The sequence below is a fragment of the Mirounga leonina genome, unplaced genomic scaffold (genome assembly GCF_011800145.1).
Source record: "Mirounga leonina isolate KUSES-001 unplaced genomic scaffold, KU_Mleo_1.0 Mir_364, whole genome shotgun sequence".
Classification (NCBI taxonomy): domain Eukaryota; kingdom Metazoa; phylum Chordata; class Mammalia; order Carnivora; family Phocidae; genus Mirounga; species Mirounga leonina.
In genome coordinates this window covers 449065-501804 of record NW_023270708.1, presented here as the reverse complement: position 1 = coordinate 501804, position 52740 = coordinate 449065, and the positions used below count along the sequence as shown (strand labels likewise).

Below are 52740 nucleotides of genomic sequence, written 5' to 3'. Positions count from 1 at the left end.
CGAGACAGTAGAGGCCAGATGTGGCCTTTAATCATCTAAGTAGGTACAGGGTTCATCTTACCTGGTTTGTTGCAACCCTGAGCTTAATTTTAGGGGGACCCTAAGAGAAGTGGTGCCTGCTCTTGGCCCATCCAGAGTGGAAGTTACAAACTAGTGATTTATGTGGTTCTGTGCTAAATCCACAAAGCGCTAGGGACAGTCTGTACCAGCTTGTCACCATCATTTATAGAAAACGTAGAGATTGATTATTTGTACCTGTTTTCTGTTATGTAATCTCAGTTTCCATTATGGACCCAATCATGCAGGCTGATTTGGGCTATGTGACCAGATGCATATTAAAGACTGATGAGAATATAGCCTCCTTGAAATCAAGGCATCTTGTGCATATCCTGGTGGGTTATGATCCTAAGATGAAGTACATCCTATGTGACTGATGGGAAGCTGAGCCTGGGTGTCTTAGACACCTCTGATATTTACCTGTCATTTCTTGATCCTGCTACATTATTTCCTTTACTTTTATTAATACCCTATGGGGGTGTACTTTCTGGAGTCTCTTAAGTCCTTTCATTAATCCAAAGAGTCATAATTGGTGCGCTATCAGAAGCTGGATGGGGCGCCTGGTTGGCTCAGTTGGTTAAGCGACTGCCTTGGGCTCAGGTCATGATTCCAGGGTCCTGGGATGGAGCCCCACATCTGGCTCCCTGCTCCACAGGGGGCCTGCTTCTTCCTCTCCCTCTGCCGCTCCCACTGCTTGTGCTCTCCTGCGCTCTCTCTCTGCCAAATAAATAAATAAAATCTTAAAAAAAAAAGCTGGATGGATGGATGCATTTATCATAAATGACTGGTGAAATTGGAGTGGCAGCCAGTGGGATTGACCTACAGAGTTAGGAAATCTGGTAGTGGAACACAGCCCTGGGGGCAAAAGAGATGGGCAGCCAGAAAGAAGAAGAAGATGGGCAGCTTGCACCATCAGAAGAAATCAAGGACAAATGATCAGGAAGCTAAGGCAGTCTGCCCAATAAGAAGTCATGCTCCCTTGCCCGACCTGAGCCAGTTTTCAAATCCAGAACCAATTGATTGAAAAGAAGGCGGGATCTCCATTCAGAAGGACTCTGTAACACAATGGCAAGTGTATACTGGGGAAAGAGGAATGCCCAAATATTTTGAGGAGAGTTGGACTCAGGGTCTGAATTGACATTGATACCCTGAGACCTGAAGTATCATCAGGGTCCTCATGAGAGTGTGGGCATGTGAAGACCAGGTAATGAATGGAGTCCTGGCCAGGGTTTGGCTGGGAACGAGTCCATCAGGTCCGTAGACCCCACCTAGTCATCATTCCCATGGTTCACATCTCCTTCTCTGACTCTGACGCCCCTGCCTCCCTGTTTGGTTTATAATCCTTATGATAACATTGGACCCACCCAGATAATCCAGGACAATCTTCCTATCTCAAGATCCATAATTTAATCATCAAAGTCCATTTGCCATATGAAATAACACATTCACATGGTCCAGGACATGGACATCTTTGGTGGGTGCATGATTCTGCTTACCACAGAAGGCATGGTAACCAGGGCACAGACCCCTCAGGGGAGATTGCCTGGGTCATGCCTTAAGGTAAGCCCCAAGACCAGCAGAAATGCTAGCTGAGGACGAGGGGGATCGAAAATGGGTATTGGAGTAAGGGGATGGTGAGTATCAGTTGTGGCCCTAACACCTGTTACAGCTGCAGGTGTTGAGAATTAATAGAACTAACTTTCCTAAGTTTCATCCAAGAAGAAAGGCCCACTGGAATATTGGAAAAACTGCTTCCTGAATATATGGAAAAATGGATCTGGATAGCTCAAGGGGTGAACTGGGATGGACATAGAGATAATGTACCACCTGGATCCGCTCTCAGGAAGGACTTGTTGCCCCAGCTAGGGTTTTGCAGTCAGCTGATGGCTTTCAGTTGTCACACCTTCCAGGGATGGCCACAGTTGCAGAGAGATGGCTCCTCCAAGGCCATGTCCTTCCTGGGTACCTCACATTTAACAGCTAACCCACACAGAGGGATGAATATTCAACATGGGGCAACCCTGATGGTCCATTTTGGCTCAGAGATTCCCACGAGGTCACCCAAAGCTGTTGTCAGGCCTGCACTGCAACTTGACTTCCCCTTTTGCACAATCCTGCTTCCCTCCTCTCCCTTCCACAGGTATTGATCCCAAGACGGGCACTGTCTAAATATTTTACATGCTAAATTCTGTCTCAGAATATGCTTCCCTGAGAAAGCAGCCTGCCTCTGCATGAATGCATTAAATGACAAACTAGCACTGGGTTTAATGACTTTCCTAATTTCAAGTAGGGGTAAATATAAATGATACTTTGAGATATCTGTCATGCATGAACTATGATATGAAAATATCTATTAATGACAAAGTCACAGGTACTGTTAATACTACATTCAATACTGAAATGCTAAATTCCAGGAAAGGATGTAAAAATAAAGATGAATTTTTTCCCTTTTAAGTTCATGGACCCTCAGGTTAAGAACCCCTATCTTCTTTTTCTGTGTAGTGAGGGGTTTAATAGGTCCATTTAATTGAATTAAATAAAGTCTGCATTGAGATGAAACGAGCATTTCCTTTATAACTCAATCAGTCTTCAATTAAGCTCTGAGTGAAAAATGCAACACAGCAGTGGTTTAAACAAGAGAAAATTGTATTTCTCTCGGAGCCCAGAAAGAGGAGTCAAAGGCTGATTTAGAAACTCCAAGACCTTTTTGGAGCCTATGTCCATCTGTTTGGTTTCTCTATCATCCTTAGCATGTTCCTGTTGGGGAGCAAGAATTCCTGTTCCCCCAAAGGTCCTTCTAGCTGGACTTAGTTCATTCTGAACTAAGGAGAAATGAGTAGGGGTCTGGGATTTCAGAGGAATAGAATGTACTTCACAGGGTGATGAGAAGAGCAGATGTTTGGAAATTAGATGTTTGTCCTGCCATACAGATGGGTCACTCAGATAAAATTTATCTCTGCTAATAACCCTTATTCTGGGAAAGACCCCCAACCTAGATTCCTCTATGTAGTTAAGGGAGGCTAAAAATTTCTCTCGAGCCCACAGGGTCTCAAGCCTCCAGCTCAAAATAATCCACATGCCAAAGTGGCACTTTCGGGGGACGGGGATGGTACTGTCCTGAACCCCTTCACTCCCTGAGAGTCCAGAATGGCTGCTTGAACTCCAGGCATCACATTCCCAGAAAGGAGGAAGAGCTAAAGAAGGGTCATCTCTGTCCTTTAAGGATATTTCCTAGAAGTCACTTATAACATTCTTGTTAACATCCTGTTGGCCAGGATTTACACATGGCCTCGCATAGCTGCCAGGGAGGCTGGGAAATGTAGTCTTTATTGGAGAGGGCCTTGTGGCCAGATAAATACCAGCTCCAGGGGCAGGAAGAGATGTCAAGTCATAGCCACAGTAATGCTAGGAAGCCATCTCACTTGGTAATTCCTCTGAATGAGCAACCCATTCTTTCTCTTTGAAATAGACTCCTGAACATGTTTTTCATAACAAGACATTTGCTCTTGAGACATATGAGAGCCTTCAAGACCAACGCTCCTTTATTTTCAACATAAAGTCGAAGGCCCAGATTCATGGCATACTTAGTTAGCCTCAAATGTATTTGTCTTGCCTAATTGTCTGCTAGGCAAGGTGTTTTGATGAGACACTTACAGTCCTCTCTCAAAGACAACATAGGAAAATATCAATGTAATATAGCTAGGGGTACCTGGGTGGCCCAGTCAGTTAAAGACCTGACTCTTGATTTTGGCTCAGGTCATGATCTCAGGGTCATGAGATCGAGCCTGCATTGGGCTCCGCCCTCAGTGTGGAGTCTGTTTAAGATTTTCTCTCCTGAGCCTTGGTGGCTCAGTCTTTGGGTGTCTGCCTTCGGCTCAGGTCATGGTCCCTGGGTCCTGGGCTCGAGCCCCACATTGGGCTCCCTGCTCAGTGGGAGGCCTGCTTCTCCCTCTCCCACTCCGCCTGCTTGTGTTCACTCTCCTTCTGTGTGTCTCTCTCTGTCAAATAAATAAATAGAATCTTTAAAAAAAAAAAAAGATCCTCTCTCTCCTTCTCCCTCTGCCCCTCCCTCTTGCTCACCCTCGCATGCACTCTCTCTCTCTCAAATAAACTCTTAAAAAAAATATATATATATATGTATATATAATGCAGCTAAATTAGAAACTGAATATTTACAGACAAATGCATCACAATACAGAAGGAACCATCACCAGATTTCCCTAAATGTCAGTTCCCCTGTTGCAGTTGAAATGCAGGTTGATTTACATGCAAATTTATAAACACCTTAGTTATGTAAAGTGAGGCAGATCCATGTTTTAATTGCTCTGGACTTAGCTCTCACTAATCATTATTTAGGCTCAGGTTTTCCTATCTGCCTTTCTATTTCCTTAATGCCTCTTACTTATCACCTCTCTTTCCCTCCATTGCCCTGCTGAGGCCATTGCTCCTTGTCTCGGTTCCCTGGGTTCCAGCAGGAAGCAGGATGAACTGCAGATGAGGGTTTAGGTTACACATGACTCAGCAGTCAGCTCTATTGTCAAAAAAGCAAAGATGATTCTGGGGCTAGAAATAGGGACAACACATAACGGATCCATGATGTCATTCTCTCCTTATGTTTGGCTTTGCTCAGACACCCTGGATAGCCCAACCTAGGGGAGTTCAGGTAATTTGGGGAGTGCTCAGAGGAGAGCCCAAACACAAAACTTGAAAAAGCTGAGCAGAAATTCCTTTCACTTAAACCATGACATCAGATGGAAGATCCCACTCTATAGAGGATGTAGTCAGAATTTTAAGATCTGAATCAAATCTCATTATCTATCTATCTATCTATCTATCTATATATCTATCTATCCATCTATCACCCATGGGGGGAGAGAGAGAGAGAGAGAGGGAAAGAGAGACAGTCTGGCATTTGTACCTTATTTTTTACAAGCTGTTCTTTATTCAGAGTGAATATCATCATCATTTCTTTTCCCAGGTAATACGAAGTTGTAAGTACTAACACTGACTGTTTTTAGTGTTCTGTTTTGTTTTTTTTTAAGTTGGAGAATCTGCTTTTTTTCTTTTTCTTTTTTTTAAATCTGAGACCCATCCATTCATGCTTTCAACAAACATTTAAGTGCTTCCTCTGTGCTGGGAAGACACCTATGACCAAGACCTCAAGCTGCTTACAGTGTGGTGATTTGCAAGTGTCTTATTAACTGATATTGATCTTACACATTCAGGGTTAGCCAATCTGAAAAGGCTACATACTGTCTGATTCCAACTATGACATTCTGCAAAAGACCCAAACTATAGAGGCAGTAAAAAGGTCAGTGGTTGTCAGGGCCTGGTGGGGAAGATATGATATTATAATGGTAGATACCTGTCATTGTGTATTTGGACAATGCCAAGAGTGAGCCCTAATGTAAACTGGGGCTTGGGTGGTAATGATGTATCAATGTAGGTTCATGGATTGTAACAAAGGTACCACTCCGATGCTAATGTTGGTAGTGGGCAGGGCTATGTGTGGGGGCCGGGGGTAAATGGAAATTGTACTTTCTACTCAAGTTTTGCCGTGAACTTAAGACTACTCGAAAAAATAAAATCCATCATCTACAAAATTACATTTAAGAAATTGGGGAAATGCCAAAAAAATTGGCGTTACATATCACCTAGGCAGTTTATTCTTTAAGGCATAATAAAGCATATATTCTTTAAAGATCTAATTCTAAGTAATGAAGTACACTCTTCAGTGATAAAGAGAATCCCCTGATGGAGTCAGTGCGTCAGCTAGGAGATTAGGCTGAGGGAACTGTTTCTACAATTTTTTGTTTCCTGTACAAGAGACTACCTATATTTTATCTATCTATTATCTATCTATCTATCTATCATCTATCTATTTGACAGAGAGAGAGAACACAAGCAGGGGAAGGAGCAGAGGGAGAGGGAGAAGCAGGCTCCCTGCTGAGCGGGGAGCCCAACTGGGGCTCGATCCCAGGACCCTTGGATCATGACCTGAGCCAAAGGCAGATGCTTAACCGACTGAGCCACCCAGGCGCCCTGTATTTTAAAATAGTAAATAAAACCAATTAGTCCCGTGTCTAGCATTTCAAATAAATAATTGTCCTGGAAGCGTCCCTGGGAATTTATTTATCACCCTGTTCCAGAGAATTCTGAAGTACCAGGCTGCCCAGACTATTGTTGAAACACATTGCTGGGCAGAGCTTGTCACATTTCTGCCAGCAACTTGCAGGCTGTGATTTCCTGATGCTCCTCCGCATATGAATACTTTGCTGACAGCTGACGTAGTAGAGAAGCCCCCTGGGGCTCTGAGGCTCTTTGCTTTGCTCCAGTCAGGAATGATTCTGCTAGTTAAGTAGTCTGGTTTCCCTGGCATCGGAGAATGAACTGTAAGTCATCCTCTGACAGGCTGCCCTTCTGGAGCGACACAGGATGGTCTGTTCTAAACACTGCTTTAGTGTAATGTGGCCTCACATGAATTCTCAGATCATGAGTCTTAAATGCATAGTTAGTCCTAAATGCACTCATACCTTCTTCCTGTATTACAGGAAAAATCAAAATGAAGAGAATCAGAATATTCTGTTTGCTTATAGTGGTCATTGGCAGTTCCAAGAATTGAGAGGCTTGTATGTGTGGTTTTGAAATACAGACAATCCATCTTATTCATGATGCCACATTTGTCAATTTGCCTACTCTCTGAAATGGGTTTGCAACCCCCAAATCAATACATGCGGCGCTTTTGCGGTCCTTCGCGGACATATGCAGAGCGGCAAAAAATGTGATTGGTCCAACTGGGCATGTTCCCAGCTGATGTCAAACAAAGCAACGTTCTGCCTTCTTGTTTTAGCTCTCACACTGTAAACAAGTATCCTTTTCATAGTTTGTTTAATGCCATGCTTTTTGCATTTCTGTGATTCTTGTTGGTGACTTTGCCATTGAAAATAGCCCCCAAACATAGTCCTGAAGTGCTGTCTAGTGTTTGTAAGCACAGGAGGGCTAGGATGAGCCTCATGGAGAAAATATGTACATTAGGTAGGCATCATTCAGTATGAGGGGCAGTGCTGTTGGCCATGAGCTCAACATGAATGAGGCAACGACATGCATTAAATAAGGTGTTTTAAAACAGAAAGACACATAAAACAAGGGTACCTATTATCCAGTTGATGAGGAGGTTGTAGGAATCCTAGCCTGTATTTCCCCTAGGGGCGGTGGCTCTATATCCCCTAGTTCAGTGTGCATGACGACTATAGAACGTAGCTTCTGTGAATAACGGGACCGTGAATAACGGAACCAAAGTTTGGTAACAGGGGCCAAGGCCACTGTGGACATGGGGTGGCCATCCGGGGCCGGCCTGACCATCTCCTGTCTGAACATTTCTGTCCAATTACAATACACTCTCTGTGATTCAATGAATCACCCCACTTTCTCTCGTGTTTATGCCTTTCGTAAGCCTGGATCTTTCTCTCATCTCTGCCCAAATAACTCTTATTTGTCCTTCAAGACTTAGCTCCCCTGAGGCCTCCTTTTTAGGGCCAGGTGTTGCCCTAAAAGTGTCCCACTTGCCACACTGGGGTGTGCTTGCTCGTGTACATGCCTGTGCCAATCTGAGCGTGGAGCTCTGGGAGGCCAGGGCTGAATTCTAGTCACTTCTGTACCCTCAGCCCAAAACACAGTACTTGACACATAGCAGGTGTTTCAGAAACAGCTGGTGAGGGGCTGGAAGACAGAATGGATGAAAGAACAACTGGATGAAATATTTCCAAGAAACAGGTGCTGACTGTGGATATAGGATAACCTGGGAGCTCAGTCTATTAGCAATCAAGAAAAGTGTTAATGTTGTTGGGAAAACAAACAAACAAACAAACAAATACAAACCTAATCCAAAGAAAAGATATGTATACACCCTTTGTAGGGGAGCTAGAGTGGAAAAGGTCATCTGGCCTGTCTCTTCCAGCTTTCAAAAAGTCCTGAATCATCGTTCAGACTGAACAGCCTTTTATTAAATACTGCTCACTCCCTTTCAAGTTTCATTGTCAAACTTTATTGGATTCTGAGATGGACTAGGAGGAAGTGCGGAGGGCGAGGAACAGGGAGCATCTCTCCCTTTCCTCCTCCCACCCTTGTCTTCATTACAGCTGAACGAGTCAAGAGGCCAATAAGGGCTCAGCAAATCCAATAAGCCTGTGATCATGATTTTTTTTAAAAGCTTACAGGCAGATTCAAGCTGAATTGAAATTGTCCAATTTCTCTTGCCATGGGTAAGGATACAGCAGAGGCGTGCACGCGCACACACACACCTCTCCCACTTTCAGGGGCATTGTTCTTTTCTCTGTGTGCAATGTTTACTATTTATCCTCTTAACTTCTCCTCCAAAAATCCTTTACCAGCCCCTGTCCATCTCTTCTATGCCTTAAGTCACAGGTGACTTTTGAGTGAGGAGGCACAGGGTCAGCCGGGGAAATGTCTTTTGGTGCATTCAGCACCCCCACTGTTGGTGCCTTTTCCCCATCTTCCTCCTTCTCCACTGGCTGCTGGCCTTCCACCTTCTGTGCTCCCCTCATCAACCCCCTCCTGTCATCTGGACAGTGCTGCTATGCAGCTGAAATCCTCACTCCCTTGTTTAAGGGAGAGGGTGAGGCTATGATTGGAACTATGTTAGAATGAAAAATTCCAGAACCTGAGCCCTAGACCCTTAGAAGTTCTGAACCCACTTTAGGAACTGTCTTGTTCGATCCTCTCATTTTACAGATTGGGATACTGAGGCCCCAAGAGGGAAATGATATAAAGGCAGAGCTGGATTTAAAGTCGGGTCTTATAAGTCCCAGCTCAGGATTCCCCTGCAGCACAACCGAAACGGGACTGTCCGTGAACTTGGACATTGTATGCGATCAAGGTTCTCTACTGGGGGAGATTCTGCCCTCAGGGACATGTGACACTGTCACTGCTGGGGAGGGAGGGCTACTGGTATTGGGAGAGTCAAGGCCACTTGCAAATCAGCTATCCAACGAGGGATCTGGTCCCCACCCTGTGCAGGGCCCAGCTGCAGCCCATCTCAGGGTCGCCCGTGTGTGCCTTCTCAACTGGAGGTACGACCTCTCAGCTAAGCCAGTGTACAGGGCTGGAGGGCTGGAAATCAAGACAGGCTTTTTGTTTGGTAATAAGCTCCAAGCTCCCTCCTGATCCTCCATGAGCAGAAAACAAACTTTTGTCAAGCCACTGATACTTGGGTATTGTTTGTTACTGCACCACAGTCTAGCCAATCCTGACTGTTGCAAGGCACATAAACAGAAATCAGCCTGTGTTCAAAGAAACCATCCAATTCAAACCAGCCAGTGGAGTTCATTCAAATGCAGACATAATCTGGGGTTAAAAAAAAAAAAAAAAAGCTCGTGAAGTTAATTAACAAGCATTTTATTGAGTTAAAAACACCAGCAAGCTAAAACAAAACAAAACAAAAACAACTTGTTTGTGTTACGTTTCAGTTGTTTACAAATTCTGGAGGGTTAAACAGAGTGTGAGCACAGTGAGTGCCCTTTTTGTGCTGTGTGATGTGGGGGATTGACTCTCACAAAGTCATAGAGGGGCTTTTGTCTGCAACAATAGCATCTCAGGGCCCATGTGCTTTGCTTGTTCATCCACAATAATTGCTTTCTCTTGCAAGTTGGGCCACTAACTTTCCGTTTGGGATATGGAATTGAAATTATGAACAGACTAAAAAAGAAAGATTGTACTACATATTATTAAGTACAGGGGAGTATGCCTCTTTAAGGAAGACAGATGGGAAGACCCAAACTAGATCAACCAGAAAGAGAGACCAATGATCGAAGCAACTCTTTTATGAAGAATGCTTCTGTCCTCATTCCCTCCGCGTCCTGAAGTGTTTGCTTCCAGGTCCCTGAACGCCTGAGCGGGAGGCCAAAGGCAGAAGAGTGTAAAGCTAAGATTCACTGCCCACTGAAGATCAAAGGCATGTAAAGATAAAACATTGTGTCGATGAATATACAAAAGAGAAAAATTAGGTCCAATAGTCATCTAGTTAAAAAAAATCGATGGCTTAAACTTTAAACCTAAACAAAAAAGGGGGGAGGCATACCTGTCCAGGGTAATTTTCATTACCACAATTGTCTTCTGAAATAATGCACAGACATCAGGTAGAAACCCTGAGTGTTGATTCAGGGCTTTTTTTTTTTTTTTTAGGATTTTTTAGGATTTTTAGGATTCCTGGTTCCCAGTGCTCCTAACTAGCTGCTATCACTGGGCAAAATGCTCAACTTCTCTGCACTTGTTTCCTCATTTGTAAAATGAAGGGGTTGGAGTAGAAGACCTCCAGGGGTCTCTTAGCTCTAAACAAATCTAATTCCTTGAAAAGCAGCATCCTGGCAAGGAGCATGGGCCCATCCTTTGTATACAAATGATGCATCTTCTGAGACAATTGACCTTCCAAATCTGACATTTTAAAATCTAAAATAATTTTCTTCCAGCTAGGCTGGCTGTTGAGAACAATCAGGTTTGGCAGCATCCAGGATGCATTAGAAGCGAAAGCCTTGAGCTGAGGGCTGATGGAGTCAGGAGTGTAGCCGGGGCACAGGCTGGGGATAGCAGCAACTGGTCAAGGAGATCGAGCATGAACAACTGGCGGTCCCGCCAGGTCCTCCCAAGATCTTCCTGCCTGCTGAGGAACCAGTCTTTATAGACAGGAAGGTCAGGCCATGTGCTGGAAGGTCAGGCCACCCCCCTGTTTTGTCTGCCTAGGACTCTTTCCCCTTCCCTAATACATGGATGTCCTTTCCTTTAGGAGAACTATCCCTTTTGTCCATTTGGCCCCTGTGGTTCTGATGGGGCCCCCTATTACGGTGTCCATCTCTCTGGTCGTGCAAGTGGGCACGTGATCCAAGCTGGGCTGACCCCTGGACTCTTTCTAGTTAGAACCGGGGGAAGAGCCTCCCTTCCTCTCCACCCCTTTCAGAGTTCTAGCCCCATGGACAAAGTGCCTCTGAGAGAAGCAGGAAGAAGAGGGGGAAAGGCATGATGGGGTCTAGGTCCCTGCCTGGACCTTTCCCTGCCCTCCCCGCAGCTGAACCTGCAACCTCCACCCAAGGGAGTTGCAGGTAACCATTTGCAACTCATGAGCTTGTGGAAGAGAAGGAAGAGGGAGGGAGTCCTGGCAGCTTTTCTGCGTGCTCAGCCTGAGGAAGCCAGCCTTGGAAATTGCGTGGAGCCAAAGCGACGGAGGGCGTGTCCAACCCAGTGACCACTTGGGAAGGGCAGGCAGGCCCAGCAACAAAATCCCACTGGGAAGAGGATTTATGGAGGGCTGGCAGGTCTCAGTAAGTGAGGAAAGAAAGAGAAGGGGAGGAGGGGGGAGACACGGCCAAAATCCCAAAATCAAAGGAAGTTTGGGGGAAAGAAGATGGGTGGAAAACAGTGGTCAGGGAAAGAGGGAGAAAGGCAAAAAGAGAAAAAGGGAGGATGTACCCTTGTGTTGGAGACATTTTTGAGAATCGGAACTGAAAAGAGGTCAAAACAGGACACCTTATGTCTTAAGTGAATTTAGGAGGGACACTACTACCCAGAACACCGTACTACAGAGTCTAAACATACTTTAACAGGGAACTCACATGAAATAGATTCACTCTGACACTTCCCTCCTCTTCCAGTTCTGTTTATCTTGAGATGACCTCTAATTGCTTCACAGCAGGTTCTACCTTATGTCCTATGTTCTGCCCACCTTCGGGTCAGACTGAGCTTGGGCTTTGATGAGGTGTGGAGGCCAGACTCACATCACCTCTCCCGCTCGCCTCCCCTCGTACCCACCCCTCCCCCAGCACTAAGTCCCTCCGACTTCCCACCCACCTGAGGCTGAGATCCGCACTCCTTCCCCTGGTCTCCCAGGCCCCTCTGATCTGGCCCTGCCTTTCTCTCCTCCCCCACTGTTACCTTGGGGGGTGAGGGAGGCCTCCCCAAGGAGGTGACCGTTACGTTAAGCTCTAAATGACAAGAAAGAGCCAGCTACATGAAGACATGGGACTGGCAGAGCACACCAGCTGGGGGGCTCCCCAAGTGCAAAGGCCTTTGTACAAGCTAGAAAGTGTGAGGACTAGAGAGAAGGGGGGTGGGGGCAGGGTGGGGAGGGGACAGTGTCCCCACAGCCTCAGCTTCCAGTTAAAGACTTGCGGACCTGGAAGCAGCCACAGAGGAGCCCTGACCCAACTCCTTTATTAAATCAAAGCAATTATTCAATTTAATTTTTAAAAATCAAGATAAAATTGATGTATGACATTGCATTACTAACTCCTTTATTCTAAAAATGAGGAAAATGCAGGTCAGAGAAGGTTAGCTCCTATTTAAAAAATTACCATAAAAAAAGTCACAAGTAATACACGAAAACCTTATTGTCAAAAATGCAAAGAATACAGAAAAAGCGGAAGTTCCCTTTGGCACCACCCTACCCACTCTGCCTGCCCCAGTCCAGGTCCCACTGCCCTCTCCAGTCAGGAGGGTATCTTTGTCAACTTTTGGAGTGGTGTATACATTTGTATACATACATTTAGGAATGAATGGCTTTTTTTGTGCTTTTCCTTTTCATCAGTGAGATTACACTTTTGTTTTGTTTTGGAAGCCTTTTCATTTTTGTTCATTGGCTGTATGACACCCTTTTAACCCGCTGTATAGTATTTCACAGCTAGGTGCACTGTATCATTTAACCTTCCCTGTATGGGTGCCTTTCCTCCATTTGGGCATTTAGGTGGCTCCTGGTTATTACAAATAGGACTATGGCAAACACCCTTGGACATGCCTCTTTGAATCCAAGTAGGAAGATTTGGGTAGGGTAAATGCCAGTTGTGGATTTTCCGGGGCCCAGGGGCATGCACAATGACATTGCAATCCCTACTGCCAGAGCGCTCTCCAAACAGGTAGCACCAAATCACACTCCCACCAAAGGGGCATGACCCAGCCTGCTTCTCAGCACTACCCTCTGGCGATGGGTCTGTCTAATCTTTGTCACTCTTGTCCCTCTGTTGGGTCGACAGTGGCATCTTTATTGTTTTCTGTCATGGTCATTCTAGTAGTTCTTGTTTACCTTTCTATATTGCAAAAAGTTTAAGCTTACAGAAGAGTTGTGACAATATGGGGTTCTCAGAGAGCCTTTGTCCAGCTTCTAATATTAGCATCCTACATAACCATAATACAGTGATCAAAACGAAGACATTAACATTGGTGGAGTTCTATTAACGAAACTTCAGACTTTACTCAGATGTCACTGATTTTCCCACTCGTGTTCTGGTCATTTTCAGTTTTGCTTCCCTAATTACTAGAGAGATTGAACATCTTCTCATATGTATTTTGGCCATCTGTGTTTGTTCTGTAAAAATGCCTGTTCAAATTCTTTTTTTTTCCTTTTTTTTATGAAGATTTTATTTATTTATTTGACAGAGAGAGAGACAGTGAGAGAGGGAACATAAGCAGAGGGAGTGGGAGAAGGAGAAGCAGGCTCCCTGCTGAGCAGGGAGCCTGATGCAGGGCTCAATCCCAGGACCCCGGGATCATGACCTGAGCTGAAGGCAGACGCTTAACGACGGAGCCACACAGGTGCCCCAAAAATGCCTGTTCAAATTCTTTGCCCATTTTTACCCTCTTGGATTGTTTGTCTTTTTCTAATGATGTGTCGAGGTTCTGTATTCTTCCAAGCTCACGTAGCTAATTAGTGGCCAAGCTGGGAAGAGAACCCGTCTGACCTGATTCCCTATTTCCACAATGAACGCTCTTTCCTCAGTTCTCCCGACTCTCCCTTCTTTACTTCCTTGGTCCAGGCTTAGTGGTCCCCAGCTGGGAGATCATGTTCTTATCAGCATTCCTCAGAGAAGCACAGTGGGGCCAGGCTAGCTCATTCATTCCACTCATCATTATTGGGCTAATGACATTAGCAGCCATCTGGGATGGGCCTTTTCTGGATGCCAGCTCACTTTCTGGAAAGTCTTTTTTTCCTTGGCCCTGAGACAGACTACACAGAACGCTGGCTGCCGAGGCCTATGAATGCACCATTTGGCCAATTGTCCCCCCCTTAATTGCCACCCTGGCAACCATAAAATGTCCTGTACCGACAGAACGGAAGCTGCGGGAGGGAGTGCTGGGGGCCCCGCAATTTCCAGAACGCCACCCAGGATGTTCCATCTTCCTCTCAGGGTACTCTCTCATCCTCCAGTGGGAGCTCCAGAAATTGGCAGAAGATGGCGCCTGGGGTGGGCACTGCCAGAGGCAGGGTGCAAAGGCAGCCTCCCTCTTGACTATTCTGGTCCCACCCAACCATTGGTGCCTTGAGAAGAGAGGCTATGCCTTGTTTTTTTAAATATTCTTTTCCCTCTGGCTTGAATATGGGGTTAACCAGAAATCTTGTCATTTGTAGTTACTCTAGATAAAGATGGAGATGGGACAGGACACCATTTGTCCCTGGTCTGGTCCCAAACATTTGGCAGGGCAGGTGGTGTAGTGTTTTGAATGGTGGCCCCCCAAAATATATGTCTACCTGGAACCTGTGAATGTGACCTTGTTTGGAAAAGGGATCTTTGTGGAGGTAATTAGTTAAGAACCTCAAGTTAAAATCATCCTGGGCGATCCAGGTGGTCCCTAAGTCTAATGACCAGTGTACTTGTAAGAGGAAGGCAGAGTGAGCTATGAGGCACGCAGAGAAGAGGAGAAAGCCACATGAGGATGGAGGCAGAGACTGGAATTAGGTGACCACAAGCCCAAGGAATGCCTGGAGTCACCAGAAGCTGGAAGAGGGAAGGAAGGATTCTCCCTAGAGCCTTCAGAGGGAAGCTTTGTCCAGCTTCTAAGTGTCTAAGCTTCTAAGAAGGCCATACTGATACCTGAATTCCAGACCTCTGGCCTCTAGACTGTGAGATAATAAACTTCCATTGTTTTAAGCTGCCCAGTTTGTGCTGTTTATTACAGCAACCACAGGACATTAACAAAGGTGGGTACCGAGCAGGGTACTAAAACCTGTGATCCTTGACGGGACAACAGAAATCATTGGCCCTGTTGCTGCCTGAATAAGAAAATGAGGGCTGCAGAGAGAGGTGACATGCCTCTGGCCAGCATAGACAGAGCCAACGTGTTACGTTTTATAGAGCAGCAGTGTGGCCATTTCCACAGGTGACAGGTAGAGAGCAAGACACGGGCTCTTCATCATGGAAAGAAGATGGGCATTTTCTCTGTGGAAAATGGAGGGCAGGGGGCGGAACTTGCTTAGGGCACCTGGGTAAAGCACCCAACTCCTTCCCAGACCCCCTCCAGGCCCCGGGGAAAGAACTCAGAGTTTGCTGTTCTGACGGGCTCCCTGGTGATGGATCAGAGTCATTCAGAGAACTGCTCCTCCACGGCAGGGCTCCTGAAACTTTCATGAACACACGACCAACCTAGGGGGCTTGTTAAAATTCAGATTCTGACAACCCTTTGTACTATTTGACCCTGCGCTCCCTGCCCTTCATCTCTAGCCACAGCTGATTAAACCAAGGGTAGACACCCGAGCCAAGGGCCCATGGGCTCACCGAGAGCCAAGGGTAGGACCCTGACCAAATAGAGTAAATCTAATAGAGTAATTCTCTCTCTCTTGAGACTCTGAATGGTGTCTGAATAGAGACTGTTGCCCATTGGTGGTGATCCCTGGGCCAAGAGACCATGATACGGAGTTGGGGTCAGTGCCAAGATGGGCCAAGAGCAAAATGAATGTGCAGAGGCAGTTGGCTCAGGGAGGGGAGGAGGAAGTGAATGCCAAGAGACCATGCAGCCCCAAGAGGCAGAGAGGGCAGCTTTGCTTTCTGACAGCTTTCTAACTTATAATTCCCGGGAGCCCCAATGGGGCTCTTGGCCCTTGTGTTCTGAGAAATCTCATATCCTTCCAATAAGCTCTTCTTTTTGCTTGAGATACTTTGAGTGGGTTCTTATTCCTTGAAGCCAAAAGGCTTCTAATTAATCAGACTGTTATCTGTACCCTCTTCCACCTGCTTTTGACAGTGAAAACTCTCTGAGTCAGGAACTACATCCTGTGACTGCTCATCTCCAGGACCTTGGACAGGGCCCTGCACAGGGATGCCCAGGAGCGTGGACTGGATCTCAGTGGATGCCATGTACAGAAGAATCAGGAGAAGGTGGAGGGAGCATATTCCAAGTGAGTGGAACTGTGGAGCAGAGGCATGGAGTGAGGATAAGCATGTACAGGGAACCACACACACAGAGTGGCTGGGGGCTGGTAGGCGGCCAAGTTGGCTGGCAGAGAAAGCTGGCTGTGGATGGTTTTCAACACCCAGCTGAAGAGTTGGGGCCGGTTTGACAGGCAGTAGGGAGGCATCTGAGGTCTTTCAGCTGGAGGGACATGACCAAGAACAATTGTGCTCTTTTCTGTAACAAAGATCCTAATGGTCCACGTGAGACACAACATCTTCAAATTAAGTCTGTAAAAGTAGGAATGAGAAAAATGGATCCCAGAGATTTTCCCAGTGCAGAATCAATTAGAAGTGGTAACTGGTGGACTTTGTGCTAAGCCCTGGAATGGAGAGTATCCCGTCAATAAACTGGAATAGGGAAATAAAGATCTAACCTCACAATTAATCAGAGATAGGCAAATTTAAAGAAATGCTGTTTATCATGATGTCAAATTAGCAAAGATGTGGTAAAATGGTCGCTTCCATATTTTGCGGCATGCACAGAAGATGAATTGTCACAAACATGATTTGGGAAGTAATTCAGCAAAATGAATTACAATCTTCAAAGATTTTCGTATCCCTTGTTTCCCAGGAGTAAAATGACTAGATCTGCCTTATAGACATCTTCTAAAATAGATAAAGTAATTTACAGCCAAATACATTCTTCATGGTGCTGTAAGAAACAGACCAAACATCTGTAAAAGAATGTAAAATCTATATAGTTTTATCTGCTCTAGAATATTACATAGCCCACTCCAAGAATAGGTTCAAATGTTATATAGAACATTTATAGCAAAATACCAATATGTAAATGAAACGCACACAAACCTATGAAAGGAAAAGAAAATGACTGGACGGAAATATACCAAATTGTGTGTTTCCCCCTACTTTTTTTCTCCAAAGTAAAATAATATAACGGTAAAAACAAGTCCCTGGAGCCTGAAGTGAGAATACACTCACTGCCGTTGTAACTGACACCCCGATTCCTGCCTCTCCTTCCCTGACTCCCCTGTGCCTGGCTGTCCCTTTTGGAAAGAAAATACACAGACTAGGGTTTTGCTGTTTTGCTCTTCCTTTGTCTCATCTGTTCTGCAAAATGTGTCATTCTCAAGCCCAGTGCGGGGAGCATAAGAGCTGTGATATGGGTGTTTGTTGACCTGGAATTGAATTCCCCATGCCTGCTATAACAAATTAACCACAAAGTTGGTGGCTTAAACACCAGATATTTATTCTATCACAGTTCTGAAGCCAGTCATCACCCAGCAGAAGTCAAGGGGTCAACAGGCCAGCGCTCCTTCTGGAGGCTCCAGAGGGGAATTCGTTCTGTGCTTCTTTCCAGCTGCTGGTGGCTGTTGGTGTTCCTTGGCTTGTGGCTACATCATTGTGTCCTCTGCCTCTACCATCCCACTGCCTGATCCACTTCTGCTTGCGTAACGCTTCTCTGCTTCCCTCTTATAAGGACTCCTGTGATTACATTTAGGGCCTGCTCGTATAATACAGGATAATCTTCCCATCTTCGGATCTGTAGCTTAATCACATTTGCCGAGTCCTTTCTTTCCCCTTCGTATAGAAGAACATTCACAGGTTCCAGGGATTAGAATATGGGTATCTAATTGACCACAGTCAGTTTTAAGGATTAAGCAAGGCGGGTGGAGATCAGCCCCGCCCTTGGCTTAGACTCTCATGTAAATGGATGGATGGCCTGGAGGACACCCTGAGCTGGGCAAGGATTCTCAGGAGGGCTGCCCCTCCTGCCCCAGTTCATTTCCCTGCCTGGGTCAGAACTGCAGGCACCAGTGAGGCTTTGCCCTGGCTGGGTTACGGGGAGGGGGGGTGGGGCAAATAAATCCCTCTGGGATTTTGCCTAGAGGAGTTCTTTTCTCTCTGGACCCAGGCGCCTCTTGCTTTAAGAAGACCAAGTATGTGGGGGAAGTGGACCTCAGGAAGCAATCTCTAAAAGGCAAGCATTCCAGAAAGGGTCTCCTGTCTATGAAGGATTCTTGAGTTAGTTTCCAGATTCCTAGTTGTCTTGGCTTTGTAACTGGCTTGCTGTGTGACCTCGGGCAGGCTGCTTTCCCTCTTAGTCTTCAGTTCTGGAGAGTTCTGGAAGGTGTCTGGAGGCAACACTCTCACTCAGATCCCACACTCCGCTCTCTCCACCTGTCTTCTCTAGCATTCAAGTCCTTAAGAGGCTGGGGGAAGCTAAGAAAGGCATTTCTCAGAACAACGCCTCAGTGTTCTAGCAGCACAAGGGTCTCCCAGCAGCAACCTTAGTTTCCCTTTCCAGCCTCGCTTCCTGGGGTCTCTCTGAGACCGTGTCCACGATCCCGGGGGGCTCAGGAGGAGGTTTGAGACCTGGACTCAGACTTCCATGCCTTGTGGAGCGCTCTAGAGGAGAGTCCTAGAGGCCAAAGGGTAAGTCCTGGGGAATGTGACTCCTAAAGGTAAAACCAAGCATTTGGAGAGTGAACCAGTGGTGGGCAGGAATTTGTTCCCAAACATAATGAATAATCACTGAGGTGTCTGTGGGAGGGGTGTCTGTGGGCGTCCAAGAACAAGGACTAGGGTGGGAGACCTCCCAGCGATGGTCCAAGTGCTGGCGGCCACAAACACTTCTTCATGGTGGCCTGATTCTATGAAATGGGATAAGCGTCAGAGCAGGAACCATCTTCAAACATTAAGGACATTCAGTGACGCTGTGTCGGGACTATTTCATTTCATAAAATATCAAAATACTCTCAGAACCTCCACCTTCTCACCACAAACTTCTAAAGGGCTAACCCTGAGCCAGCTGGGGCTTCAGAACTCTGCTGATGAGTAGGTTATTATATATTTTTTTAATATTATCCCTAATTGTGATGATTCCAACGTTCCCTAATGGAATGCCCCTCCCTGGCCTTTAAGGTGTGAGCCCACCTGCTCTTCTCTTACTGACCAGCAGGTGGCAGCACAAAAGCGCTCAAAATTCAGGGTTGCAGGGAAAAAGGCACAGGACCTTTCCTGTGTCCATCCAACTGCAGAGGGACCCCTCTTCCTGGCTCGCTGGTGATGTCCCTGTTCGCCCACTCATCCACCACATCCCACTGGGCATGGATGGGGGGGACCACAGGAAGAGGATGAGCCCACCTCTGGGAGCTCAATCCTGAGGAACTGTAAGCTGATTTGGGACAGATGGCATTTGGGCGTATGCCAAGTGCTGTCCAGGAAGCTCCCGCTCTAAACCCTGGGTGTCATGTGATGAGATAACGTATATATGTAGCCTGTTGCTTGTGCTTGCCCAATGTTAGCTGTTGATACACATACCTCACCTCATTTAATCCTGACAACAAACCTACAAAGTAAGTCTTAGCAGATCATTTTACAGACGAGGAATATGGAGGCACAGAGGGATGGTCTTGGTTGCTTGGTGTCACAGGGCAAGTGAATAGCAATGCTGAGCTCTGAGGTCTCAGGGTCCAGCTGCGTCCCCCTGCACTAGCTGAAGAGATGCTTAACACTGAATCACGAACCTTCCTTATCAAGCAACACACACAACTACTCCTCAGTAAGAATGGAGGGCTGTACCTGCTGGGGGGGTACAGGGTAAAGGACTGAGTAGACCCAGAGCTTTCCTGGAAGAGGCCTGCTTTGCAGACCAGGATGTGTGGAGGGGAGGGGGTTGAGGCATGGACCTCGTCCCAACTGTTGCGCTGGGAGGCGGAAGACCAGAGTTGTGTTCTATTTCTGCTATCCCATTGCTGTGTGACCTTCTGTAGGTCCTAATCCTCTTTGGGCTTTCCTTTCCTCAGCTATGTATTACAGCATCTCATGGGTCCTTGCTGGTTCTCACTCTCCAGGGAATCCAGAAGCTCCAGCATCAAACTCTTTATTAACTCAAAAAAACCCACAGCTGCAACTATTCACCTTAAGGGGTTCTAGTTGGGATTAAATGAGGCTACACAGAGAAATGCTGGGTAGCCCGAGCAAAGCACAGCCCCAGAGCCAGGGCTTGGCCACCTGGAGCCCTGCATGTGGCCTCAGGAAGCTTGTTTCTGCCCTGGCCCCGTCTTAGGCTTCACCTGTCACTGGTCAAGCTCCCCGGGAAGCAGATGCTAAGATGGAGTCAGGAATGCAAAGGCAGTGGAGGAAGGAGGTGGCGGGGCGGGGGGTGGGGGGGGCCCTCAGGCTGGGATGCAGGCCTGCCACCTTCTGGGCTAGTGCAGCGGGGCTCAGGGGCAAAGACTGCTGGGATTTGAGGATCCCCGTGTTGGGTGGAGATGCTCGGGCCCCGGCTCCGTCATCTTGCTCCGTCATTAGCTGGCCCTCCATGTACCCCACCTTCCTGAAAAGCGACCTGGGCTGGTTAGCTGAGGGGACCCCAGAGAGGGCTGTGGACCACATGCCCTCCTCGAAGGGAGGCCTGAGCATTGCATCTCAGTGTCTGCCCCATTGGAAAGGGCCGTCCTGTCCTGTGGGGTGGGAGGTCCAGGCATCAGCACCCCCACGCCCTCGGGCCCAGGGCAGGCCTGGTGGGGCAGAGCTGAGTCTGAAGGCAGCAGCAGCAACAAGTCAAAGCCCAGGTGTACATGTGTGTGCATGTGTGCACGCATGGAAGGTGTGCACAAGGATGTGCCAGTGGCCAGCACAGGGACATGTGCTCGGGCATGAGTCTGCACACACGTGTGTGCAGAGCATGGGGGTACACGCTCGTGTGTATGAACGTGCACCCGAGGGCCCTGTCTGGATGTGTGCACATGCCCACACGCATGTTCATACCTGTACGCACACGTGCAGTATCCTGTGTCCCTCCGGCATGCAGGCGGGGGCTGCCGGCTCTGGGCACGTCTGACAGGTGGCAGCTCGGTCCAGGACCTGGGTTCAACCCAGTCCCTGGGAAAAGAGCTGGCAAAGTGAGGTAGAACCCACAGATGAAAGGGGACACTGGCTCTGGGGTCAGGGCAGGAGTGGTGGTGGGGGGGGGACCCTGGGCCGCCAGAGAACAACAGCAGAAGCCCTGCGAGCTTCCTGGAGCCCAGGCTCAGCCCCTTACTGTTTGGTAGGGGTAAGGTAGAGAGTATTATTCTCCCCATTTTACAGATAGCATGCTCTCTGAATGTTTGCCTCTGCTGGGTGGAGCGGGGAGGACAGAGTCGGACTCACCCTTCCCTGGTTGGGGGGGAGGGGCTTCTCTCTCCTTGAGAGTCCTCTCCTGCAAGGCAGGCATAGTTCCTGCCCCAGGGAGCCACTCGGACTACAAATTCCCAAGAGATAGGATGTCCTTTGTCCCCCAGTCGGGGTGAGGGGGCTGAGAATACTCCCCGCTCAGGCCTGGTGGAGGGGCGGAGCCCACCCCTGGCAGGCCCAGTGACGCAGGTCAGCGGTGGGGAGGCTGCCCGGGCTGGGGGTGAGCCAGGACCTGCGGAGGCCCCTCTGTCCAGGCCAGATGGCTGCCGGCTCCGGTGGGAGGGGCTGCCAACCCCGCTGGTCAGTGTCCTGGCCCGGGTTCCACACGCTGCCCTTGCCCAGTCCAGGCCTTCAGGTTTGCGGAGGGGGCCAATGAGGGGGCTTTCTTCGAGATGCGCATTACCAGCCCCCCTGCACTGGCCCCCTTACTCCCCACGCCCAGGGCCCAGCCAGCCCTTCAGGGTCCCATCTCTGCACTGACCAAGGCCCTGTGGGAACCCGGGAAGGTGGCCCGGGCAGTGAGACCTTCTTCATGGCATCTCCTTTTCCTCCAGAGTTCAAGCTGGATCAACTCCTCATTCATTCATTCCTCCAACAAAACATAAGTCAAGCGCCTACTGCACCCCAGCCCTGTTCTGGGCTCTGGAACCACACAGATGCATAAGACAGGGCGGCCCCTGCTCTCATGGAGCTGACACTGGCCTGGGGGAGGTGAGAAAGCCAGCGAGCAGGGGTACGGCAGTGTGACCGAGGCTGGGGTCTACTTTAGAAAGGGTCATCAAGGAAGGCCTCCCTGAAGAGGAGGCATGTGAGCTGGAGCTGGAAGGAGAAGGGGCCAGCCAGGCCCAATGCTGGGGGTGGGAGGAGAAGAAAGTTCCAGGCAGAGGAATCCTGTGGGGGGAGGGTGGGTGTGGGGGGGCCTGGTGTGCACTCCCTGACTAGAAGAGGTAGGAGCAGGGATGCTGGGCGTGGAGCGGTTGGTGGGGGGTGGGGGGCCAAGACTCAGAGGCCTGGTGGGAGTTGGATTTAGGGGAGTGATCGAAACAAAATTAACATTCATAAAGCATGGTGTCAATCAGCCGACTCATTCCAACCTCTCCCAAACCCTATGATAAATGGGGTTTTTATTATTATTCCTTTTTACAGATGAGTGAACCATGGCCCTGAGAGGTTAAGTCACTTGCTCAGTGACACACTGTAGGTCAGTGAACTGGAATTTCCGGTGGGCAGCTGGCTCAAGGACCCTAACCATTGTACCACACTGCCTCTCACCTCCAGCAAAGCTTCCTCCAGGAGGCCTTCCCTGACCCCAGAGTTCATTTCCTTTGTTAAGCAACATAGGACCACACCATCCAACCTAAAAAACCATGGGGTCCTCAAGAGGTCATCTTGTCCGTGCCCCTGCCTCCAATAGACACGGTATTATAAGTCCCATTTTGAAGATGAGACTAGGGTTCATGTCCAGAATCAGTGAAGGGAGTGTGAGGACTAGAGCCCGACCTTCTAAATTCCACTCAGGTTCCGATCTCTCCCTCCCTGCTTTTAGATGATTCTCGGGTTGTTTCTGGTCTGTTCTCAGCTCCGCATGCTTCCCCAGCTAGACAGCAACCTCCTCCTGTGCTCCCCACAGGGTGGTGCACACAGCAGGTGCATACTCAATGTCTGTGGATGCAACGGGTGGATGAGTACAGGAACACGCTGGGTGTGTGCTGCGCTATCCAGGAAGCCTCGAGCAGGGATGTTTGGGGGAAAGGGTGGATGTGAACCGGCACTGGAAGGGTGTCTAAGAGTGTTTTAGTGAACCTGGGTTAGGGTATTTCTGTCTGGGACGAGAAGGACATCCAAGCCAGAGGGAATAGCATGTGCAAAGAGAGAGAGGGGAGGGGGAGGACGTGGTGTGATCAAGGAACAGTAATGGTTCTGCTGGACCTGAGCATGAGGTGGGGCTGGGACCCCAGGGATGGGGCCTGTCAGTCAGGCCGAGGAGTTGGGGCCCTGGCGTGGGGGTGGGCAGGTGGGGAGAGGGCAAGTGGCTGTCCAGTAAGCCCTGGGAGCCATTCCTGACCTTGCTGAGTAACTTCGTGCAAGTCACGTGCCCTCTCTGGGCCTGTTAACCACTCTGCACAACCGGGGGCTGGCACCCAGCCTCAGAACCTTCTGGGCCCCGCATGGAGTTATTCTGTGGTCGCTGCTTTCTTCCAGTCACAACAGACAATGGAGCTCTGCGGGGTAGATATGGAATATCTTTAATGCCCCCATTTCTTTCTGACCACGTGCAGCTGCGCTGACGTACCCTGCCAGCCCTCCCAGAGGCACGCGTCTCAGGGTTCCCGTTCACAAGGGAGCCTGGGTCGACATGCTCTTCTTTACCTTCAAGCCCTTCCTCTTGTGGAGCCCCGTCCAGGGCAGGCCAGCGCCGTGGGCCTGGGCGTGGCCCAGCTCCGAGGGCGGTGGCATCAGCGACCTCATCGGTCTCAGCATGGCGGTCGGCATCCGTGGCGTCGGCTCCTCCGAGGCCCCAGAGGAGGCAGGAGACAGTTCATCAGGGTCCAGGTTGGCATCGCTCCAGCCCTCGGAGCTGTCCCTGTGGCCATCCGGACCAGCGGCTTCATCCTCAGATACGGTGGCAGTCTCGGCCATGTCCTCCTCCAGGTTGCTGTCCAAGTCCCCTGCTGGGTGGCTGGTGGCGCCCTCAAACTTGCTGGCCGGGTGGACGTCTGCTGTATCCTCCTGTTGCTTCTCCGAGCCAAGTGGAGGTGCGCCACGGAGCCCCGCCACGGGCTGGGCAGGTGTCTTGGCTCTGCCCTGGCCGGTCCAGAAGAGGGTGAGCTCTTGGCGGCAGGCAGCCACGGCCAGGCTGGTGAGCAGGGTGCTGGACACCAGGTACAGCAGGGCGGGCTGGCCCATCTGCATGAGGACCATGGCGACAAAGGTGACCAGCAGGCCCACGGCGTAGGCCGCGGTGCAGGCCACGAAGTAGACCTGGCGTGAGCGGATTTGCACATCAAAGCGGTGACAGTAGGCCACCAGGAAGCCAGGGACCACGATGTCGCCGAAGCCCAGGATGGAAAAGGGCTGGTCGCACAACGTCAAGGCCGAGAAGCTCAGCCGAGGCACTTTGAGCACCATGGGTAGCCTCTCGTGGCTCAAGGAATCCGTGGGGCCCGAGGCCACTTCCACCATGATGCTCTCCCCGGTCCTGGTGAGGAGCAGCGTGACAAAGACAAAGAAGACATCGAAGGCCAGCAGGGCCAGCAGGAAAGAGGCACAGTTCTTGAGTGTGGGCAGCCGTACCCGCCGCAGGACGAAAAGGCAGTAGGCCACACCGAGCGTGTCCTGCAGGAGCCAGGCCCAGCGGTCCTCATTGCGGTGGGCAACCCAGAGGGCGGTCACCGCGGCGCACAGGCCGGCCAGCAGCAGCAGGGGCAGCCGCAGATGGGCCCGCTGGCTGGCCACGGGCTGCTGGGATTGCTGCAGGGGAAGGTGTCGCACCAGCTGGGCCAGGCAGGTGTAGAGGCCGGTGCCCGCGCCCAGGCCGAAGATGGCGATCATGACATAGACGAAGCGGTCGTAGAAGAAGTAGAGCAACAGCATGATGGAGCAGGACACGGTGGCCACGGCCCCCGTCGTGGCCGGCGTGAAGTCCACTGGCACGTCCTCGTCTTCTCCCTCCTGCCCCCCCGCGGCCGCCGCCGCCGCCGCCGCTCCCTGCTGACCGAGCCCGCCGGGCCCCCCTCCTGCTCGGGCCTGGCGCCGCTGCAGCTGGTCCGCCTCAGTCAGGCCCGCCCAGTAGCCGCCGGCAGCCACGGTGCCCACAGCCAGGATGAAGATGACCACCACGTTGTAGTCGAGGATGGGCTCGGGGGGCGCATACAGGGCCACGCGGACCACGGCGCTGCCGTGGGTGTGGCTGAGCATGTCAAGCATGTCGGCGTGGCGGAGCACGGCCACGGGGATGATGAGGCCCGGCAGGGGCTGGTGGGCGTCCTGGGATGCCAGGGTTGTATCGGCACACTGTTGGCTGCTGACCCGGCTCACGATGAGCAGCCCGTGGGCGCCTTGGCCCTGAGCCAGCCAGCCCTTAGCATAGGAACTGCAGTTGCCCCTCATAACCATGGCGGTGGTGTGGCGGAGGGGCCGCTGGCTGGGGGAGCCGGGCTGGGCCCGGTGGGAGGAGTCCCGGCCCGGGCACCAGGGTGCCACGGTGCCATCGTGCAGGGGCAGGAGTGGGGCGTGGTGCAGGTCCCGCGGGAGGGTGACATAGTCGGAGCTGAACAGGACGCAGTAGTCCTTGCTCCAATTCTCTGACACCACGTGGACCACGCCGTACTCCGCCCGGGCCGTGGCGCTGGCGAGGAGGAGGAGGAGGAGGAAGTAGCCCAGGAACGCCATCCTCCTCAGCCGCCTACCGCTGCGTCCCAACGTGGTAGCTGCACCCAGGGGCTGGGTGTGGCCCCTCTGTCACAGAGCAGCCTGGCCTCCTGTCTGGGAAACTGGAGCCACACCTACCGAGTCACAAAGCGGCACAGCCAGGGCCCAGGGGCACTGCTTGGGAGCACAGGGTCCTTCCTCGGTGCCCGTCCCCCAGCCCTGCCTCTGGTAGAGAGGTCCCCTGGGTCCCCCCTCTCTGCTCAGCTCCTGGTGGGCCTGGATCAGGTACTTTGAAATAAGACGTGAGAGGATGGGGTTGAGGATCCCAGACATGAATTCTGGACCAACTTTGACCCTTACGGACTGGGTAACTGGGCAGATGCTTCTCCTTTCTGCACCTCTGTTTCTTCAGCCGCCAAGAAATGAGAACACTGGACCAGAGGGTTTCTTTTCTTTTCTTTTTTTTTTTTAAGATTTTATTTATTTGAGAGAGAAAATGAGAGAGAGCACATGAGGGGGGAAGGGTCAGAGGGAGAAGCAGACTCCCTGCTGATCAGGGAGCCCGATGCGGGACTCGATCCCGGGACTCCAGGATCATGACCTGAACCGAAGGCAATCGCTTAACCAACTGAGCCACCCAGGCACCCCTAGACCAGAGGGTTTCTGAGGCCCCTGGGAGCCCTGGCCTCAGTGACCTTGCAAACTTTTATTGAGCACTTACTAAGTGCCACATACTTAATCTGTACGCATCACATCCTTGCAGGGAGGTATTACTATATCCAGCTGGTCTGAGGCTGCATGGCGTCCTCCAAAATCCATGCTCCAAGTGACACATGACCAGAATTTCATTTCTAGCTTCCCTTGGAGTTAGGAAAGGCCATATGGTCAAGTCCTTGCCAATGGAACTGAGCAGAAACGATGTGAGCCCCTCAGGAGCCTGGACAGAGATCATGAGGCTCCTCGTTTGTCTCTTCCCTTCTCACAAATCAGTCATGGGAAGGCCATTGACTATGGTGAGGAGAACATAGTCCTAAGGGATGGAAAGAGAGAAAGGAAAGGAAACAGGACCCTGGATATCTGCACAGAGCAGTGGTATGGGATGCTCACCACGGACTCTTGGACACATTATCTTCCTTAAGCCCTCGGCTCATTGTGGGTCTCTTTGTTATAGCAGTTTTACCTTACCTGAACACCCCCACTTCATGGGTGAGTAAACCTGAGCTCAGAGAAGCCCACCCCACAGGCCTCGGATCTAGCTCCCACACTGACCCCTCCCTTAGGCCTCAACCCGTCCAGGGAGCTGCCCGGCTCTTTGACTGCAGAAGGCCTCTTGGCCATGCAGCTCTGCCCCCTGCCTGGAGGCCTCGCCCGCTGCTTATTCTCATCCTTCAGGCCTGCACCCCAATGTTCTCTCCACCACCGTGGCCAGGAGCAAACAGGCCCCCTTCTTAGCATTCATGATCACAACTCAGGTCTTTGCTTATGTGTTTCCCGGTTTATTTTCTGTGTCTCCCTGGTCGAGTTCCATGAGGACAGAGACCTTGTTCCTCTCTCTGCTGCTCTCAGATTCTGGAATAGCAAATGATACTCAGAAAATACATGTGGGATGTGTGCATGAATGACCCTGCTTTTCAGTAGGAGGGACTGAGGCCCCGGGCAGTGAAGAGACTTTTCCAAGGTGACACGTGAGTGGTAGAGACAAGATGGAAACCCAGGCTGTTGGGCGGAAGATCTTATGGCTAACGCTGCCATGCTCTCACATTGTGCTCAGGGGACGGTGGCTGGCCCGCTTGTCCCAGATGACTGGGACAGGCTAGCAGATGGGTGTGTTGAAAAAAATCGCTTGAAGATGGGACTCATTAAAAATTCACCCCCATACTTTACCTTTGGTATTTAGAGGTGAGAACTTTGGAAGATAATAGTGTCATGAGGGTGGAGCCCTCAGGAATGGGATTGGTTTCCTTATAAGAGACACAGGAGAGATGATCTCCCTCTCCAACTCATGAGGATCCAGCCTGATGGCGGCTGTCTGCAAACCAGGGAGAGAGCTCTCATGAGGAATGCACTCAGCTGGCACCTTGATCTCATACTTCCCAACCTCTCAGAACTGTGTGAAATTGTACTTGTTGTTTAAGCCCCTGGTCTATTTGTTATACAGCCCATGCCGACTGAGACAAAGTCCAGAATCAAGGTGTTGGCAGGGCCCTGCTCCCTCCAAGACTCTGGGTAGAACCCTTCCCCATGTCCTTCCTCACCCCTTCCTCATTTGGGTGGTGGCTGGCAATCCTTGGTGTCCCTTAGCTGCGGCCACATCCCTCACATCTCTGCCTCTGCTGTCATGGGGCCTTCTCCCTCGTACTGCATTGGGGCCCATCCGGTGACTTCACCTTAACATGATTACATCTGCAAAGACCTCGTTTCCAATAAGGTCACATTTACAGTCCTGGAGTTTAGAACTCCAACGTATTTTTAGGAACACAATTCAACTTAGAAAACACATTTTATTTTCACTTTCACAGAGCATCCAGTCACTGATCTCCTTAAGGCGTCTGCTTTGATTACGGGTCCATCCCCTGGAGTTCCGAGTCGCCTTCCTTGTAAAATCCACACTGATGAGACACCATCCGTAACACCAAGCTTTGGGTTCCTTGCGGGGGCGAGGAGAGGTCCAGCTTCAAGGACCTTGCAAAGTGGTTGGCAACTAGAACCACATGGACTCTGCCACTCTCTTCCCACCCAGGTATTTCCATTTGTCTCACCCCCACCTGAGTTGACAGCTAATTGTTTGTGAGACTCAGATTGTGTCTTTCAACTGAGTTTTCGGAAGAGACATTTCTCCTTGTTTGTGCAATTCTGTTTCATCCATGGCTATAACATTTAATTCAATTACAAACAGTAATTGCAATGACAAGGTAACTGTCAAAAATACGTTGGGGAACAGAGCCAGCAGACTGGTGAGCGTACCCTCAGCTGATGCGGGGACATGTGGCAGGGCCTGGGGACTGGGGAAGGCTGCCCACCGCTCCTTCCGTGGGCTCCCATGGAAGCAAGACCTCTCTGCATTCCGGCACCTAGATCCGAGCACGGCAGGGCAGCTGGCCAGCCCCTTCCTGAGTGCTGTGATAAGAAAATTCTGTCTGGGCGCCTGGGTGGCTCAGTTGGTTAAGCGACTGCCTTCGGCTCAGGTCATGATCCCAGGGTCCTGGGATCGAGTCCCACATCGGGCTCCTGGCTCAGTGGGAAGCCTGCTTCTCCCTCTCCCACTCCCCCTGCTTGTGTTCCTGCTCTGGCTGTCTCTGTCTCTGTCAAATAAATAAATAAATAAAATCTTTAAAAAAAAAAAAGAAAATTCTGTCTGGATCCCCGCTGATGTTCAGCTTAGACCCTCGCTCCGGGCCCCACTCTCCCAACACAGGGAGTCTTGGATCTCTTAAAAACCGACCAGCACACCCACTGAGGTGGCTCTGGTTGAAAACACCAGTAGTAACAAGTTCTGGTGAAAATGTGGAGAAATTGGAACTCTCCTACGTTGCTGGTGGGCATGTGGAATGGTGCGGCCGCCCATAGAAAGCCATTTGGTGGGTCCTCCGTAAGTGAAACGTATGACCCTCAATTCCATCCCCGGAGTATATAACAAAAGGATTGAAAACAGGTGTTCAAAAAAAAAAAAAAAAACTTGTATGTGAATATTCATAGCAGCACTTTTCACAATAACATGGACTAGGCGGAAAGAACCCAAGTGCCTTCAGCGGATGAATGGATAGTGTGGACTCTATACGACAGAATGTCATTCAGCCATAAGAAGGAACGAAGTTCTGACACCTGCTATGATGTGGATGAATCTTGAAAACATTGTGCTAAGTGAAAGAAACCAGACACAAAAGGACAGATATTGTATGGTTCTATTTTTATGAAATATCCAGATTAGGGAAAGCTACAGAGACAGAAAGCAGGTTCCTGGTGGCTGGAGGCTAGGAAGGTGGGATGGGGAGTGACGGCTTAATGGGAATGGGGTTTCCATTAGGGTGATGAAAAAGTTCTGGAACTAGACCACTCTATGCCCCTATTTGGGGTTCAGAAACACAGGCTCCCCCAAAAGAGCCTGCTCCCGCCCTTCCTCCTTGATCTACCTTTGGGTTTCTGGTGTCCTGGCTCAAAGAATTCTCTTTAGGCTCACTCCCTCTGAGGCTCTTCCTGGGACCTGGCTCACTGAAGGCTTTTGGGTGTCTATCCAATCGCTGTTTCCCCAGATCCTCCCAACCCCCCCACCCCACGGCCCTGGAGCTGCTCCTCTCTCTGGCTGTTTGCAAGGGGCGCCCCGCACAATGCCCTGGAAGGCGCGGTCACTCAAGTGGCTGATGCTGCCAGGGGCGATGTCTCTGCCTTTTGTTTGGGGACCTAGGGAACACCTGGAGCATTTATCTTTATCCACTCAGGGCAGCAAGGACAGCTGACTTCGCAGAGCAGGCCTTAGCCCAGTGTGGCTGCTCAGGAAGGGTGGGGAAGGCGCCCAGCTTACCTGGCCCACTCACTGCCCTCACTTCCTGGCCCAGCGCTGTCCTAGATGCATGTTCTAGGGATGGTACAGACACTGAGAAGGGAGAAGGGACTGGATCCCCATCTGCTTCCTCCCCAACTACCGCAGTAATGAAGGCGAGTCTACCTCCACGTCATCCCCTGCCCTAGCTGGGCGCCCGCTCCACTCTCCCAGTCTCCTCTTGGTACGCTGAGCACACGGTCCCCACCCCTGCTTCTGCCCCCACCTGCCTTGGCCCAGTGGGCAATGAGGCTGGGCAGCAGGCATCTGTCCAGGACCCCTCGGAGGGGCACTGGGAGTGGGTGGCAGTCTGGTGGCCGAAGGTGGTCTCTGGAGTTATCTCCAAACAATGCTCGCATTGACATTTCCAACACATGTAGAGCTTTGAAAAATATACGTAGTGCAGGCCTGTCTTGAGCCCGAGCCTGACCAGCTGGATCTGCAGAGGTTGGCGGGCTGTACAAGGTAGGGATAGCAGGCAGTGCTCTGGCATGAGACAGCCACAGGGCTGGGGCACTCGGAGGCTGGGCCGGGCTCAGGAGTGGGCTCCCTAGCACCCACGTTTTGTAGGGGCCAACTTCTACATCCAGCTTTGTGTCTGCACGCTGTTGGTCCACAAACTAGGGAAACCGAGGAAAATATGTAGGGAGGGTATTGGAGGGAACTGTGGGGCAGAACTCCTGCTGCATAGGGTTAAACACGGTAGAGGCTGAGTGAGGCCAGCCGGGGCTCGCATCCAGCCATGCCACTGCTGGGTGCCCTGGGGCAGGCCTTGTACCCTCTCTGTGCCTCCCTTTCCCCATCTGTTAAGTGGGGATAACAGCCCCTGCCTCACAGGGTGGTATGAAGAGCAGGTGAGGGGCTTGGCTGTGCCTGGCACCTAGTAAGCACTCAATCAATGATAGTATTGCTGGTGTTGAAATGCAGAGACCAGCTCCCGTTTCTCTTTGGACTGAGGGTGGGCAGTCGAGTTTGGAGTCGGGGGGCTCTATGAGATGATCCTGAGAGACCCTTGAGCTGGGGGCTGATGACCCCCCTGCCTGGGCTGAACAGAGCCTGGGTGGGTGCAGGGAGACCCACAGAAGCTTCTGGTGGCCTGGACTGCACTGTTTGCAGTTAAGTATCATTTTAAGGAGTGGAGGGGTAGAGGATGTTGGCAAGAAGGGGAGTGCGTACTAGGAATCAGGATGGACGTACAGAACCCTCACTGCTTCCCCCAGCTGAGCTCAGCAACTGGACACTGGCCTTGCCATCTTTGGGCTGGTCCCATCTTCACCTGGGACTTGTCCCCAACCAGACAAGGCCTGGCTGAGGCCTCCTGCTACCCCCTCCCCCCAGAGCTGCTCTATCTGTCCTGGCCTCCTGAAACCCAAGCCCAGTGCCTGCAGCCCACTGAGGGGGTGGAAAGAGCCCTGAGCCTTTAATCTCAGAGGGATCACCAGGCCTCAGTTTCTTTGGCTGTAAAATGGGATGGTTCCTGCCTCCATGAGTTACTTGAGGATTAGATAATAAATGCTAAAAAGGATTTTGCTGATTGCAAAGCAGTTTACAAAGCCCACAATTAAGGTATTATTATCTGGATTCTAAAACCTCCCTCCCTCCCTAGCACGTGTTTTTCCCGCATCTGACTCCCTCCCCAGTCCTATCCCAGGGCATCTGACCCAGTAGTGGCAGCAGGACTGAGGAGGCCTGGAGGGGAAACTGAGGGCCCCAGGGTAGGGGCCATGTTGTCACACTCAGAGATGGAGGGGCCTGAACTAGAAAACCAAAACCCCACAGGGCGGTTTTTCCTCCATCTGTGCCCACGAAGGAGGGTCCCAGGGAGAAATGGGCTCGGGTGGGATACTCCAGAGACCACAGCCTCTGGGTGCGACGTGGAGAAGAGCTCTCCCAGGCTTGAGGGAGGGGCTGGTCCTGCAGTGACCCCCCCCCCCACACACACCCTGCAGCTGCTGGGCCTCTCCCCCGGTGTAGTGACGTGTGTATCCATCCGATCATCACACCCCCACTCACTCCCAAAGGACTTCTTCCCACCCAGTCCATAAACTGAACCTCAGGGCACAGTGACCCTCAGAAACTGCATCTGGGTGCCCATCTTCACCCTGGTCCCTGAGCCATGGGCTGCGGAAGGGTGAAACTCTGGGCTCCTGCCTGTGGCAGAGGAGATACAGTTCTTTGGGACCTGGATGTTCCTGAAGCAGCCCCTCCTCCCTTCAGTCTCTGAATGGGAGGCATCCTGAGGCTCACTAGGACCAGCTCGTGCCTGCCCGGGGCCCCCGAGCAGCTTCTCTGATGACTGTCAGCCTCGCCTTGGAGGTGGCCTCTGATGGCCCCCCAGAGCTGGTGGCTTCGCAGCTGGCTGCTGGGACTCGTCTTGGGGGTACTGCTCCTCTCTGCCCCTTGTGCTGAGCCTGGCAGGGCTGATTGCACAGCAGGTGCCTGGAGGGGGCCCAGGAGGCACCAGCAGGAAAGGGGGCGGTGCCCCAGCTCGGCCCCCCAGGACCTCTTCGCCATGCAACCTCTTTCCAATGTCCCCCGCTCCTCCCAGGCTCTTCCATCCTTGGGGAGCCCCCGCCCCCACAGCCCAGCTTGTGCAGGAGAAGCTTTGCTTTCTCACTTCTTTGCTGGGTGAAAGGCAGAGTTGGGAAAGATGTCTCGATCCTGGGCACTTTTGGTCCCTCCGGTTTGACACGTCCCTCTCTGGGACTTCTCCCTCACCCCCCACTTGTTCCGGAGGCTGTCAGCCTATCTCTGTCCTGGTGCCTCTGGTCCCCTCCCTGCGTCCCTGGTCCGAGACCCAGGAGTGAGAGCCAGGCTGCCCTGTCCCTGGGTGCCAGGGCGGAGTTTCTGTGTCCCACCCTCTCTCCTGCTCTGGGAGCTGGTGCGGGCTGCCTTCCACAGCATGCTGCAGCGCCCAAGCCTTCTCTCCTGGTCTTGTGGCCCATGTGGCTGGGGGAAGTGCACCCGGGAGCAGTCTTCCTCCCTTGTGTCCCCTGGGGTGGGCTGAAGGCTGGGTGTGCCCCACTCCAACTCCCCAAGCCTCTGCAGTAGGATTATGCTCCGGCTGTCTCCCGCAGTGGCTGTGGGGTGGGCATCCTCCACTCCGCTGCCTCCCTTTCCTGGCCTCGTGCCCCCACCCGCTTCCTGTGCTCCGTTTCCCTGAATTGGTTCTGGAAACCTTGTCTCTGGGTCTGTTTCTGGGGATCTCAAGCCGAGACAGTGTCAAGGCCTCCCTAACTACCTCCTGCTCCCAGCTCGGCCCCTCCCTTGGGGTTGGGACACATTCCTGTCCGGTCCCATTGCCACACCTTGGCTCAAGCTGTCCCCATAGCCCCCGCTCCATCCACAGTGTCCTTGGCCAGCACTGTTCACACGTGGCCCTTCTCTCCCCATGACTCCCCCCTTCTTTAAGAGCCGTCTTTGTCAGCTGGGTCCGCAGACCCATGCCCCCAGTTGCTCACCTCTCACCCCATCAGGATGGGTGTGGGTGGTGTCAGGTTTCCCAGCCACACGTAGGCCCCAAAGACTGAAAAGCGGCCTCCATTTCTCTGTGTGCTCCCCACCCAGCCCCGCACAGTCCAGGCCTTCACAGATGCTGGTTATTTACAGCAGCCTCCCCCCCAGAGCTGACACCCTTATCTCCGAAAGCCCGGCTCCACTGGCCCAGTACCTCCGGCCACGGGAGGGTCCGGGGGGGCTCGCTGGTTGCCCTAAGAGCCAGCTGTCCTGCTCCAGGACACTCAGGCAGAGAGGGGCCAAGTGCCCTGCCCCTTCTCCTACCTTCGATTAGCTAATCATGCTGCCCCAGAGGCCATCCAGGGGACCACAAATTCCCTGCGACCAGCAGAGAGGCTGCCCCGGAGGCCAGACCACTGAAGCCAGCAGGCAGGGGGGCCCTGAGTATTCTCTGCCCCCTGAAAGGGAGACTGGCTTTGTCTGGGGCACACCCTGGTTCTTGCTCACAGGACACTCTGTCTCCCTTCAACCCCCATCTTCCCACACAGGGGGAGACATCAGGGACAGGAGGTGACAGAAAGCAGGGTGTGATATTGTGGGTGGTTAAGGAGGGGGAGCCTGAGTGGCCTGCAGGGGAGTAAAGGTCCAAGGGTGCAAGGCAGCAAGACAGGGCGTTTCTGATGGCAGTGCCACAGATGAAATCACGGTGGCTTGGGAGGGTTTCTTGTGGTGTGTCCTGTGATCTGATGATGTCACCTGATTTCTAATGACCTTGCCTGGGGCTTCTAGCAACCTGGCCTTGGCTCCCATTTTTACTGGAAAGCGTTGCCAACACCCGGAGGCATCATCACGGTGATGCTGACACCAGAGTTTCCCATGATGCCCCTAGGACAGCGATTGGCACCCCCCGGGGGCTGAGAACAGGCCCCAGGTCTCCGGTGGGCTGGCCGTCTTGTGCTCTGGGAGAAGACACCTCTCGGAGGGACCCATGTGTTGCTTTGGATTTCCAGCTGGCCATTTCCACTCCATTCTCATTCCATCTCCAGGGAAGACTGGGGCACGGGGGAAGCCAGAGGCCCTGGACCCAGACCAATCCTAGAGATTATTTCCCGTTCATCCCGTGGCCCAGATCGTGGCTGCTCTCACAGGCCTCGAACTCCTGCTCAGCCGGGGGTCGGGTGTGGGGTGGGTGCCCAGGCTGTCAGTGCCAGCAGCTTCTGGGGATACAGAGTGTGGGAAGGGGCTGCTCCCCTCCACAGACAGGGCAGCTGGCCAAGCCTGGAGCCCATCTTCCAGTCGCTGGCCCGCCAGCTCAGACCGCCGTGGACTGCTTGATGCTGTGGAAGCTGACCCGGGTCGGGGAGGTGGGGATGGACATGGCGCGGGCCACGCGGGCACGGATCGAGTGCTTGTCCTGCCATCGGTGCCACCTCTTCCGGATGGCCGAGCGGACCTGCGGGCACGGAGCAGAGCACGATGTCTGAGCCCGGGGGCCACTGCAAGCAGCTGTACTTGTGAGCAGTGCGCAGGTGTGCAGTGTGCAGTTGTGAGATGCACAGGGCGCCGAGCAGCAGGCGGTGACATTCACATCGTCAACGTTGTTTATTTGCATATTTGTTAGGATGATTTTTCTCAAGTGTTCTGAGAAGGGGTGCTTTCTCCCCATCCACACAAAGGCAAAGGCATCAACCGCCTTTGCCATGAAGAATTCCTACCGTCAGCACAAATGCATGCCCTGCCCAAGGGCTCAGCCCTTCCTGGTTTCAACAAGCCTTTTCATAGACTCATTGATGAGACTGAAGCCCAGGCTTCTGACCCCCTCCCCCGCCCCCGTGCCACCTGTCCATGAGAGCAAAGGAGTGGGCTTGCCAATATAGGAACATGTGGGTGGATGGCAGGGACCTTCCTGGGGCTCCCAGCAGCATCCCCATTAGAGACTTGGGGGCAGGGAGGAGAGAACTGGCGTGTGGAGGGCAGAAGGAAGCTACAGACAATCGCAGGTCCCAGGAGGCCCCCCACCATGCTGGGCTCTGGGGCCCCGGTGTCCTTACCTCACTGTTGAGGAAACAGTAGAATACAGACACGAAGAAGCCCTGGGGTGGACAGAGAAGGTGGGTCAAGGGACAGGGGCAGCTGTGGCCCTACCTAGCCTCCGGGCCACCCCCTTCCTCTCCACAGCCTCCTGCCCCTCCGGGCCCCTGCCTGGAAGAATCCCACCCAAGGGGGGATGGGGGACAGCCAGGGCCAGAGTGAGGGGTGGGCGGCGGTACCTGGAAGGATTCCAGGAAGGAGTTGAAGTAGATGAAGATGACCCGGGAGACCTCGTCCTCCCCAGGGTTCACGAAGAACAGCATGTACGTGATGCCCAGGAGGGGAAGCAGCACCAGAGTGGCCTTCACAGCCTTCCTGAGGTGGGGCGGGGTGGGGAGGCCCAGAGTCACGGCCCACCCCAGGAGGGGGGGAAGAGGGCCGGGCCTGGGGGGAGGGGTGCCAGGTCCCCAGAATGTCTGAGATGGGGAGCTGGGGTTTTCAGGAGGGGCTGTTGGACCTGTGTCCGAGGTTGGGATCTCTGGAGCCCCCATGGTTGGGGGAGGGAGGTGGGCCGGGTTACCTGTACTGAATGGTCTCAGATGTGGTGGACGCCCGGAGTTTGGTCATGAGAATGCGGACGATGTTGAAAAGGAAGATAAAATTGATCTGTAATTAGAGCACACAGTGGGATGGTGTGGGCGTGTGTGTGTGGGCAAGATGCTGGAGGCAGGCGGGGTGGACAGGGCAGGGCCTCGGTCTGCATGGGGACCCTGTCGGTCCACAGGAGACACTGACTGTCCCCCTCTGCTGCCCGCCCCCCTCCACCCAGGTTCTTACCAGCAGGACCAAGATCATGGGGCCCTGGTAGATGTAGTCAGTATATACCCCAGGCCTTTTGCCAAACCAGCACCTAGAAAGCCACAGAGGGGAAGTAAGTGGGAAGGTCACCTGGGTCCAGTTCAGCAGCATGGGGAAGGGCAGTGCTTGGCCAGGGCAGGACTGGGGCCAGAAGCCAGGAGCTGGGTGTCTCAATTCCAACCCCGGCAGAAGATCAAGATCCCACCACAATGCCTCAGTTATTCATCTGCAGAATGGGCAGACAGCACCCTGTATCAGGAGATGTAAAGCTGGAAGCAGGCAATGTGGCGGGGGGGGGGGGTTGTGGAAACAACCCCTGAGTGGAGCAGGCCAGGGCTCAGCACACCACTGCTCTCCTGGGGCCCCACTGGGGCTCTGGCACCAGCCCCATCCTGGTGCCTGGTGCCCGTTATGCAGTGGGCCCCCGGCAGCCAGCGATCTCTGAATCCCTTATTTGCAGCCCGAATGACCCCCAGGCCGAGATTCCACAAGTTTCACCTGTTTGAGAGCCAGAACTGCTTTTCATTTTCTTGAGTTTCCCTCCAGCAATCTCTTGGGGGATCTGGGGCGTGGGTTGGGATGGGGCACATGGAAAGTCCCATGTCCTTGTGCAGAGAAATGGCCCCCAGGGGATGCAGACCCACAGTGCTTAGAAACTGAGATTTTTATGTGAAACCTCTTGACTTTTTAAAGGTTTGAAATGGATTGCAGTTTTCAAAAAACACCATGTAGGCCAAATACGAGCTAGACCCCAGACGCCGAGTCCCGGCGTCTACAAGTTCTTTCTGGTGTCTCACACCTGGATCCCTTATGCTGCAGTGTCAGCACCTTACCGCTAGATGGGGCTCCAGAGCCGCTCAGACAGACGTAAGATAGGCGCCCTTAACCCTCCGAGACACACTGGGCAGCTTTTTGAAACCTGCTCTTCCTGTCCTCCCCTGTACTCACTTGCACACCTGCAGGACAGGCACCATTGCCCAGGGTTTACGATGCTCCTGTGCCAGGACCCAACATCCCGGGCATGACCCCCAAGCCCCCAGTGGTTTCTGGCAGCTGGCCGCCCTCCCCTACCCGGTCGGCTGTGCCAAAGCAGAGCAAGCCAGCAGGGCCAGAGCCAGGAAGGATCAGCCAGGCAAATATGAATATCATTTTCCAGGCTCCTTGTCGAGCCCAGTGAGGTTGTGGCGGCCCCTCCCCTCTATGGGGGTGGGGAGCAGTTGTCATTGTGACGGAGGCCACTTGGAACCCCACTTAGACAGCGGGTTCCTGAAAATGCTTTGGCACCTCCCCGGCTGTCTGTATCCACATTTTCTGCCTTTCTCTCAGTGATTCTCAGTCTTAGCAGCTAAAAATCACGGTGCCCGGGGCACACTCCAGACCAATTACGTCCCTCTCTTTGAAGGTCAAGCTTGGGCTTTGGTGTTTTCTAAAGCTTCCTGGGTGATTCTAATGTGAGCCAAGGCTAAGACCCACTACAGTAGAAATCTGATTTTCAGGAGCAATTGGGAATACCCGAGACCAAAGTCACTTCAGGACTTCAGAGCTGGAAGGACTCTATGAGATCATCAGGATTCATTTCTATTAAATCCATAGAACCTTTTGTAAAACAAACCTTAATATTCATAGAAAACATTTATATGGCCTTTACTATGTGCCAGACACTCTTTTAAAGGCTTACTACTATATGAACTCCTGTCATCCCCACAAAAACCCTTTGTGGGAGGCAGTTTTACTGGGATGCCCATTTTACAGATGAGGAAACTGAGGCACACCATAGTAACTAGCCCGAGGTCATAGAACTACTTAATGATGGGTCCATGGTTCAGAATCTGGGCCGTCTGTCTCCAGACACTGTCAGTAACGCTTATGCTGTTCATGAAATCCCAAGACAGATAAAGGAGCCTGGATCCACCTGTCTAGTCAGCCCCACCTCGAGTAGAGCACTGCTGGGGACGCTCAGATCGAGTCCAGCCCCCAGCACCCTCCCCTATATGGATAAAGAAACCATGGCCCGCCAGGGAAGGTGATTTGGCCTAAGGTCCTTGGGGAGCGTCAGGCGGAGCTGGGCTGGGAGCCTGGACCTCGGGGCTCAGGGGAGGAGGGGACTTACTTCTCATTGTCATAGTACAGCTTTCCGATGGCCCAGGCCACGATGATGGGGAAAGGCACACCTGGGGAGAGACTGGCTGTCACAGGGCTCATCAGTGGGGTCTGGGGGATGCAAGGTCTGGAGGAGCCTCGTGCGACCCAGAGCCTCGAGGTGGGCACGGGTTCCCCTGGGTAGAGCTCATACTCTCGCATCCAACTTGCTGCACTCCACCCGCAAGTAGGAGCAGAGGGCCGTGGTGCTCACCCCACCCCCGGACCTGGCCCTGAGCTCGCAGGCCCCCTCACCAGCTGGCCAGAGTGTGGGTGCGGAGGGGACAGCCTGGCCGGGGCAGGGGCCGGCGCGCTCACCCCAGCCGATGCAGATGAACATCCACTTGCGCAGCCGGTCGGTGGAGTAGGTGAGCACAATGGCCGTGTGCAGGTAGCAGCCCTCCCCGAACATCCAGAAGAAGTTGGTCACGTGGAAGTAGTTGTAGGCGGCCGTCACCAACCTGCACCAGCCCTACCACCACCCCCCCAGCAGAGATGACACTTAGAAGGGGGGAGGGGGCGTGGCAGCGCAGCACCCCACCCTGGGTCTGGGGCCTCAGTAGGATGCGCCCCGCCCCCACCAGGGAACCATTCCTGTTTTATTGGGCCTCGAGGCCTGTGCCTGGCCCATTTTCCACCAGGGCCATCCCATCCAGACCCTTCCTCTGACCCTGGAGCTGCCGCTCCAGGACATACCACGTTGCTCTGGTGGACTTCGGGGCTCATGGTGAACTGGACCACAAACCACGTGGCATTGCGCAGGATGAAGGCCGAGATAAGGTTCCAGTGGATGATGTTTCTTAGGCACCGGATGCTCCTAGGGGGCAGCAGGGGAGGGTGGGTGATGGAAGCAAGGGAAGGGAAGAGGAGCTGAGGGACGGGCCGCCAGCATCCCTCCAGCCCAGATGGGTTGATGGGGAAACTGAGGGCAGGGCCCACTGGCTAAGTCACACCGGGAGGTGGCAGCAGAACTCTCCTGATGCCCCACAGGGCCCTTCCTCCCGGAGACCCACCCAGACCTAAGCTCTGGTGGCAGAGCCTGCCACACAGTTGATGCTCCAGGGACCAGGGGCTTCTTGCTTACTGGGGATGCCCCTCCTCTCATGGCATCCCTCGTCTCCCTGTAGCTCCCCGTGTGCAGGCCTGACGCTCAGCTCCTACCCCTACCCCTCTTCCTGGCACTGCTGGCTTGCAATAGTGCTGGGCCCACTCAGGTTCGAACCCAAAGGGCTCCACCTTCCCGGCCTCCCAGATGGGTGCATCCCGGCATGGGTGGGGGTGGCACAAGGCGAGCCTGGGCTTCAGCCATCCCCCGTCCCCCTAGCAGTGACTGGGCTGGGGGGCAGCAATGGCCCTACCAGAGGTTCCAAGGGACCTGGGACTCATCTATCTGTCACCCCCTCCCACTGAGGTGAGGGGGCAGGGGCCCCCCCTTGCCAGCGACCCCTCACCCAGAGCTGCCTCCTGCATCTTCCTTCTCTACCCTGCTCAAGTCCCGGGCCTACACAGCCTTTCTCACCTGAGCCGCAGAAAGAGGACAAAGGCCACCAGGAGGGCCACCAGGGAGATGCAGTGGCCCAGGTAGTTGATGATGACAGCGACATGGTAGTGTACCTTGCTCTTCTTCTGAGGTAGGGGAGAGGGACAGAGGTGAGACTCCCACACAGCGGCACCCCTGCACCCACTGGACATGTGAGGACAGCCCCCTCGGTGGCCGAGACGGAGTTGGTAATAACAGTAGTTACTCCCCTGCCCGAGCCCCGGCTGTGTGTCGTGCATGTCCCTGGAGCTGTGCCGTCCAATTTGAGACTGTTGTCTGTCTGTCTGTCTGTCCCTGAATCCCACGCCCTGACCACTGCTCCGTCCTGTTGGACAAATACCGGCTACCTCGGGGCTCTGCATCACACAGGGGTGCCCACTCCATGCACACGGCTCTCACACTCACCTTTCCCTTCTGCCCAAACATCAGGGGGCCATCCAAGGTCCCTCAGCCTCAAACCATCTCTTAACCAGCATGACAGACTGGCGAGGTGCTGAGGCTACAACCGTGTCCCCCACCCCATGATGGGGGACCGGTGGTCCCCAGTGCCCAGCTCTAGGCAGACAGGTCCCGAGAGGGCAGGGCCCACGGAGCCAGAACCGGGCACACAGTGGAGCTCCATAACTGTGTGAAGGAAGGGGAAATGGTTGTTGAAAGCGGCTGGCTTTGCAAAGTGGGGGAGGGGCCCTGTTAGCACCTCCTCCCCTTATCCTTTCAGGGTTCTGGAGTGGGGCCAGGCCATGAGGACACACAGACACTGGCCAGTGGTGAGAAAAGGGTAAGTTCACAAAGGCCTTGTTCAACCTTTCAGGGACACTGAAGAGCACCTGGCTCTCCATAGAAATTCCTATTGGGATTCCAGAATCCTTGGACGTCAGAACTGGTCCTAAGGATCGAGTCCAGCCCCACTCTTCTTCCAGATGCGGAAACTGAGGCCCAAACTCACCCACCCAAGCTCCAAGAATGTACCTCTGCAGCAGGACGCCGAGCGGGCATCCGAGGAGAGGCCAAGCCCTCCCTCCCCCTGCTCTTCCCAGAGCCCACCACACCCCTTCTGAAGGCACATCCTCACTGAAGAACCTCTAAGGGACTGATTTTCCTGGCAGAGGCTTTCAGGAACGTGGCAGGAAATCACATTAGCAACTCAGGCTCCGAAGGGTTGAGACCCACTGAGGTGTCAATGGAGGCAGAAAACAGAGAGAGAGAGAGAGAGAGAGAGAGAGAGAGGCAGACAGAGAAGCCATGGTGGAGGGGAGCGGGGGGAGAGGGGAGGGGAAGAAGAGCAGAGGGTATCTATCGCCACCATGCAGATGGGGAACAGTCTCTGAGTGCCTGGCAATAGATGCCAAATCCAAAGACTCCAGAAGATATGCACACATCCAGTCTGTCTGGAGCTGGTACTTAATTTCTTTTCATTACATTTTCTGCAAATCCAAGTTGCGAAGCCCCTGGGTAATAACAATGCCTGTGGGTTGGAACAGCGTGATGCCCCAGCTCTGTTCACAGGCGCAGGTGAGCAAGCAGGATGTGCAGGGAACCCCTTCACCACCACATGCCATCAGCCTCCCGCCCCCCCGACCCCCACTGCAGCCCGAGCCTGGGTTGTAGGTTGAGGTGGGACGAGTGGGATTTATTCAGCACCTACTCTATGCTGGGCACTGTGCCAGGGGCTTTACAGAGGTCATTGCTTTTCTTTCTCACGACGGCCCTCAGAGACTGTCCTTCTGTCTGTTTTTTCCAGTTGAAGAGGCTGCATAATCAGCCCAAGCTGCCTGGCCAGCTCCTAGACCCCCTCCTCCCATGCCCCGCCCCCCCAGCCGTGGTGCATTTCTGAGAGACAAGCAGCGCCCAGGATCCTCGGAGGGCTTCTGCAGGGAGCATGGGGGCGAATGAGGGGTTTTCTCCACCAAGGCCAAAAGGGGAGAACTGGGCCGACCCATTCAGGGGGCTGCCTCAGGGTGACTCCTCCAGGTGGAAGGCCCTGGCCGAGCCCAGCCCCTCGTCTGCCACACCAGCCTGGTGCGGTCTGAGAGATGGCAGCCCAGCAGCCCGCGGGCTTACAGTGCCAAGAGCCGGGGGAGACCGCCCAGGACGCGGCGGGGCCACCGCAGGAGATGGCCGGCCACGCTCAAGAGACAGCCCGGCATCCTTGGAGACGGTCAGCAATAGCCTGAGACGAAGAGCCCGCAATATCTTAGGAGCCAGCCAGCGACACTCCAAGAGACCCTTCTGACGGCCTGCGAGACGGCCACCGTTAACTGCAGAAGCAGCGGGGACAGCTGAAGGACACATGGACACAGCCAGTCCCTGAGAACCTGACCAGCACTGTCCCTGTTCAGTGTGGAGACCGGCTGGTACCGTGAGGAAGGGGTCACAAGGTGGCTCTGGGTGGAGCCACTCCGCCATACTCTCAGTGACCAGGACCCAGTAAGGAATTAGTGCCCGGCCAACTTCAACCAGACTCTGCAAGACACACCTTGTCCCAAGTGGTGGCCGCGTCCAACCTATCCCAATGCCTTTGCAGGATGACTCTGAGTGCTCGCTCCAGCCTTCCCCCTGCTCCCGCCCCGGTCTCTCTCCCACCTCTGCCTGTGCCACTCTGTGGCTCTTTCTCTCTCTCTCTTTCTCTCTCTCTCTCGTGCGCGCGTGCCAGCTGGTTTCCAGAGCTACTCCCTTACCCCACCCGTGGGCACTCCAGCCCCTTACTCCTCCAGGTGTGGTCCCCAGACCAGTGACACCAGCATCACCCGGGAGTTTGCAAGAATCTGAAGCCCTGTCCCAGACCCACTGAGTCTGAACCCTCATTTTAGCCAGAAGCCCCAATGATTCTTAAGCGTTTCAGAAGTTCTGGTCCAACCAACACTGCTGTGAGCAGTGAACCCCAGCTCACAAGCCTACACCCCCAGAACCCCTTTCATGTGGCATCAAGGTGTGCCCTCCCAGGAAGTGCCCGGGCTCCCCAGATCAGCAGGTGTGGGGGAGGGAAGCAGAGCATGTATAAGTGTCACGGGAGGTGGGGGTGAGTCTGGGCTGTGGGGGCGGGGTGGATGTCACTGCAGGGAAGGGAAACTGTGTCTGGGGGGTGCTGATATGGAGAGTGGGGGCCAGTGCAGGGCGGGGGTCAGTGCCATTCCCAGGGTTGGGCCATCAACAAGTCAAGCTTCCCAGCTGGGGGCTTGTCCCCTGGTGGTGGTGGCCGTAGGCAGTCTCCTCCCTGGCCTGGCCTCTGGGCGCCCTCACGAGTCCCATTTCATGGGGCAGCCCTTCTTCAAATCCATTATCTGCAATCCCCTGGGGCACTGGTGCTTAATTAGGGCTTAGCCCAGGCCCCAGAGCTGAGAAATCAGCTGCTCCGTTAATTGGAGACTTCTCTTCCTCTTCTTGATAGCTCAGGAGTGGATGGGGAATCTTGAGAGTGGGGAGGGGTCTGGCTAGAGGCTAGAGGCTGGCAGAAGGGAATGGCATTTTCAGTAATTAAATTAATTGATTACCCAGAGTGCCAGGCAGCCGGGCTGGCAGGGGCTGCCCGGGAAAGGGGTGGGTGGCAGCCCCCACCGAGTCGGTAAGCAGAGGAAGGGGGTGCCCGTGTTACCTGGTCTCCTCATCAACAACCCCCCACCCCCCAGGTGTACCCTACAACCTCCCCTGACCCCTGGTGAGAGGAGAGGCAGAGGGATGGCGCATGGATGGAGCGCCCTCCACAGACCAAGACACAAGCGGACGTGACCCTCTCTCTCTGGGCCCTTTTACGGACGAGGAAGCTGGGCCTTGGTGAGGCTAAGTTGCCCACCCAGGGTCACACAGAACATGTGCTGGAACCAGAATCCAAACTGCAAACCAGCCGCCTCCTAAGCCCATGCTGTTCCTGTTATCCTGCCAAAGAGGGGACTGATGAGAAGCTGGTGTTCCCCAATCCTCCTTCTCCCCCTCACCCCACTGGTAGAGAGAGGGAGAGACCCCTGTCATGGCAAAAGGGGTGGGAGCTACAGGGTGGTGTCCCCCATCAGCCAACTAGAAGGACGGGGCTTCAGTTAGAGCAGGAGGGATTTGGGTGAACCGTGAACTTCCTCTGACATTCAGGGGGCTCCATGCAGGGGGAAGGCAGGGAGCAGCTGTGGCCCTCCAGCTTTTCTCCTTTTCAAGAAGGCGATAGACGCCTCCTCCTCGGGGGTCGGGGGAGGGCAATTTGTTTTAAGCCAGGAGGCTGGCCTGACCTGCAGTTGGAGATACATCATTGCCTCAGGCTCTGCACACCCAGCAGGACAAGGTGGGGTGCAGTGGAGGGCTGAAGACTTCTTGCCTTGACCGTGCCTCCCCCATACCTTCTCCCCATGGGTGTGAGCTGTGGTCTAAGTTGTCCACAGCACTGACCTCACTTTCTGCCTCGTCTCCTGGGTGCCAGGTAAGGAACTCCCCATCAGGCTGAGTGGTCTTCTTGCCCAACCCCGCCCCAGATCTTCCGGCCCAATTATGTTTCTTGACCCCACTTTCCTCCCTCAGTCCCCCCCAGGGGTGGGGGTGCCCTCATCTGCAACCCCAGGACTTCCCAGGCTGGCTCACTATGTGGGTGCTTAGCACCCTGCTCAGGTCAGGGGGGCCGGGCCAACCCACCATGGCCTGTGGGAGACCACGAGACTGGCCTGTGAGTGGAGATACCAGCAAACCTCTCTCCGGCATCCCTAGTAACTCACCCTGCCAAAGCAGCCCCACCAGAGAACGTGCCATTCTTCTAAGCTAAACTGTGCCCTATGTCTGCAGCTTCAGGAAGGAGACAGCAGAGTCCCAGTGGCTCAGTGACAAGAAGCCAGGCAGCCTGGGGAAGGGGGCCACCAAAGCACCCAGGGCCGGGTGGGTGCAAGGTGGTGAAAGCCGTTCTTCCTCCACCAACCTCACTTCCCACTGAGCTCCTGGTGGGGGGCAGAAGCAAGCCTCCACTCCAAAGCCCAGGTTCTAGGCTCTGACTCTCTCTGGCTGTGTAACCTTGCGTGAGCCACTCCCCCTTTCTGGGCCTCAGTCTCCCCACCTGCAAGGTGAATGGGTTGCACTAAATCAGAGTTATTCACTCCCCCCACCCCCATCAGAAGGTCCCCTGGGACTCTGTACGTCCTCCTTGGAGATTTTGATTTATCGGGTGTTGGATGAAGCCCTGGGGCCTATATTTGAACAAGTGCTCTGTGTGGCTCTTATTACCAGGCAGATTAAGTGAGGATGGAGGGTCTCCAAGGTCCCTTCCAATTTAGATCTTTTAAGCGCTGGAATTCTCAGGACGGTGTGGATCCGCCCCCTTCCTCCATTGCCCGGATGCCTGGAGCCCTCACACAGCCTGGGGTGTCCTCCCGTCTGTCCTTTGCTGTCTGCTCACTCATTTTTCCAGCTCCATGACCCTCTCCTTCCTCAGCACCTACTGAAAGGGTGCGTGGAGATGGAGGGGAGGGGGCACGGAGGATGGGGGCAGCAGCAACACCAGATACACCCGTGCCTCTGCCAAATGCCACCCTGAAGAGATTATTCATTGCGGCGCTGTTAGTAATAACCAGACTGAGGATAAAGATTGGTTAAATAAACGACGGCACATTTTGCACAATGTGGTATTACGCAAATGTAAAAAAGAATGAAGAGGCTCTTTACGTACTGATAGGGAACAGTCTCCAAGACGTTGGGTCGTATGCAAAAATCAAGGTGTCAGACAGTGTGGAGAACATGCAGCATTTGGATTAAAGCCAAAAAGAGTATCTCTGTATGTAATTACTCACATACGCAGACAATGTCTCTGGAAGAACACCTAAGAAACTGGCCTTGCCTCTGGGGAGGGAACCCAGTGGCCGGGACAGGGCGGGAAGGAGACTTCTCTGTGTTCCCATTTGTACCTTTTGAATTTTGTATTATGTGTAAGCACCATCTTCTCAAAAACATTTAAATATTTCAAAGCCTCGCCAAGGGCTTTTTCCAACGGCGCTGCTCCCCACCGCCCGCCTCCATCTTTGGTTCTGACACAGCGCCCCCTGGCGGGACCCGGATGTGCCGCGCAGGTGGGTGATGGGTGGAAGGGGAAGGAGCAAGGACCCAACTCATCTGTGTCAGAGCCAGCTGCCGCCCTCTTGGCTCAGCCTCCCTTGGGGATGGCTGCTCACAGCCATGATGCTGGGCACCCGCACAGCAGACCCAGACCTGAGCTGGGGCCTCACCCACCGTCCACACTGGCAGCCTCACCTCCCCACTGAGGATCTCCTGGCACTCAGAGTAGTTCACGCGGGCGGCCCAGCTGCCATTGGCCAGGCACTCCCTGTAGCCATTGTCTGGAAGAAGGAGAGAGAGTCAGAGTGAACCATGGGCTCCTCTCCCAAAGAGCAACCCAGGCATCCATCTGTCCATCAGTCCGTCCATCTATCCATCCATCTGGGCCAACACAGAGGCCTGCTTGCTGGGGGACTCTGGAGTTGAAGCTGAGGAGAGGGCCTTCCCTACTACCCCCATCTTCTTGCCTCTTTCTGCCTGCTGGCCCCAATAGGGCTGCCCACTCAGGCTGCCATGATCGTGTCCATGCGGTGGGCCCCCGGGCAGACTTGACCAGCCTGCTGGGGCTGCTTCCTTGCAAGACCTTATGTGGCGGCAGATTATGTGGTGGGTGCCCTTTGGAGAAATGTCCCATTTTGGCATTTCACATGGTAGCAAAAGGGATGGTGAGAGCTGATGAGTTGATTCTCCTTCACGAGGCTGGGCATGCTATGGTGGAAGGGTACGTGGTGACAGCTGATGTGGCACATTGGAATGACTATCTGCAGTGAGGTTTCCCATGGGGGGGGTCCATGTGGCAGTGTTTCACATGGGGTGGGGCCCACAGGGCAGGGGTTGGGGAAGGTCCTCATGGTGGCATTTCTCTAACAGCAGGATTTATGTTGGAGGGTCATGTGTTGGACACATCCATGGTGGAGGTCTCTTAGGACAGGAAATGACAGGTGGCAAAAGTGGACTGGGGGATGTCACAGGGCGTGGGTCTCATGGAATCCACTACAACCAGCCTGGCACATGGCATTTGGGGGAAAAGACAGGAGGGCGCCCCAGGGAGGCATGGGGGCCCGCACAGCCACCGGACTGGACTGCGGCCCGGAACTTGTCGCCTTCTAAGGAGATGGGGAGGAGCCCTGCCATCTGAGATGAGGCCTGGCTCCATGGCTCTGGGGTGGCTGGAGCTGCACAAAGGGTCCCTCTCACCCTCCCTCCTGCCCATACCCCCGGCAGGCACCAGGGCCCTAAAATCCAGGAAGGAAGGGACCAAAGGAGATCCAAATCTTGAGTCTTTTCTCCTTTGCCGGTGGAGGTCACCCTGCCTCACCTCACTCGGGCATTGGTGACTTTAAATATGTTTCCTAGAGTGAATTCTGGCCCTGAGTCCAGGCGGCACTGGCTAGAAGAGCAACTGAATCTTGAGCCAATCCCCTGCTGCAGGCCTTTCCATGGCTCACACTGACCCTCATGCCACATCCCCATCCCAGCAGAGCTCAAGGATGGCTGGGGAAGCTGCCTGAGTCCCAGTCCCTGAGCCCAGAGCCCGGCAGGGACAGAGCACTGTGTGGGAGACAGAGTGGGACGCCCTAGGTCCTGCTCAGTGCTGCTGGGCTGCGAGAGTGACCTCAGCCAGCCAGCCTCCCGAGACGCTTAGACCCCTCTTGTCATTTGTAAGGGGAAGGGCTTGGTCAACTGCTTCCCCAAGGGTGGGGGTGTCCAGCCTGGACCTGCCTCTCTGCTGGCAGCAGCAGGACAAGAGGGAGATGATGGGGTGGTGGCTGGTGGGGGGAGATGTTGCTGCCTCCGGGAAAGAGGGAGCCACCGTCTGGCCCCGAGGACCACAGGGCCGCGGCCTCTCTAACGCACTCCCTGGCCACCCTGCTGAGAGGCTGCTCAGGCTGCAGCGTGCCGGTGGGAAAATGAGGCTAAATGCATTTTTAAAGCTCAGCTCAGCTTCCCTTCCCAGTAAAGTTGAGCCCTTGGGCAGAGTTGGTGAAGGAGCTGCTGATTCTCTCCTAATTGCTAAATGAGGGATAAGCTACCAGAGGGCTGAGGGCTCAGTGACTGGGATTTCAGGAAGGTCTGGGAGGAGGCAAGGAGCCAGGGGAATCCAGTGTGTCTGCCGTGGAGGGAACGTGCCTGGGACCAGAGGCCACTCTGGAATGTCTGCAAAGAAAGGGACTCTGGGCAGAGATCTAGTTGGAAGAGGCATGGGGAGGGGGGCTGGAATAAGGGGGTGGTTTTGCTTTAGGAGAGGGAGCATGAAGTAGGGTGAAGAGCATGGCTCTCAACCCAGGTGGCCCAGGTTCAAATCCTGATGCCACTCCTTCCTAACTGTGTGACCGTGGGCAAGTCACACAACCTCTCAGCTTCCTTATGTGCTGCATAGGAATAAGCTTCGCAACGACTCCTGCCTCAGTGGCTGGGTGGGCATTCTTAGTTCGCACATGCAGAGCGCTTGGAGCTGTACCTGGCACGTGGCGTGCACTATTATTTTCATTATTATTGTCTCTGAACTGTTACTTGTATAACCTTCTATAAGATTCAGGACATGTTACGTATCCCTGTCAAAGTGGGTACTGGTAGGGGCTGCAAGAGATGCCCCTTGGTTCAAGCTCCCCTTTCACACCCCACATGTGGGGCGGGAGCATGGAGCCCCTCCTGGGCCAGGTCATCCAGAGGGAGCAGGTTTTGTTGGGAAGGGAGGAGGTGATCTGGAAAGAGAAACAGCTCCCCTAGCCGCAAGTCGTTGCCAGGGAGGATGCGACCTCCTTGTCTTTAATTGCTGAGCTGAGCAGTCCTCCCAGAGAGTCTCGGGAAAATGGATATTTTTGGAAAAGCTCCCATCCCTTTGAAGATCAGATGCAGCAGGAGGGAGGGCATTAAGGAGAAGGCCTGGAAGTCCTGGCAGTGTCTCATCAGTAAATGAATTAATTAGTGCCTAATGATTAGGTACAATTCTGGGTTCCCAGGCAGTACTGATTACACACGGGTGTGTCCCTCACTTTCTGGCACTGGGGGCACTTGTGAAGAGAGAGTCTTGCAGCCCTGGCTCCACGTCCAAGGACCTCCTGGGAGCAGAGAGAGCACCTCACCTAAACCTCCCACCCATCCTGCAGGTGGAGAAACTGAGGCCTGGAGAAGGCAGTGCAGAGGGTTCCTTAGCCAGTTCCAGGTAGAGCTGGGGCTAGAATCCTGGAGTCTCAGCTTCCACTTAAGGCAGGGTGGGCTAATCAGCAGCTCGTGCCCAGACACTAAAGTCTTTCTTGGGGTCATGTCAAGTCACCCTGGGAGACAAGAGTGGAGTGAGCTCATGCGGAGAGGCAGGGCTGGAGCCATAGAGAGCCTGGCCGGCCCCACTCAGGAGTGTGGACTTGACCATGGAGGCAATCAGGAGCCACAGAAGGGTTGGATGGGAAACCAGGGTCAGAGAGCTGGTGCCTTGGACCAGGGCAGTGGCTCTGAGGATGGAGGGGAAGTCAGCTCGGACGTGAACATCACTTTGGAGGTGAAATTGACAAGACCCGGTGCTGTGTAGACAGAAGGGCCTCCTTCTGGGAGGAGCCTCGCTGCCCCCCCCCCCCCCCCCCCCCCCGCCCCAGGCACCAGTCCCTGGGAGCTCCGGAAGCACGTGAGTGAGGCCGTGGCCCTGCCTCCACACCTTGTGACCCTGGGCAGCTGTCAGCCTCTGCCTCCACTTCCTAACTGTAAAATGGGCCCTACTAAATTGGAGGTTGGCAGGCGGCACACACCAAGCTCTCTTCTTAGGTCCTTCTGCCCTTCCCCCTACCTGCACTTCCTCCCCACACCCTCCTCTTGGGGTCCAAGAAGTGGTTGCAGACACATGAAGCTGTGTGGTCTGGCTGTTCCAGCCTCCCTGGGGCCCTCCCACCCCTCCTGGGTTGCAGCCACCCCCCGCCCCAACCCCCTTAATGTAGCTGGTAAAGGAGAGGGGGCAGGAGGAGGAACGTGGGAGTTCTGAGCTGAAGCCACGCCCTCCAGCCTTCTCATCGTCAGACCAGGGGCCAAAGGGCCATACGAGGGGGGAAATGCATTAAGGTCACTCGGCAAGTCTCCGCGTGAACCACCTGGGGGCTGGTCACCCTCGGCACCCCCTTGGGCCTCGGAGCCCAGGCTCATCAGACCCCAAGAACCCATCTAGGGACCCCCACCCCTCCCTCTGTAGGACAGGGCCCCTGGCCTGCAGCTGTTTCTCTCTTCATAAGCAGGGGCTGTGAGTCATTGACGGGGCAGAGCAAATTAATCCTGGGGGTGACAGGTGGTGTAACAAGGAGCTGCAAAGCCTGGAGGTGGAGGCTCAGGAGGCTCAGGGCCTCAGGGTATCGAGGTGTTTACGTGGGGATCAAGTATCCAACAGACCCTGGGCAGTCCTCACCAGTCCTGCGAGCCTGCATGCAAGGCTCAGCCCCCTGCCTGTGGATCTAAAATGGGGTCCCCCACCTCAGGGCTGCAGGGCCCTGGACAGACCTCCTAACCTCTCTGAGCTCCAAGTGGGGGCTATTCTGATGATTCCTGCCCTACCTCATAGGGTTGTGGTAGGCTTATCCTGACTAACCCAGTTTGTCACCTGCAGAAGAAAGTGTCAGAGCTGCAGGCAAATTCCAGCTTCACCTCTTACCAGCTGGTGACCTTGGGTAAATTCCCTAACCTCTCTGAGCCTCGGAGGCCTCAGTATATAATGAGAACTACATAGTTACATATGGCATCACCCAGGGGTATTGTGGGAATCAGCGGTAAAGAGCACAGAGCTGGCCTTTGGTAAATGGTGGTTGTATCCACGAGAGGTACTATAGTCTTGTCGTTGTCATTATTATTCCTCCCACCTCCAACAAGTCCCAAGCTCTCCCCATCCTGCCCCACCTCCCAGCAGAGGGTCTGCCCTCCACAGGCTCACTTACTTGTGGTGTTGTAGCGGACGCCGTAGAAATAGGCGGGGCAGGGTCGAACCACCAACTGCCCCGCAGGGCTCTGGGGCCAGCAGGTACCAATGAGGTCCATGGATGCATTGCACTGCAGCCCTGGGGGCAGAGACAGCTGGTGAGGTGGGGCGAGCTCCCTACTCCGGTATTCTACCCACCTCCCCACACTCACACACCAGCTGGGAACAAGATGGGAGCAATGACCCCAGTGTAGAGATGAGCTCGTCCTATGCAGAGGAGACAACAAGGAAAGGAATCTGAATTTGATGGTATGGCATGAGGGAGCCAGCGTAGGTTCCAGAGTAGAGGAGGAACAGAGACACCTGAAGGGGTTGTTAAAAGCTGAGATCTTGACTGGCATTTAGAGAAAATGCTGGACATACTTCAGGTCCTCTGCTCTGTAGCCCAAGGACACTTCTCTTGGCCCCTCATTTGGTACAGATTGGACCTCTGAGACTTCACAGTCTGGAGCAGCCTGGAACAGACCCAGCCAATCCTTGATCTAGCCCGCCGCACACATCGATGGAACCAGACCACATCTTCTCTGGCCCTGCAGTGAGGAACCAGTTAAATGAAGTTGGCCGAGCTCTTCCCGGGCCTGATAACCACATTTACTGAACATGCAGTGTTTGTGCTTGGACTGTGCTGGGCCCTAGCAGAGGACTGACCAACAAGGGAGCCACAGGGAGAAAAAAGAGGGAGACATCCCCTAGGGGGACGGGAAAGGACACTGAACCAATAGTCTGGGACACACACTTCAGACTGGGCTCTGCTACTAATTTCCTGTGTGACCACAGGCATGTCATTTGCTCTCTAAGCCTTCGTGTCTTTATTTTTTTAAGATTTTAATTTATTTATGAGAGAGAGAGAGAGTGAGCAGGGGGAGGAGCAGAGGGAGAGGGACAAGCAGACTCCACGTCGAGCATGGAGCCGGACAAAGGGCTCAATCCCAGGACACTGAGATCATGACCTGAACCCAGGCCAAGAGTCAGACACTTACCCAACTGAGCCACCCAGGCGCCCCAGCCTTTGTGTCTTTATAATAAAATGAAGAGTTTGGTTCTGATCAGAAATTCTTAATCTCAGTCTACTGGAAGCTTTAAGGGTTCATAGAGACTCTGAAGTTAAGTGAAAAAATTGGTGTATATGTGCATCCTAATTGGGAAAGGGATTGTGGCTTCATTAGATTCTCAAAGAGGTCTGTACTCAAAAAAGGATGTTGAAGTCCCCTTCCAAATATTTTCCCTTAATTGAAGAGCTTTTTTTTTTTTTTTGAGATCATTTTTTTTTCTGAGAGAGAGAGAGAGAGAGCACGAACAGGGGGAGTGGCAGGCAGAGGGAGAAGCAGGCTCCTCTCTGAGCAAGGAGCCTGATGTGGGACTCGATCCCAGGACCCTGGAATCATGACCTGAGCTGAGGGCAGACGCTTAACCAACT

The 52740-nt window shown here is 53.4% G+C and overlaps 2 protein-coding genes across 2 annotated transcripts; both read right to left on the bottom strand.

The window, feature by feature from the left end:
* Nucleotides 1-23759: 23759 nt before the first annotated feature.
* Nucleotides 23760-25817, bottom strand: SPPL2C (signal peptide peptidase like 2C). Its single transcript, XM_035030368.1, has one exon. It carries the CDS (start codon nt 25815-25817, stop codon nt 23760-23762), a length of 2058 nt encoding a protein of 685 aa, XP_034886259.1.
* A 9284-nt stretch (nt 25818-35101) lies between these two features.
* On the bottom strand, nt 35102-40674 carry LOC118027169 (corticotropin-releasing factor receptor 1-like). The gene is made up of 9 exons (XM_035030367.1): nt 40337-40674; nt 39514-39634; nt 39136-39289; nt 38789-38849; nt 36658-36730; nt 36401-36486; nt 36060-36195; nt 35841-35882; nt 35102-35242 (listed from the first exon to the last, which is right to left on the bottom strand). The coding sequence occupies exons 1-9, from the start codon at nt 40594-40596 to the stop codon at nt 35102-35104; spliced, it is 1074 nt and encodes a 357-aa protein (XP_034886258.1). The 5' UTR covers nt 40597-40674.
* Nucleotides 40675-52740: the final 12066 nt, after the last annotated feature.

Coding starts and splice junctions, on each gene's coding strand:
- SPPL2C (XM_035030368.1), bottom strand. CDS start 25,817: ATGGCGTTCCTGGGCTACTTCCTCCTCCTCCTCCTCCTCGCCAGCGCC.
- LOC118027169 (XM_035030367.1), bottom strand. CDS start 40,596: ATGCACGACACACAGCCGGGGCTCGGGCAGGGGAGTAACTACTGTTAT. Junction 39,290..39,513: donor AAGTCCACCAGAGCAACGTG/GTATGTCCTGGA, acceptor GGGTGGTGGTAG/GGCTGGTGCAGGTTGGTGAC. Junction 38,850..39,135: donor GTTCATCTGCATCGGCTGGG/GTGAGCGCGCCG, acceptor GTCTCTCCCCAG/GTGTGCCTTTCCCCATCATC.